Below are 62,582 nucleotides of genomic sequence, written 5' to 3' on the forward strand. Positions count from 1 at the left end.
CATTTTTAGTAAAAAGAATGAGGTCATAGTGTTTATTTTGAAAAAATAAAATAAAATTGAGTTCATAATGATAATTTCAACTTAACATTTGTTTAACTTTCTCAATTCTACAATTATAGCTCTTTTGCTTATGTAGAAAATCTCAGCTCATAAATATATTATTTCCCTGTTTTATACAATTACATGTAAACTAATTCAGAAGTAACAACATCAATATTGACAATAACTGTAAGTTTATTAAATGACACTCAGGTTTTTGCATAAGTCCAATTGTCCTTTGATTTTGTTTTGAAACAGGTTCCACTGAATAGTGCAGGCCACTCTCCGACTCCTGATCCTTTGCCCCAGCCTCTGAAGAAATAGGCTTAGGAGCTGAGCGCAGCCAAGATTATAACATATTTTAAAAGGCAAAGATATATGTCCTACAAGGAGAAACCAGACTAGGAAGTGTGATTTTAAATAGACTTACATGGCAAGGCCAGATACACAGCAAATTCTATTATCTCACAGAGAGCCTTGTAGTAAAAGCAGGAAGTACCCTTTCCGCACCCCAGTACTGGAGTGTCACGAAGCATGATTCTCCATCTTTTGAGTCATGCGGTCTAGACCAAGAAGCACTCCTTGAGAAAAGTGAGGACAGCCATCATTTCTCAGACTGTGTGGCTAGTGTTCAACACACAAAGGGTACTCAGGCGACATGCTGCTGTCCCATGGCTTTAACTGGGTGACATACCACCAGCAACCCGTTTCACAAAGTCTTGTCCCACCATTGCATAGAGAATGAATTCATTACCTTGCCCTTTCCATGAGGAATTCCCAAAGGACAGTGTGTCACTGCACCTAGTAAGGCTGCCACAGCAAAACTAAAGCCAGTCACTGCTTCCGGGGAAGACTTCAGTGTCGTGAGCCGTTCTAGGCAACGATCTAAGAGAGGTGTCAGGTAGGAAGGCAATGCCACAGCAATGCAGTGCAAGCACCAGGCTGCAGCCAGGCGAACAGAAATGCTAGGGTGCAGAACCACCGAAATGACACTGTCCAGAAGGCCTGCAAGAACAGAGTAAAACAAATGACTTATGTATACAGACTCAGCTCATTTAAGTCGTAAGACAGTCCAAAGAATGGACAGCCGCCTGCATATAAAATATACTACTTCCATGAGAAGCCAAATTACAATGAAAGAAGCAAGACATAACTAAATTGTTTTTTGGTTTTCAATGTAGAGATCTCTTCTAGAATTATCTCATGAACATGAACTTAAGCTATATCAATACACACAAAAAAAATTTGTTTCTAGTGATTTTTTTATTTTACCTTGAGATCATTCGTAATTAAGCATTGTATTAGGAACTAAAATTGCCAATACAAAACCACCTTTAAAACGTCATACCTTGTCCTAACCCCTTTTAAAAAGAAAGACCATTTCAATTCATCTTAGTTATCTGTCTATGCTTGTGAGTACTGATGCCCACAGAGGACAGAAGCACTGGACCCCAGAACTGGAGTTACAGGCAGCCATGCTGGGGACCGAGCTTGGGTTTGTGCTCTTAACCTCCAGCTTACTGCTCCTGTAGGAACATCTGTAGCCTGTTACAGATAATGGTAATACCCTTTTTATCTACTGCATGGCTTTTCTCTCAGAGCAAATTCTAAAACCAGGGTTTTGCCAGGACTTCAGTGGTCTAACCCACTAATAACATGTTAGAGTACAGTGAACACAAAAAAGGTTTCTATTTATTGATTCAAGGCAGACCTTTGTTATAACATGCAAGTTTCCTGCCAACTCCTACGGAACTTTAAAGGGCTTACAAACATATAAATGAAATAAACACAAAGGCATTCAGTAAGCAGGAAGCATGACAAGAAACAAAGCCACAGACAGGAAGATAAAAAAGAAACTAGCTGCTCGCTACAGACCCATCTTAGTGGATTTCACTGACATGGTGCGGCCTGAGCAGGTAAGCTGACAGAAGTGGAAAGCAGGTGAGTAGCCACATCATCTGGGAAGGACAGGCGGACATGGCCGCTGATGACATTCCCGATGATACCCCTTTGATACAAACATCCTCAGTTAATCAGGGTGGTTGTCATATAACTCACAAAACCACCAAGTGGCATATTTTAAAGGAGTGGACTTCGTGCTATCTGAAGGTGCTATCTGAAGATATCACAATGCTGATAAATTATTCTAAAAGGCAGAAAATTATTTTCAGAAAGAAATAAAGATGGCTTAAAAGGCCCTGAGGAGCAGACTGCACATAGTCCACAGATATACTTCTCTGGAAAGCTCCCATTGCACTTAACAAAGAGGAATGAGGACAGTTACAAAACAGCGTTCTAGTTGTTTTAGTAAGGACGGGATCTCACTATGTAGCCTTTGCCCTGAGTGCTGGGACTAAAGGTGTGCATCTTGCCACACCTTGCCAGAGCCACCTTTAATCACAAAAGGTAATGGCAAAAACACCACCAAACCCAAAAACCCAGAAAGCCCTCTCTTCTCTTTAAGTTTTATGTGTGTGTGTGTGTGTGTGTGTGTGTATACACATACGTACATGTGCCCTCAGAGGCCAGAAGGGGGCATCAGATCCCCTGGAGCTAGTTACTTGTGGAGCTAAACAGCCAGACGTGATCTCTGATGACCAAGCTCAGGTCCCCAGGAAGAACAGCATGTCCTCTTAACCACTGAGCCATCCCTCCAGCCTTCAAGCACATCTATATTTTAAAATTATCTTAACTATAAACTTCCATGAAACATCTAAGGAGTCTCTAGTCGTTTCACAGTTCTAAGTAAGCTCCAGCTTGCTTACATCATGGGGCTTTCCCTCCTCCAGTTCAAGTGCAGGGCAGAACTGAGACGGTCACACACAACAGATCCTACCTGTACTGGAATCTTGGAGCAAAGGGGCAGCTGTAGTGCCGAGACTGTGTATGAGATTTCCAAGTTCTTGCAATGCACAAACCAGCATATGCTGGCTGGCTGCTACATCCGTGGAACTGAGACGGGTTTCTAAATTACCATCACTCAATACAGCATCTGCCAGAAACAGGAACAACCTATGCATCACTTTATAAAGACACGTCATGGGAACTCAAGGGCAGAAAAGCATAAGACCAAAGTGAACACAGCACATCCACTTGATCGGTGAGAAGCCCTTGGGGAGGTAATGTTTAAATGGGTAACCACATAAAGGATAAACTGAGTTTGAATAGGTAAAGATATTTTTAGATAATTAATTTTATTATTTTATGGGTATGAACATTTTGCCTTCATGCGTGTATGTGCAAAACATGTGTGCTTGGTGCTTGAGGAAGTCAGATTCCTTGGGACTGGAGTTACAGACAGTTTTGAGTCGCCACAAAGGTGCTGGGAATTAAACCCAGGTCCTCTTCAAGAGCAACAAGTACTCTTAACCACTGAGCCAACTCTTTAGTCCCTAAACTAAGATTTAATTCACACGACATGATCAGATCCCTTGTTATTCTGTCAGCTGTGGACAATAACAAAGAAAACTCAAGACACCACTTCCCCACCTTTTAGCTAGTATCAAGTAGGAAAAATGCAGGGTGGTCAGAATGGACAATATATAACCTGAAATAGCCTGTTTAAAAACAGCAATCATCATAAGTTATATCGGAACATAAATTCTAAGAACTGCTATAACAGCCTTTAAGATTTTTGTTATGGGACTAGAGAGGCGGCTCAGAGGTTAAAAGCACTTTCTGCTCTTTCAGAGGTGCTGATTCCTAGCACCCATGTTGGGTGGCTCAGAACCACTCAAGCTTCAGGGGATCTGATGGCCTATTCCGGGCTCCTGAGGCACTCGACATGCATGCATGCAGATACAGAATGTGGAGATATACACACATGAATAACTGAGTTGTATTTTTAAAATACGTAGTGATACAGAAGCATTGCTTTTCAAGGGGTGGTCCTCTGACACTGGCAAACCAGTTTTAGTAGATCCTACCCATAACTTTCTTTAGCTTCCAGATGGCTTGGCAGATATCCTTTGCAGCAGCAATTTGAGCCTTTTCTCCAAGCAGGCCTCCTATGGTCGCTCGAAGAATAAAGGAGACACAGCGGCGACAGCACACGGCATCAATCTGCGTTTGTGTGGCTTTAGGGTTGGACTGGGATACAAGGCTTAGGATGTGGGAAAGAAAGACAGCAAGATTCTTCTCTAGCCAAGCTCCTCCTAATGTTGAGACAAATACCACGTAAGCCTAAAAAGAAAGTAATTTCATCTTCAAAATTCGATCATTTCAGTTACAGATCAACATCTTTTTAGTTCACAAAATATGCGTGATTTGCACTCCACACTGCATCCTCCCCTGACTCAGTCACTTGATCTGGCTGGTGCAGCACTAAGTGTTCGTTTCTGGCCACTGGAGTTACATACAGTCTTTCTGTGCAGATTCCACCTCTGCTGTCTCTAGTCAACTGCGGCCAGACTCTGCGAATGTTCAGTAGAGAGCTATTGCCAGATAATAATTTGTAAAATGTGTCCTTGGCCTCTGGAGACAAAGGCTTCAGGATACTTAACCTCATGAACAAGCAAGCTGAATTCAAACACATGGACACCTTTTATTAGCTCCACTCCGATATCTTAACTGCTGTAGACACCTTAGGAAATTCACCGTGCTGAGTTGCTGCTCTTTATCCCCACGAATGCTAATCTGACCTCAGACACAAAGCCAAGCAGTCTTCTCAAGCAACACGAACTATGGAGACAGTTGAGTCACACTGGAGAGCTCTCCCGTCATGAACTGGTCATACAGCACAGGCCATCAGGTGTACAGAGACTGTTACTTTATTTTAAATTGTCCCCTTAGTCTTCAGCATGCATTCATTTCATTTCTGGCTGGACTCAGTAAATTTTAGGATGTAGACAGAGATCTTGTGCATGCAGGCAGGAGCCCTGGTGGCTGGGCTTCATGTCCAGCCCAGTCCATCATGACTTTTCTAAAGTAGTGTGTGTTGAATCACAATACCTAGGAAGAAGCTGGTGTGGGTTAAGGCTGCAGTGCGGTTTTTGAAGTGTTTTATTCTAAGAAACCTTTCTAAGAGTTTAGCTTTAAAATCTGTGTTTAAGACAGAAAATTACATAGCAAACACACAGATTGTATGCCAGGGTCTTTTGTAGGAGTTAAAATCGTGTGCTAACCTGACGCATTAAGTAACATGTACTGGTATTTAAATTACGCTGCATTAAGTGTTCATAACCACAGTGGAAGACACAATAAGCCATGAGACACATGACAGCATAGGAAAAAAAAAATGCACAAAGAAACTAATTAAAACCCATTACTAAAAATTAAAACCATGTTTGGGTTACGAGAGTCTCTTAATTTGTAACCTTGTTTTCAGAACTGATTTAGGTTTGCCGTAGGCATTACAGACTTGAGCATAACCAGGAGTCGCACTGCGGAGTCAGACACTGAAACTCTGACTAGAGGACAGTGGAAGTTACACGTAAGTGACCGAGCTCTGATTCCGACCTGAGTAACTCCAACGCGAACGTCTCTGCTGACTGAACTGCTTCCTTTCAGCATATCTCCACTGGCTCGAAGAAATCCTGAGCTCCCACGCAGAAACCCTGCTCCCAGCAGTTCCAGAACCTCCTCCAGCGACGCTCTGCGAGCGCTCTGCCTCGAGGCTGCTACGACAGAGAACAAAACAGCAATTCAGAGTTCACGGACTGAATTTTAGTGCACAATCTTTTCACTTTTTTGTGCTGGAGAGCCATCCAGGACCCTGCACACTCTAAGAGCATGCTCTGCTACTGAGCCACATTTATACATGGTCTCTATTTGCCAAAAACAAGCAAATTGACAGAAAAACTAAAAAATCCAGATGTAATGTAAAATTCACAGGAATTCTGTGCATGAACACACAATAGAAGTCACAGATGATTTAATGGTCCATCGGGTGAGTACGGGAGGGCTGGGGATGTAGCTGTGTGGTACAGTGCTTGCCTAGAGCATAACTGTGGGTTTAATCCCTAGCCTTGAGATGCAAAGGCCCTACGTGCCCTATGGACACTATGCCACTTGACAGCCCTGTTCCCTACCTCCTTTCTTCAAAGGTGCGTGTCAACACTGCCTGTAGCCAAAATCCATTTGTTTAAAAGACAGTAATTGAATAAAGCACACTATAAATCTAGAATTGTTTGGGTTTTTCCTCTGATGTTTTTACTGACTTGCTTGACAATGACATCTTAGGACCTATAGCACTGTAACAACATTTGTGAACTACAACTCATTTATACTCTGCTTCTCAAAAAATTAAGAATGGGTAGCAGTAGTGTTTTGTCAACAAAGGGGAGTTACAGAAGACACTCTGAAAATAATTAGATAACTTTACCTCCTCCTGGATGCTTAGCAATTACAGCTTTAGCCAACGCTGTTCCCAGTAATTTTGAAACTGATATCCGCACGTCGTAATTGGAACCTTCAAAGGACTTAAAACATAGTGTGGCCACACTGTCCAGGTCTGTGCTCCACATAAAGATGGCCTCATTCTGGAGTTCGAGAAGACACTATGCAAATGCACACACAAATTAATGAAGAAACAAAATACAAATGTCGGGTTCAGGGCTGTGTAAGCTGTAGAAATACAATAGCCTAACAAAACCACGACTTCACAGTATTTTCTATGTTGACAGGCATAGCCAAAAACTATGAAAACTCATATAATTACAAAAGAGCTGAGGACAACCCCTTCTAACTTCCAGAAGCACATTAAAAAGATCCTTTAGAGTCGCTGTTGGATACGAGCAACCATGAGACTAACTCAAGCAGTAACAAGTGATGTCACTGTTCTGCTCGGTCAACTACGTCAAGGATAATTTAAGGAACAACAATAAACTAAACATACACATTTTGGTCCTCATATATTCAGAGAGGACATATAGGAAATAGAATGCATCTGTAAATGTGGAAGCTTGACCTTTTCTCTGGCTCCTGGCTCCTACATGAGCAGCCCCTGAGCTGACTTCTAGTGCTGCAGCTCTAAGGCCTGTGCAGGGACTTCACTCGCTGTGTGCATGGTTTAGGAAAGTGATCGCTAGTCCGTCTCACCTTGGCAGCAGCACACCGGACAGCCATGGATCTGTCTGTTAAGCAGGACCGAGCAGCCTTGTAAACATCCCTATGGCAAGGTGCAGCAGCAGCACCCAGTCCAGTCAGTATACTCTGCAGACTCAGCATGATCTCATAGCGGCCTTGAGACTGCCAAGAAAAGGGAACAATGCAAAGAATAATGTGGAAGTCCACACAAAGCAGCACTAAGCACTGTGTTTATTTCAGGTTTACGAAAATTCAGGTTTCTTTATATACTCACCAACTTATTCTGACACCAAGAAACACTGCCCATTCAGCTCCTTATCTAAAAGTATTGTCTGTCCATAGTCCATCCTAGCACTGTGTGAGGCTCAGACCTGAGCTATAGCTGTACCTCAGTGAGAGTTGGCTCATCACTTAAGAGCACTGGCTGCTCTGGCAGAGGACCCAGGTTCAGTTCCCAGCAACCACACAGCAGCTCACAACCATCTGTAACTTCAGTGTCAGGGACCCAATGCCCTCTTCTGGCCTACAACGAGCACCAGGCATGCTTGTGGTGCACATACATACATGTAGGCAAAAGATCAAAACACATAAAATAAAAATAACTCTAACACACACACACACACACACACACACACACACCACACATACACACTACACCATACACACACACCACACATATACACTACACCATACACACACACACATACACACACACAGACTATACAACACATACACACACACCCTCCACAAAAGTACCTGGTACTTATTTCTAAGTCTCAAAAGCTGTGTGATTTTCAATTTATAAACTGAGGAGAAAATGAACCTGAGAGGCAGTGGGAGTGAGGCTTGATGGTGCTTTACTAAATGTCCAAGATATCCCTGGAGTGGAGGCCACTGTATAAAGTTGACCGAAGACCAGGACTAGCACCAAGAGCACTTCCATAGCAACACCACCAGTTTTCTTTGTTCAAAGGAACAGAAATCACAGGTTAAAAAATAAAAAGCACAACCCAGCAAAATGGGAACCTTATCTCCATTCCGCCACCCACAAGGTTTACCACATTATGGGTGTGCGTCAAGTTTGGACCACTCCTGATGCCCACAACGTGATGTGGTTCCTGACCACATAAAAGTAAACAAGGAGGAAGGTAGGAAAATACTTACCAGGGTGCTAAAACCTCTCCTGACCACGAGATTACTAAAGTGGCATAGCTTAGCTGATGAATAGGGGAAAATATAAAATGGCTTCAGCTATGTTAAAGTTTGTACAGACATCCATTTTTAATAAAATGTACCTTTTCTATGACTTAATTTTCAAAAATTTAATTATATCATTTCCCCTTCTTTCCTCCCCCTAAACCCTTCTTGTCTTTTCCCTGTAACCTCTCTCATGTCCTCCTCACTTTACTCCCTCTTAAATTCATGGCTTCTTTGATTGCTGTTACCTGTATACACACACAGATGCGCGCACACGCACACGCACATGCACACGCACACACAGTGTGCTGAGTCCTCTCTGTCCTTGCTCATGTGTAGGATTTCAGAGCTGACCACATGGTGCTGGATAACAAACAGGGCTCAGACCTGTAAAGACTCATTCTCCCTGTCTCAGCCCTCATCACACGCATGTAGTTCTGTGTTTAGGGTTGGAGCATGTTGAAAAAATTCCCCTCCCACGAATAACACCAAATTTACTGACACAGAAAGTCTCCCTGACATCATCCATCTTTTGGAAAATACTGCTGAAATTCATGTGCTTGGTGATCCCACCACCTTGAGGTTTGACTCTAGTACAAATCTCAAACTTAATAGAGTTTAATTTCCTCACATTTTATCTTGTTATGTTTCAGAAATGTGAAGCTAGCCTACCTTCCTACACTGACTTAGGGCTGTTTCTCAGACTGCTTCTCTAAGACAGAAGGATGACTACCTGCTGTGACCTTTTAATGTTATCCTAAATATTAGCAATGATAAGATGTAAATTTTGATTAATATATACACTTAATTTCCAAGCTGGTAAAAAGATAGTGAGAGATCACAGGATCTTGGAAGTTGCATTAAGAGTCAGTCCTAAAAACAAAAGGTGCCCCAGGGAGTAATGCCAGGCGGGGTCCCAATGAGGGAAGGGTTGAGCCTCGACTGCTCTCCTCAGGCCAGCATGAAAGGCCCTCTCAGATCCCAGCACCTTACTCCCTGTGCTCTTTCCCTCTAACGATCACTGCTCACTCCTTCCCAATGCCCGGACAATAACTAATCTATTTTCTAGGAGTTGTACATATTCTAGATACATTCAATTGATAGATAAAGTTACATAGACATTGCATGCTTAAACAGTGTAACCCTTTCATTAACCCCAGTCATAGGATCATATAAAGAGCTGTCACGCTATTCTGGGTTGTACTTACCTCTGCACTCTTCACAGCTTTGAGAATATTCCCCACTGTGTCAGTAAAGCCGTTAGCCAGTATTCTACCCAACTTCTTGTACAAGGAACCCAAGCACACCACAGCAGCACTGAAACAACGTTTAAATTAGAAAACATGTCATAACCAAAACCGTACGACTATGCGAGTGTGACTGTTAACCTTCTGCTGTTCTCGTGCTTGTGCTTCTTACCATTTCAGAGATTAAAACTTCTTAAAGTTACGTGGGTACGTGTATGCCTGTATATGTGTGTGTGTGAGTGCTGCCCACAAAGCATGGGACATCAGATCTCCTGGAGCTGGAGTTAACAGCCACTGTAGCTGCCTGGGGATGGATGCTGGGACTCCAAATAAGGTCAACTGGAAGAGTGGTTTGTGCTCTTCACCACTGAGCCACCCCTCCACCTCCGTCAAGGGCTTTTAACTGTGCTGAGGTATCTATCATTAACCTGTATTTTCTTTTGTCTTAGTTTACTACTAAGAACTTAATAAAAAATATGCAAGATCTGAAGAACCGAAAACACTCTTAAGCACTTACCTTCTAGGTACTTAGGAAGATGTTTCCAATCTCAAAGCTAGACTTTCCATGTCTTAATTGGTTTAGTGTTGTTGTTGTTGTGGTTACGGTATCGGGATTGAAGCCAAGGCCCTTTGTGAATGCTGGGCCATGAGTGACAGTCCCATCCTATTGTCACTTAGTGTCAGGCCTTCAGAGTGCTGGGCATGTGTTCTACTACTGAGTTATGCATTCTTGCCCCCCCCTTTTTTTTTTTATAGATTTCATGTGTACGAGTGTTTTGACTATAATGTATGTGCACTGGAGTTCCTGGCAGCTGTGAGCCAAAATGTGGACGTTGAGAGTGAACCTGGATTTTCTATAAAAGCACAAGGACCTTGATTGCTGAGCGATCTCTCCAGCTCCACTAAAACATTTCTAAAAGGACTTTCTTAATATCAAAACGGGGTTTTTGTTGGTCTGTTTTGGTTTTTATTTTTTGAGACAGGGTTTCTCTGTGTAGCCCTGGCTGTCTTAAACTCACAATGTAGACGGGCCTCGAATTCAGAGATTCACCAGCCAGTTTCCCAAGTGTGGGATTAAAGGTGTGTGCAACCACTGTCCAGCTAAGTTTTATTTTTTAAAAGATCAGAAAATTAATCAAACTGGGCAAATGCCTTTAATTCCAAAATTCAGGAGGCAGACACAGACGGATCTCTGTGAGCTCAAAGCCAGCCGATCCACATAGGGAGTTCCAGGATAGCCAGGACTACATAGAGAAACCCTGCCTCAAAATCAACCACTCAGTCAATCATTCAAGCAATTAAAAGGCAAAGAAAACTCAAAACAAAATGAACTTATGCTTAATTTCAAAACAACTGTCAAAGGTATCTACTTTAGAAAAACCATACAAGGAAACAGTATTTTGTATTGTTAGGTTTTAATGTTTAACTTACAGTTTGGTGGGAAGGTAACTTGGAGAGTCATCTTTGCTACGAATAAGATCATTGCATTTATCGATTGTCTCATACACAGAAAACGTGTCTCCAATACTATAAAGTATTGCCAGATTCTGGGCAAGGAGCTTGCGAGTAGGAGGCCCCGGGGAGCTGCTCAGTAAGGACAGGAGCTGCTCAACAAGGGCCTTCTGCTTCTCCCTCACGTCATCCTACAGAGAAGGAAATGAAAGACAAGGGAGTCAGTGTAACCCCTGTAACCATGCAGTATGAACGTCTGGGAACACGCAACACTGCTCTGAATGAGGCTCACAGTGGCTGGCTCGGGCACTGTGCTATGCTAACAAGTGACTCTTCACTGCAATCACCAAAAGGACGCTGAGACACACTACCGTCCATTAAGAGACAGAGAGCCACTTCATCTGTGTCTATTTGAAAGACATACAGGTTTGTGATTTTACAGCTTCCTCTACCCCAACTCTCCCCACTGATTTATGTGAGCAATTAAGGGGCAGCCTACAACCCAGAACAAGAAGCAGATGTGCGGCAGCCTCCGACTGACCCGAGTCTTTCCGAGTCTAGCACCGTTTTCTTTTTACATGGGTGAATGCACGTAAGTGCCAACAGTCCCACTCCACCTGGAAGCTCTCCGGAAGAAGTCGCTACAACCCTAATGGCAGCACTTGGTGCTCACTGAGGCCTCAACGCTTCAGTTTAGTTTGGCTTCAATTAGTAGGTAGAATTTTATCTTAAAAAACAAAAAAACAAAAAACAAAAAACAAAAAAACCTTTTCGGTGGCGTATGTCTTTAATCCCAGTGCTCAGGAGGCAGAGGCAGGCAGGTCTCTTGAGTTTGAGGCCAGCCTGGTCTACAGAGAGTTCCAGAACAGCTAGAGGTATAAAGCACAGAGAAACTCTGTTTCTCCTGCCCCCACCCCCCAAAAAACAAACTTTTTTCTTTTTCTTTTTAAAAAAAAATCTTACGTATATTGGTGTTTTGCCCACATGTATGCACCAAGGACATAGTCAGAAGAGGACATAAGATCCCCTAGGACTGGAGTTATAGATAGTTGTAAACTGCAATGTGAGTGCTGGGAACCAAACCTGGGTCCTCTGGAAAAGCATTCAGTGTTTTTACAGCTGAGCCCCAGAATTTTTTTTAAAGATGTATTTATTTCATGTATATGAGTACACTGTCGATGTTTTCAGACACACCAGAAGAGGGCATCATATCTCATTACAGATGGTTGTGAGCCACAGTATGGTTGCTGGAATTTGAACTCAGGACCTCTGGAAGAGCAGTCAGTGCTCTTAACTGCTGAGCCATTTCTCCAGCCCTGCAGAATTTTATCTTAGCTTATTCTCCTAAACCTAGATAGTTTGAATGTAAAATTAAGAGACACTTCAGAAGGGATAAGGAATCTACTATATTTCACTGCTAAATTTTTACTTCTTGAAGGTAAGCAAATTCATCAAATCTTTTATATTATAGAGCCTGGTAGCAATAAATTATTTCAGAATGAGAATGGTCTTCAAATGATTTAAGATCAGTTTTTAAATTTGTATGCATGTGGATTTGTGTGCATGCACATGTGTGTGCTGGATATGTAGAACCCAGGCATCCCCCATGGGCAGTGCGTTCATATCCCTATGCATTACATACCACACTGTGATTCCATAAATAGCCTCACTTTAGATGGACACTGGAGCACAAAGGCAGGCACACAGTATGAGAAATCAGTTTTCCTTCTTTGTATCTATTTCATGAGCTTTATCAGAAGGAGTATGATTATAAAAGAGCTTTTCAATTCATATTCTCCTTATACTTTTTACAGCTTTTTTTTTTTTTTTTTTTGGTTCTTTTTTTCGGAGATGGGGACCGAACCCAGGGCCTTGTGCTCCCCAGGCAAGCGCTCTACCACTGAGCTAAATCCCCAACCCCCTTTTTACAGCTTTTGAAATAAAATTCCAACAGGATTGTTTAGTACCACAGGACATCGGAACTTTATGTATTTGGAGAAACACAAGATGCAAAAGATTGTAATAAAGATGACCCACAATGTGGTTGTGGGTAATTGGTGTGTGTGTGTGTGTGTGTGTGTGCACGCACGTGTGTGTGTGTGCATATGTATGTCTAAATGTCTATATGTATGCACGTACATATGTATGGACGGACTTTGGAGCACTGGAGACTGAACTCAAGGTTTCATGCAAGCTAGGCCAGCACACTACTGCTGATCTTCACCCAGCCCAAGTGTTACGTGTATTTTTAAAGCAACACAACAAATATTGACTGATTTCTTTCTGCTTTTTTGAACTTGTAAAATTAAAAAAGACACTTCAGAAGGGACAAGGAATCCATCATATTTCGCTGCTAAGTCTTAAGAAATTTTACCTTTCACAAACTAACAGACTATAGACAAAGGAAGAAAGGAAACAAATGGAACCAAACACTTGTGGCACTTAACAGAATGACAAACAAACAAAAAGTCAGTTCCTGCAATGTTGCTCACCCTGTTTGTTGCTAGCAAGAGCTTCTCCAAGTATCTCAACCACTCAAAAACAAACTCGGCCTTCTGGACGTCACCTAGCTGATTGGACACTTCTTCATTGAGCAGCAAGCTGTGAGCCAGTTCCATTCCTTGCAGAAATTCCCTTCGCCCTTAGCCGGTCACAAGTCTTCTCATGTAAATGCACCTCAGGTGTATGCGACGCACCTGAGGAACCAAGCCTGTGATGGAGAAACAACACTGAGAGGTGAGTAAGAGGAGGCGATGAGAACACTGGAGAGACCTAGAGAAGAGGAGCAGAGCAAGTATAGCTTTAGGACCGCTGCAGGTCAATCCCAGAGTGGTCCCAATAGTGAGCTCCAGTCAGCCGACCCAAGTCATCTTCTCACTCAGTGTGCGCTTTCAAAAGGACAGACAGGCAAAAACAAAACAAATCGCTAAAACCAAGAGAAAATCCACTGACATTCTCCAAGTTCTAGGGTCAGCCAATAAGCTCCGATGTTAGAATTTCATCGTTCACCGCATTCTAAATATCCTCGTATGAAAATGTGCCGTAGGCATTTAACAAGTGGGGGATCCTAGACATCTACTGAAATGACCGCTCCCTAGGTCTCCGGTGCGGGTCTCCAGAGTGTCTGCTCTTGTCCACTAAAGAACCACTTGCAGCTTTGGGGGTTTAAGGCCATCCCATCTCCCCCAGCAGGGTGATCTTATCTGAGTTTAGTTGTGAACAAACATTTTTTCTGATCAATCAATCATCAAACAAACAAGCAAACCATTCGAGGGCCAGAGAGAGGGCTGAGCAGGTCAAAGTGTTTGTCAGCAAACCTGACCGTTGAAGTTCAAGTCCCAGGACCCACAGAGTAGGAGAAAACTGACTCCTGCATGCTGCCCTCTGACTTGTACTCAAATGTGATGGCACACACATACAAACACACCAAATAAAATTAAATGAATTAAACACACTACTGCTCCAGTGTGAAGACACAAGCATCTAGCCAGCCTCTGAGGCAGTGGGAGGGTAGGATCACCAGAGCCCAGGAGCCTGTCTAGGAACCAACGTCACAGCAGCTGTAGGAGAAGCAGCTATCAACATGAAGTACATGTGCGGTGACATACACAGAAGATGACTTCGTTAACACATCAAAGAGAACAAATTAAATACTTCAGAAGAGTAAGACTGACTGCTATAGATAATTAAAATATATAAAATGCATGCCTTAGGGTTCACTAAGCAAAACTAATTATTTTAATGGGAAAGCCAGTAAGATATATTAGACAACCAGGTGTGAGATGTAGGAAGGTTTCTATTTTTATTATGTTTCTTTCTGAGTGACCCCTAGTATAACATACCTCCATTACCAGATCATCATAATTACTAGGTATCAAAAAGTCCCCTAAGAGACCTGAGTGAATTCCCACACTTATCTTACTTGTGTCTAGATTCCAGGACACATCCCTGATCGAAACACTGTGTCCAGTCCTGTCTTCTCGCATCTGTGCCCTAGCCATCTGGTGGCTTCTTCCCAGTCAGTACTGCCAAGATGCCTACTACTGTCTACAATGCAGCACCCAGGGCACACAAAACAAAATACACCAACTTAGTTTACTTTCAGAGGTGTCACTCTTAAGGGGGCAAAGGACAATATAAACACTCCAGCATGGTGGTATGGTGGGTGGCCCCACTACTTGGGAAGCAGAGGCAATAAATAGTTAAGGATTATCTATCTGTAGACACACCACAGGTAAGCCAAAGCCACCCTGGGCTATACCAAATCCTGTCTACAACAAACAAGCAAACAAACAAAACCAAAAGATCAGTATAAACAATGCTGCTAAGAATTATTTTTTACAGAAATAAATGAATCCTAGCTTCTTGTTTTAAAAGCTCTCTCCTCTAAAATACTAAAATGGGGCTGATGAAATGGCTCAGTGTGAACCTGCCCCTCCGTGTGATGGTCATTAGGATCTAGAACCCATCCTTGTAAATTCTAGGTGGGCTTGGTGGCCTGCCTATCATCCCAGCATTTGGGAGGGAGAAACAGGATCCCTGGAGCAAGCCAGACTAACCATTGAGGAGCTCTGGGTCCAACTCACAGACCGCGCCTCAGTGAATGAGGTAGAACGTGACTGAAGAAGATCCCTGGGGTCAACTTCAGCCTCCACAGGCACTGACGTATTTGCCTGCCCAGGCCCCTCATACACATTCCCCAAGTCCCAAACATGCTTACATGCATGCACACAGGAAAAAGAATTATTAAAATTAACTGGCTAAACTATTCACAATTAACAACAGAATTTAGAAATGCTAGAGAAATGCTTTCCCATGAGAAACTTAAGCATACTGTACTTTTGTCCTTAATATCTAAGATCCTAGAGGAAAATAACCTCAGTGCACAAAGAGAGAGAGAGATGTTCTTATAATCACTGGGGTAAATGACAATCTGAGAATCAAATTACCCTTTCAGGAGGTTAACAGTACTGCTGAAAAGACATTTTCCCCTAGACAGCAGCAATATTGTGGTGGAAAATGATCTATCAAGAAGAAAAATAGCTAATACAATATGATAATAAATAATTCAGCCAAAAAGCGGGAGTCCATGGGCAGGGCACAACGTTACCCAGAAGGCCTCCCATGAACCCCATGTAAGCCACGGGAAGGGCAGCAGCCAGGCCCCCTGGCTTCCTCACCTTCCACCTCCCGCTGCACTGAGCTCTGCACACCTGCGCTCTCAACAGGAAAAGCAAACACTGAGGCAGAGGCTCTGACCTCAAGGCTGGCTTTTAGGAAGATGTCTACAGACGCACAGTTGTCTCCTCCTTTAAATTTTAATATAACCGCACACCAAATACACAGAGGAGCTTCACTGCCCTAATCTCCGTCTTCCACTCATATTCTGGTGAGATTATGAACTGATTTACCTACTGAAAGAGAACACATGCAGCAACATGTCTAGACATGTGCTTCCCTTAGGTGAGGTCTTGCTATGCTAACTAAGCTGACGTTAGACTTGTGATCTTCCTACTTCGGTCTTTTGAGTAGCTGGGACCAGCCATGCAGCATCACACCTGGCTGAGGTCCACTTTTCAAAGCACAGTTAGGTGTTGCTTGAAAAAAACTGACTTCATAACACTGCTGCTCCAACTCTAACGCCAGCAGCAAGTTTAGTGGTGGCTAATGTTTAATCACTATTGTGGCTGTACAATACTTTTAAGTGTGCGACATGTATTTTCTTAAATAAACCTTGCTATTTCTTAAATAAAGCTTTGTGTTCTTCCTGTACAACTATAATTGACCTTTTATCGCCTTGTTTCTCAACTGCGAGCTCCTGTATAATTAAAAACAAGATACACACTTCCTATTCCAAGAGGCAAAAACAAGCATAGCTATACTAAAACTCAATGCAAAAACAACATCCAACAGTGTCCATCAAAGTCTTTGGCTCAACGTCCAACATCTGGAACTCACAACCTTCTGGGACTTGGGCAGCTTCATTTCTCCAGCTCTGCCACCTGCAGACACAGACAGATAGACAGACAGACACACACACACACAGACACACACACACAGACACACACACACACACACACAGACACACACAGACACACACACAGACACACACACAGACACAGACACACAGACACACACACACACACGCAGACACACACACACACACACACACACACACACACACACAGACACACACACACAGACACACACACACACACACACACACACACACACGTCTCACAAACTCATGCCAGCTCTACTTCAGACCTGCTGATGTTCTCAGTGCTCACTCCATGGCCTTGCATCCCTAATATGCTGGGGTCTGTAACAGAGACTACACCTTTACCAATGGCCTCCTAGCCTCTCTTCAGAGACTCTGACCTGCTGCATGGTGTCAAGCCTCAGCTTCTCCCGTAATCCCTCCAATCCTTTGCTTTCATGCCTCTAAAACCAGTACCATATAGGAGACACTTATACCTCACTAAGGTCAGCTGCCAGTTTGAGATGTGGCCTTAAACCCCTCTGAACTACAGCTTCTATGTGCTGACCCTAAGGAAATATTCCCCAGGAGATCTCACCTCAGTAATACTGGTCTCTTGTTGGTCACAGCTGACTTCTCAGCTCTAGCTAACTAGCATCTATTGTCCCAGTAAATCAAAGGTGTAATTTTCATACATTCTTAATTGGAATATGTCATACAAATGGCCTTCATAATCTTTAGACACTCTCCAACTTCCCTCTGAAGTTTCAGAAGCCAGGCCTCTGCTGTCCGCATTTCTCCTGCATCTTATCGTCTAAGCTTTCCCATCCCAAGGTCCCAGTACTCACAAAACAGTCAAAGGCATAAAAGACCCCACAGTCAGGTTCTTCTAGCAGTGCCCTGCCCTCTGGTGATGATGGCTGTCCTAGCTTACGTTCTGCTGCTGTGATGAAACACTGACCAGTGCTGTGCAGTGGTGCCCAGCAGCCTGCGAGTCTGAGGCTAGCAAGGTCTACAGTTCCAGGACAGCCAGGAGGACACAACGAAACCCTATGTTGAGAAACCAAACCAAACCAGAACAAAAGCCACTGAGCAAAACCTAGTTTTGGTACCTAGTTGAAAGTCCAGTATCAGAAAATAAAAACGAAGCAGTATAAACAATCATTCACGGTTTGCGATCTCATAACTTTGACATAATCCCTCAACGCCTATTCATTCCATTTTGACTTGATTAATAATCCAGCTCAGTTTTAGCCAGAGTGGAAAGGTGCACTACATTAAAAGTGAAAGGGCAACCCCGCTGAGAGCGGGAATAACCCAGAGCAGGCAGCCCACAGTGATGGAGGAAATGGAACACCTCCATAAAAGCAGAGAAACAAGGCGCTGTCAGTGCGTGAGATGCCATCATCCCAAGCACAGCAGAATCTGTAAGCTGGGGCAGGAAACCTTACTCTTCAAACCCAATCCTATCCTCATATTTGCTGCTTGCACAATCTGCCGCCTAGAACTTCCTCATTTTGCTGCTAGATGTGATTGGCTTTAGATTCCCACCCCCCCCTTCAGAGGTCTTATTCTAGTTAACACTCACTGACTCACCCTTTACCGTACTACGGCCCAACGGTCCAGATCATCTCCATGGTTCCAGTTCCATGGCTCTACATCATGGCCAAGACACATGGTGGTTCCACTTATAATTCATAACTTGCACAGAACACCGGGCATAGAACTTCACACACAGCTCATCTCCTGGAGCCACACCGCCCTGAGGGCTTTCCTGGCAGACACTGCTTCTCACTCCCTGTTTCATTCAATGACAGCTCCCTGGAATAACTCCTGGAATAATTCCTCTGCCTTCCAGCAGCTACTGAGCTATTGCCATGGCCCACCCATCTCACGGAGTAAATATACTGCCTATTGCATCAAGCTTCCATGCTGATATGGGAAACCCTCTGTCATCAAACTGATTGTTTTATATATATATGGTTGTGTACACACACATTTATGATGCATAACTACAAGTCACACCGTAATCGGCTCAGTTCAAGCCTTGCTAACATGAGTTTAACAAAAAACATTTCATAGCTTTTTGGACTTTGGAATTAAGTTTGAGAGATTCTGTACCCATGCCTTAAAAAGCCATAGTTTTGGACACACATCCAATTTCAATGTGCTGAGTATTTATTCAGAGTTCTAACATCTCATTTTGTTCCATACTTGATCTTTAAAAGGCCAAAAAACAATCCCAATTGATTCTTGCTTTAGAAAACACCTTCGATTTCATGTCTACACTGACACCTAAATAATATTCTACCTGATCTAGTAATCCAACACTGTCAGTAGCCAAGCGTCAAAGATAGACTGGGGCAAAACCAACTTATGATAGACATCGTGAGTGTTATATTAAAAAGAGAGGGTTGGGGATTTAGCTCAGTGGTAGAGTGCTTGCCCTAGCAAGCACAAGGCCCTGGGTTCGGTCCCCAGCTCGAAAAAAAAAAAAAAAAAGAACAACGGGGCCGGGAAAAAGCCCACCAACAAACAACAAGCCACAAAAAAAGGGATGAGACTCAAGGCCCTGCACTTGATTCCCAGTATGGAGGAGGGAAAGATGGAGATTGAACACAAAGGAAAAAAAAAAAAAAAAAAAAAAAAAAAAAAAAAAAAAAAAAAGCAAAAAGCAAGCAACCAGAAACAAAGCAAGCAACCAGAAACATAAAAAATATCCCCCCCCTTCTTCATTCCCAAGAGACCAAAACCATTGAAATGATATAACCATAAACTAGGCAGAAAAGCCACACCTCTCACAGCATCACACTGGATCTAGAATCCCAAAGAATCCTCAGAAGGGATTCTAAATGCCATTACATAAGTTACCAGGTATCTAGAATGGTTGAATTTAGACTATTCAGAAACTAACCCCTTATTTTAGTCATAAGAAAGGCTAACGAAGGTTGTTAGCAACTGCTCTCTTAAAAATTATGCTGCAAAGAATGGAGGGTGGAAGATAAAAATCACACAGGACAAAGACAAGGAACCTTAACTTTTTCCACAGAGAGTACATTCATTAGTTTAAATTGATGACGCTAATTTTAGATAACAATTTAGAAATCTTGAAGGTACTTTGGGATTCTGGGGAGGTTCAGCAAGCAAGAAGGCTGAGCAAGAATGAAGGCCTGAGATCAAAGTCACAGACAACGTGGATGAGGGCACGCACTTTTAAATGCATTGCTGTGTCCGGCAGAAAGATTGCTAGGGCTTTCTCCAGGTTTAGGGAGAGACCCTGCTTCAAAATCGGAGAAAGTGAGGGCAGGGCACCTGACCTCTGAACTTAGTTGTGGGTGCTAGCGGCTTTACATATATGCACATTACTACCCCCAACCCCGTTATTTTGGAACTCTGTATTTTTCTGTTACTAACATCAAACACTAAAATAATTCAACAAGTAAAGGTGACCTAATTAAGGATCTATAAAGAATACCAAAAGGTAAATTCTTGACCTACAGCTATCTATGTAAAATAAGTGTATTCCACAGCACAACAAATCCACCCTCTAATATTCTCTGCCCCTTAGTAAAACTGCCTCCTTGCCTTCTGGTGTTTTTGAAACTGAGTTACCTTATGTGGCCCTCTCTACATAAGCCTAGGTTGGCTGGGAACTCTCCCTTTTTCTGCCTCAATATCCTAAACACTAGAACTACAGGTGTGTGATGCTAGGCCTGGCTTTACTTGTTTAAAAAAAAAAAAAAAAGGGCTCTAAAACAAAGTAAATTTCAGTTTGGATGCTTATCTAAATCTCATTCTTTGTCCCGGTCTGTTAGCACACCCTTAAATTCCAACACTCTGAAGGCAGAGGCAGGTTTGAGACCCTGTCTCAAATAAATTATCAAACCTCATCCTCAGACATAGTTCCTAAGATGTTTGGGAAATAAAACCAGACAACCCTGCGCTAATAACTCGTTCCCTAACTTAAGTTAATCTCCCAGTACTGTTTTTCAAAGTTCCGAACTGTATAGGCCTTCTTTTACTTCCTTAAACTTCTAAGCTCTAAGTTCCTTTAGGGCGTCTAGCATTTTTATACACCACGCACAACCCAAAGGACCGCAAGCCATCTGATTTGTCTGACCTGACAGTTCAAATTCCCTTTACCTGCCAGAGGTACACGTTATAATTAATAAGAACCATAAGGCGCTTTACGAAGTTCCTAAAGATTTGCAACCACTTGAAATGATGTTTCGCTGGTTTGTAGGAAAGTGAAATAAGCAAATAAATGAAAATAAAACCAAACGTTTCCACCGACCCTGCAAACGCCCCCCCCCCAGCACCCCCCAGCACCCCCGGCAAAGGCTTTCCTTCTTAAGAAGACCTGGAAACTTCTGGCAACAGAAGGCAACGTCCACTCTCTGCAGCTGGGGGCCGACCTGGCGCTGCAGGGCGGGTCCCCAGCCGCGGGGCGACCTGGTCCCCGACTTTCCCCTCCCGCATCCTGGACCCGCAGCAGCCGACCCCGCCTACCTGTTGTGCGGAGGGAGAAACCCGCCACGCCGCAGTCAGCCCCCATGTCCCGTCTGCGTCTGCAGCCGGGACCCTGACCCCCTCGACTCGGTCCCACCCGGGCCGGGTCCTCAGCCTCCGCACCGCGCCCACCCGGGTCTCGCGCCACCCGGCTCCTGCCGCCCCTCCCCAGCCCCTAAGCACGCCGCCCCCAGCCTCCTCTCCGCGTCTCCCAGCTTGCCTGCAGAGACGCCCTGGGCTCACACCTGTCCCGGCTGTGCCACGTTACGGGCTCCGCGACAGCACAGCGGCACCCGGCTCACCGCCGGCGACTGGAGCGGGGAGAGCGGGCGGGGCTGACAGCACGGCGGGAGCGGCCATTGGGAGCGGCCGGCCCCTCCCGCGCCCAGGCTGGCCAGCCGCCCGCCGAGCCAGAGAGCGCATACTGTGGCAGGCATGACTACTCCACCGCTGAGAAAGAGATGGGAGAGCCTGAGTCCGAAGTCACTTCTAGGACAGCATGCTGTCTTACAGTCCAGAGATTCCGGCCACAACTATTTTTGTCTATTTTTGTCGCTGCCAGAATCTACACTTGCGGCTTAGAAGGCAGACACTTCAGGAGCCTGGAAAAATTCAGGCAGGGCTGGAGCTGAAGGAGGATATGATGGACTCTTACCCAAGGAAGGAACCCTAAAGAACCTTGATGGGAACCTAAGTGTAAAAGGACAATTGAAGATCACATACGGAGTCCGTGACTCCAAGTCAGATGTGTTTTTCCACTGTAATCAGGAGTTTAAGTGTAATTTTTTTTCCTTTGCTTTGAAACAAGCTTACAAGAAAGTTGCAAACGTCGTACAAAACATTATTCTCCTGAACGGCTTTGATATTTAAGTTGCTAACATTATGCCACAATGTTCCCAAGCACCTTCCAAATAGTCATAATAACTACCCTAGCGATATTCTTTATGTGATACATTCGGTTTTCTGGTTGTCTGAATCATGTTCCTTATAAATAAAGGTCTTCAGTTCCAAAATAAGTGTTCTATTTTCAATCCATATCTTCCATCGGGAATACTTCCTTTGTCTTTCTTTGACATTTACAACCTTGACATCTTTGAAGATTTTTAGCCCACTGTTTTTATAGAAAAGTTTTCATTTTGAGTCTGTCTGATACTTATTCATTAGATTTAAACTTCACGTCTTTGAGAACTCTCACGAGTGATTCTGTGTTCATATGTTTTGGTGTTTGCTCTTTGTTGCTTCTCACCAAAGGATGAAAACAAGTTCCTTTTTCCATCTTTGTAATTAATATGTATTCTCTTTGAAGCTATTTTGTTTCAGGGTACTTGTGAATAATCTTGTTTAGAAATTTGTAATCTCTCTAGAGGCAAAGTTTATAAGTTATAACTGTTTCTGGTTTTTGCCTAGTAAGCAAGTAGCCTCACGGCCATGGGACACTGAATTCATCATGGCTTCCCCACCATGGTGGAGTTTACCCTTTCAGACCTTGAAGCACACAACATGTTTCTTCTAAATAAATTGTTTCAGTTGCTGATGCCTGTAAAAAAAAAAAAGAGAGAGAGAGAAAGAAATTTGTAATTTATATTACTGGATCTAGAATTTTTCCACTTCATTAAATGAGTTGAGTATAGTTTACTTATTTACTTTTTACAACTGTTTATTTGTGTGTGGGCCTACATGTGTGTATGTGCACCACATGCATGCAGTGCCCATAAAGGCCAGAAGAGGGCACCAGATCCGCTGGAACTAGAGTTCTAGGCAGTTGTGAGCTCTGTGATATAGGTGTTAGGAACTGAACTGGGATCCTCTGCAAGAGCAATGAGAGTCTTTCTTTTTTTCTTTTGTGTTGCATCCTGTGCAGCTTGGTCCTAGAAACCTCACTGGAGCAGTAAGAGAGTGGAGAAAGGACAAACACAGGTACAGAAAAGTTGGAGTAAGGTGGGCCACGGTCATTTTGATGGAGTGGCACCAAGTATGAAATAACCCACTGGAACCTCAGCACATGAATTATGTGCAGCACAGGGGAAGGGGTTAATAGTCTTGATAAGAGTATCTGTAGCCAGCTGCAGTCGTTAGCTTTTTACACATTGGTCAATCATTAGTAAACACTTGAGCCAGAAGAGGACTTTGCCACTCCCATGGGTCTGAGGCCTAGGGTCCTTGACATGGCCATACCTTTGTTGCCATTACACATTCACTCAGGGCTTATCTCAGTTCCTTCCAGTTGTTTTATTTATATGTACATACGTGTACCTGTCTTTATACGGACTATTTGCATGCAGGAACCCTTGGATGTCTAAAGACTTTGTTGGAGCTTTAAAAACTAGCGTCAAAAGTAGTTTGAGATGCCTGATGTGGGAGCTGGGAGCTGAGCCAGAGTCCTCTGCCTGAGCAGCACAGAGCTATGAATTCTAAGTCAGAAATTCATTCATTCTTGCTTCTGTGTCTTTGTGTTTTGAGTTATTTCCCAACATTCTATCACTAAACATTTTAAAAGATAAAACAAAGCCTTTTGTATACCCTCTACCCATCATCCGGATTCTGTGGCCTTTAGAGAAGTCTCCCTACTCTGGGCACATCTTTACTTTCTGGCATAATTAAGATTTCTCAGTCTCACTTTGTGCCAGTCTTGTAGGATGATGTCATACAGGTGAGGGCAAGTACAAGATAGAACGAGGCCTGGCATTGGACAAGAAGGAAGGATGGGCAGGAATAAAGTTTGAGGGAAGAGGAGGAGACTGGAACCAGAAGAGGGGAGAAGCAGCGGAGAAAACATGGAGGCTGATGTTAAGATTCCTCTCTGCACATTTACAGGTTGTTATGAATGTTCTTAAGGGATGGATGTGTACAGGGCCTTGTGTGTTTAGGTGGGCAATTATATCTTATCAATTGGATCAGAGGTTCTTTTGTTGTGTGTTCTTTCATGTTGTGATTCAAGTTTAAGAGAGTGTATGGTGGCTAGAGACACTGGGCCACCATGGAGTTGGGATGTGTGTTTCTGGCATGGTGGCAGCCTGCCTTGGGAACTGGATGGGTAGAGAGATTGTTGCCAGGCTCAGAGAGAAGCCTTCGGCAGTGTGATGTGGGATGGAGCAAAGAAGGTGAGAGGCTTTGCTGACTGAGATGAAGATATCCAGCAGATATCTTGGGGGCACTGCAGTGCCGGATCTAGTGTGGGATAAAGGACAACCTTTTTTTTTTTTTTTTTTTTTTTTTATAATTTCACAGCAACACAGCCTGGATGTAGCTATTTCTTGAGAAGCTTTGGTTCCTCTTAATGGCCACATATAATTTGCAGTTAGGTTTGTTTGCTACTATTGTTGTAGCATTACTGCCCATGTTGCCTCGCTCGAGGATGGAGCCAGAAAAATATTTATATATTCATACATGGAGTCTGCTGGTATGAATCTGCCTCTGCACATGCATACAGTTATAGTGCTTTCTCTAATTGTATACATTTCCAATAAGAACATAGAGTCTTGGGTAGGATTCTCTCAATAGGCAAAGCACCATTAGAAATATTCAAAGAGGTGTTTCAACACAGCAACATGGATATTGACCCATGATGGTGAGTGGACCATACTAAGCTGTTTAATCTCAAAGGAGGCAATTAAACTCACTAGTACCTCTACATGAACATACAGAGCAAAGGTAGACGTTGCCACTATGCATTTAACAGTATTTCCACAAGAAATGGCCACGGTTACATTCCTATTTGATCCTAAGGTCACTTAGGTTCTTTCTCAACCCTCAGTCTCTAATCAGACAAAGAAATAGAGTATACCTGCATGAAGTTTATGGTTTTTGTTCTTTAATAAGGAACACTTATTAAAAGATTTATGGGGCTGGAGCAATGGTTCAGTGGTTAAGAACACTGTGGTGTTTGAGTAGGCTTGGGACTGTAGACTCATGTGTTGGAATGCTTGGTCCATGGGGAGTGGCGCTATTAGGAATTGTGGCCTTTTGGAGGAGGCGTGTTATTGTGGCTCTGAGGTCTCTATGCTCAGTCTCCACTCATTGTGGAAAGAGAGGCTCCTTGCTGCCTGTGCAAGATCTAAGTCTCCTCCTGGCTGCCTTCAGATCAAGATGTAGGACTCTCTGATCCTCCAGCGCCATGTCTGCCTCATGCTGCCAGCTTCCCACCACGATGATAATGGACTGAACCTCTTACTGTAAGCCAGCCCCAACTAAGTGTTTGCCTTTAAGAGTTGCCTTGGCCATGGCGTCTCTTCACAGCGGTAGAACACTGACTAAGACAGGCACTGACTGCTTTCTAAGGGAACCCATGTTTCATTCTCAGTGCTCACATGGTGGCTCATAAACATCTGTAACCCCAGTTGCAGAGGATCCAGTACCTCCTGACCTCCACAGGCACTAGTCACACACGGTACACGCCCGTGTGCATGCACATGCGCGCATGCTCTCACACACACACACACACACACACACACACACACACACACAGGCAAAACACTCATACGCATAAAATTAAAAAATTAAACAAAAATAGTTTTTTAAGTGTGAAAAAGTACTTTGTAGGCATGGGGTCATATTTTAAAATAACAACTTGAACATAATCCTACTATCTGTACACAACAATTATTTCCAGTTATTTGTCTTTCTTTCAACAGTTACGTATCTGTGAACTGTGATATGCAAATGGCATATCAACTTTAGATTCCTAGTTATTTCATTGTTGTTGGTCAAATAAACAATACTGTATGAGTATAACGTTGCTAGCATTTAATCACATGAGCCTGGGAGGGGGAGGAAAAAATCAACTTTTATCATCAACACGTTGAGGGGAGCCTTAATTTCCTATTATAGACACACATGATTGACAAAGACTGAAGCCCACTTCAAAATGACTTTGTAATCAGCTATGATTTTTCTTTTACTTACACCTGCTATAATGGTTAGTTTTGTTAACTTGACACAATCTAGCATCACCTGGGAAGAGAGTCTCAATGAGGAATTGCTTAGGTCAGTTGGCCCATGAGCATATCTGTGGGGGATTGTCTTGGTCATGTTAATTGATGTTGGAAGACCCAGACCTCTGTGGGCAGCACAGTACCCTGGCTCCTAGGTTGTATATGAGTGGAGAACGTCAGATGAGCAGTAGGCATGCATGCATGCAAGCATGTTCTCCCTGCTAGTGACTGCAAATGAGGCTGTTTTAAGTTCCTGCCCCTTGAACTGTGAGCTAAAGTAAGCCCCTCTTCCCCCAAGTTGCCTTTTTATTAAGATGTTTATAAGCAAGCAACAGAAAGAAACCACCCCCTGACCCTTGAAGCTCGGGTTCTGGAAGCCTGGCCAGGGTTGGAGAGGGTATGCAGAAAAGACAGACACACACTGACACAGTGAAGCCGGCGGGGGTCAGGTGGGGTCTGAGCAGTGTGTTTATTAAGTCCGGTACAGGGTTAGCTCGTCCATACAATGTTCAGTTCCAGCTCAGGATAGTCTCATGCTTGGAAAATCCAAGAAGAGGATGGTCAGCTGCCAGCTTTGACACATAGCAATCAATCGTTGACTCGGGAGGATGTGTTGCCATTTTCCCTGTGTCTGGGCCCTATGGCCGCATGGGTAATGGCTTTGCGAATTTTACATGACTCTGAGGCCTCAGGGTACTCAACATGTTTGTGTTCATGCCAACAATGCATGTGTGCTTAGGATACTCGCCCAGGGCTTCCTCCACTCCCCACAAATCTAAAGCACCGGGTTTCACATCTCACAGAGCCAGAGAACCAGGAGAGAGAACCAGGAGAGAGATTTCAGGAAGCCAGTGGAAAGATGCCTTATGTGTGGGAGAAGAGCGCGCTGGTCTTTGGCATGGAAGATGGGGAGGATGTGACCCTGAAAGGGCATGCGGCAAGGCAGAAAGTTCCAGCAGTGAGAGGAGGACCTGGCAGCGATATGCCGACAGCGGCCAGAGAGAGCAATCTGTTAATGGGATCCGGAGCAGACTATGGGAAAAGGTTGGTGTCTGTGGGAAGTCACCAAAGTGGGGCTGAGAGGAATCAGAAAACAGTCCTTGGTCTGCTTGTCAGTTTGTTCCTGCCACAAAGTCCCTGATGGAAACCACAGGAAGCACCATCCAGTGCCAAATTAGTCACAGAGTTCATCCAGCAAGGTGAAAGAACCAAGTTTGATAATACTGGCAACTGCTCTAAACACAAGCCAGAGCCGAAGAAGGAACAGACTAGGGTGGGGAGTTGGAACAGAGGAGGCCGCTAGGACTGAGGGACGAGTAAACCCTCAACTTAGGCAGCAAACACCTCAAGCAAACTGCTTGTTTACCTAGAGATAGATAGCATAAAAATAAACGAGTGTTTTCATTCGGGACGCTCCATTCTTTACGAGTAGCAGAGAAGGCACTCCAGAAAAATCTTACTTACCAACTGCAGAGTGGATATGAAACTCACAACAGAGGACCATTCACTTAAATACCGAGGATGAAGGAATGACACGCAAAATAATTTTAAGGCTCAAATAATTCATAATAAAATTAACAAGATTATTAATGTTGTCTAGCTCAAGAATTGAACTTAGTATAGGAACCATATAAATTTTATTTTTGCTGAGTTATCAAATGCAAAGTATATAAATATGACTTAAAATCTTAAAATGTGTTCTCTTTCTCTATGATAATTACAATAAATCTTACGTTTCAGGGCCAGTGAGCAAGTCAAAGCATTTGCTGTTCCTGCCTGACCATCTGAGTTGAACTCTTCAACCCACAGTGAAAGGAGAGAGAGAACAGACTTCTGAAAGCTGCCCTCTGACCTCTACGCATCCACTGCGCCCACGTTCACATCCACACACACCCATCACACACGAGTACTCTGTCTTTCTAAACGCACAGGACAGTCATGGTGGCACAGACCTTTGACCCAGCACGCAGGAGGCAGAGGCAGGAAAAGCTCTGAGTTCGAGGCCAGCCTGGTCTCCATAGCAAATTCCAGAACAGCCAGACTACACAGAGAGACCCTGTTTCGAAAAAAAGTTTTGTTGCTGACAAAACTCAGGAGAAAGAAATGAATCTGGACGCAAATATTTAGCTGACCAGTATGAATCAAGTTGCTCATGAAATATGGTTACACTAATTTTCAGGCCATGAGTCATCTGTCAGGAGGGAAAAAGAAACATGCTAATAATGTGGAATAGGATTATGCACTCTTGAACTCAATTTACCAACCTGCAGGCATTGTCAGAGCGGAGCACAAATCCATTTAGAGGCCACCCTTCCTCATGTTAAGGCTGCTTTATTGGCTTGTACACTTTCTCCTTTTGTTTGCCACTTCTTGCTGGGATTCTATGAGACCAAAATCAAGAAAGACATATCCTTACTTATTATTTATGATAAAAATATTATGATCTTTTGGCGATAGTTCTTATTTGAAAACCTAGTAGAGCTTTTCAGTGAATCTATCTGGTCCTGGATGTTTTTGGCTAGACTTTTTTTTTTATTGCTACTTCCACCACCTCACTTCTTATTCTTAAACTTCCTTATTTTCTTTTAAGACAGGGTCTCTCTAAAAGGCCTGGTTGTCCTTGAACTCACTATATGGGTCAGGCTGACCTTGAACTCAGAGACCTGCCTGCTTCTCCCTCCCAAGTGCTGGGCTTAAAGGCACGCCCCACCACGTACCACCATGCCTGGCCAATCTCACTGCTTCTTATAGGTCCGTCTAAAATTGTTTATTTCATCTTTGATTAATTTTGTTAGGACATAAGTATAGAAATGCATCTGTTTGGCTCTTCCAATTCAGTAGAAGGTAGTATCCTAACATAATATCTTATATTATTTGAGAGTTTCCTGCATATACAATGTACTTTGATCATGTCACCTCTACTTCTCCCTCCAACTCCCCACAGACCTCATACACATCTTCTCCTTACCCACCAAATCCAGTTAGTCCTGCATGTATGTGCATGGTTATGCGGCCATCCACTGGAGCCCAAGGAACTCACCCGGAGTTGCCCAAAGAAAATTGGCTAGTCCTCCCTTAGTAGTAATCAACTACCAACAGCTCCTAATCTAGGAATTGGGTCTCACAGGCCCCTCACCAATGCCTTATCCTCATATTTATTTGTGGAGATAGTTTTCTTACATAGCTGGTTCACTCTTGCTCCTTGTTATGGCTCAGTATATGACAATAGGTCCTTATTTTCTATACATTTATGTGGTCAGCACGTTTCTCTAAAACTTTCAGCTGTTTTGAATGTTTGTTTTTCTCCTCATTTTTAAATTAGTCTTAAAAATTACCATGCAGAGTAATGGGTTTATCATAGCACTTTCATGAATTCTTCATTCTGTTCAGTCCTTGTCTTCCCTATGCCAGGCCTTGACATGCCCTGCACTCTACTTCATTAAAATTCTCTTTCTTCTTTCATTTTGCATATGTTCTTTTACCCCTTTCCCTCCTCCCTTAAGATCTCTTTCCCTTCTTTCATTGTCCTCTTTCTAGCTTTATGAAACACACACACACACACACACACACACACACACACACATCTGGGATCTGCATGTGAAAGAAAACATGAAGTGCTTGTGTTTCTACATCTGAGGTAGTTTGCTATATAATATAATCATTTCTAGTTTCATCCACTTTACTGCAGATATAATGGTTTTATTTCCTTTCATGGTGGAATAAAATTTCATTATTTATATGCCCCACGTTTCCTTTACCATTCATCTATTGGTGGACATCTAGGCTCGTCCTGTTCCTTATTCACTGTAAGCATTGCCGCAGTAAATGTGGGTGTGTAAGTTGGCTAAGGCATGTTGATTTAGAGTCCTTCACATGCTTACCTGGGAAAGACAGAGCAAGGCCATTTGGTAGTTATAGTTTCTGTTTTATTCAGAAACCTCCACACTGATTTCTGCCAGTTTACACTCCCACAAGAAGCAAACAACGATTCTTCTTCTCCATATCCTTGTGAGCATTTGTTTTTTGTTTGTTTGGTCGCTTTGGTTTTTCAAGACAGGGTTTCTCTGTGTAGACCTGGCTGTTCTGGAACTGGCTCTGTAGACTAGGCTGGTCTTAAATTCAGAGATCCACCTGCCTCTGCCTCCCAAGTGCTGGGATTAAAGCTGTGCACCACCTCCTGGTGGTTTTTGTTTTCTTGATGGCGGCCATCCCTGCTGGGGTGAGCTGGAATCTCAGAGAAGCTTGAATTTGCATTTCCCTGATAGCTAAGGATGTCAAAGCCTTTGGCAGAGTTAATCAGCCTTTATGTTTCTTCTTTTGAGAACTATCTGTTCAGTTCATTGTTCATTCCCCGAGTGAAGACTTGTTTTCTTAGTATTTGGAATAAGTGATCTTAAATGTTCACTAAGAAGCCTGTGGACTTCGGTGGACTCTATTATATCTCAAATTTCATTCACTGGGGTCTTCTCATTCTATTGCCTACTTTGGCTCTGGGCTTGTTAGTCTTATTCTTCTTCAAAGAAGCACATCTTTGGGGTGGGGTACTGCACGCCTTTAATCCAGCACTTGGGAGGCAGAGGCAGGTGGATTTCTGAGTCTGAGGCCAGCACGGTCTACAGAATGAGTTCCAGGATAGCCAGGTACACAGAGAAACCCTGCCACAAAAACGCACAAAATCCCACACATCTTTGTTTAATCCTGCCTATGGCTCTTCTAGCCATCATTTCCTTTCTGCCCTCACGTTTGTTATGTACTTCCTGCCATTCGGGGCTTTGGGCTTTGGGCTTTGCTTTTGTTTTCCTAGGACATGAATGCTTCACTGGTTGTTCATTCATTTGAGATCCCTCTGACTTCTTCCCATTTTTTATATTTTTTCTTTTTCTTTTTCTTTTCTTTTTGAGAATTTCGTACATATGTACAATGAAATACAAGTATATCTACTCTCCAATTCTTTCCTTCCAACTTCACATCTTTAAAAAAAAAGATTTTTGATCACCTACTAAGTCCAGTTGTCTACGTATACATGGAGAGCCTAGCAATGGCCGCTTCTTCAAGGAGGGATGATTCTTCCTCCCCCAGCAACTATTTGCTGCCAATGGCCCCTCAGTAAGGAGTGGGCAGGAGATCAACTGTCTCTTCTGTGCTAGAATTTTGTCTGGCTTGATCTTGTGTAGGCCTCTCTGAATTTTTGTTTGTTTGATTATTTGTTTTGAAACTGGGTTTCTCTATGTAGCCCAGGCTGTCCTAGAACTCACTTTGTATACCAGGCTGGCCTCAAACTCAAAAGCCTGCCCGTCTCTGCCACCTGAGTGCTGAGTCCCCCCACCATGCCTGGCATATACTTTATTCTTAGAGCAAACTTAGTTGGGTCCCAAAGGCCCTGGCATGCCATATTTTCAGATGCACTGACTCTAGGAAAATTTAACTTTCTGATTTCTCCAATGACAACTCAATTTGAGAGCATATTGTTCTGTCTCCAAGTATTTTCGGAGTCCCTGTAGTTTCTTTTGTTATTTATTTCTAGTTTATTTCACTCTACTTCAATAAGATATAATAAATTATTTTTATTTTTTCATATTTGTTAAAGCTTCCTTTGTGGACCAGAATGTTATCTGTTCTAGAGGGAGTGAGGCTCCATGGAATTGTTTTCTGAAGGGACTCCGGCCAGCTCCTGTGGCGGGTGAGCATGGCTCTGGCAGGCCTTGCCCTTCTCTCCGGTTCTCCCTCTGTCTTGCTAAAAACCGTTAGATTGCATTCCTAAGGCTGGCCACCAAGGCCTATTCCCTTATTTGGTCACTTCCTCCTCCTAAGGCTGACTACCAAGGTCCAGCTATCAAAGTATTGAAGTTTAAAATTAAATACTTCATCCTAACTTGGGTTTTCCCCTTGTACCTTTATAAACTGCCACGTTCCTATGTGCCAAGCCTGTCTTCTCTCTGTCCAGCAGTCCTTTGTCCTCCAGGATAAATATTCCTTTCCCCTCTCCTTTGTTCCTGTCCCCTTCTCCTTCATCCTCTAACCCTCTAACTCCCATCTTTGTCTCTTATCCCCCCTGCCCCCCGTCCCTCTGGGATAAATAAATCGTCTTTGTGCTGATGACTTGTCTTGGGGGTCCTGAGCCAACACTTTTCCTTTTATTTTCCATATCTGTTGAATGTGTTAGGTCTGCTATAGCTATGCTAAGTCCACTCGATCTGCACTGTAGTTTAGTAGAAGTCTGTTTCTGGTATTTAGATGAGAATAGGGTATGGAAACCACTTTCTGTTATATGAGGACCAGTCTGATCTTTTATTAGTGCTGACATACATTGAGCGTCCGAGCAGTGTATGTGTACTTTTAATTACAGGGGTTCCTGTTTTATTAATGAAAACAGACTTCTTTATCTCTCCTCATGAACTCTGGCCTGACTTGTACTTGTATCGGGTCTCAGAGTAGCCACACAGCTTGTTTTCAGTGTCTCTTCACTTGATAGACTGTTTTCATCCTTCCATCCCCTCCCCCGCTCCCTACCCCAACCTCCATCTGCGAGTTCTCTGGAGAAATTAGCCAGATCTAGTTTCCTCAATCTAATCAGCTATTTCAAGTCTTTCTGTTGGTGTGTTCAGGCTATTTAAATGTAAGGTCATTTTTGAGGGGTGCTTGAGGATTCCTAAGATTTTGTTGGCTATTTGTTTTGTTTGTTTGTTTTGCTTTTTATTCCTCTGTTAGGATCAGAAGTTGGCTGCTTACTGTGTTGATCATCATGGGTTTTTCCTGTTCCCTTTTGTGAGTGTTTCTCTTCAGAAAGTTACTGTTTCCTGTGCTCTTGTGACTGAGAGCATCTTTCTTCCTCCTGTATGCAGAATTCCTTAAACTGTCTTCTTTTTTTTTTAATTTTATTTTTTTTATTTTTTTAAAATTTTTTTTTAATTTTTATTTTTTTTAAACTGTCTTCTGCAGTGCTGGCTTGGTGGTCACAAAATGTTTAGCTTGTGCCTGCCTTGAAGTGTTCTTGGTTCTCCATCAATTTTGAAAGATAGCTTCATTGTAGTTAGCAATTCTTGCCAGCTTTACATTGGAGGTGGATGGATGGGGTCAATCTCTAGGACTTCCCAGAGACCTGGGATGGGGGAGGCCCCCAGGAGTCTATGGGGGTGACTTTAGCTGAGAATCCAAGCAATGGGTATATGGGACCCGAAGAGACTAGCCCCTGTAGTCAGGCAGGACCTCCAGTGGAGGGATAGGACACTAACCCACTCACAAAACCTTTGACCTAAAACTTGTCCAGTCTACAAGAAATTTAGGGACAAAGATGGAACAGGGACTGAGAGAATGACCAACCAGTGACAGGCCCAACTTGAGACCCATCCCATGGATAAGCACCAATTCCTGACGCTAGTAATGATACTCTGTCATGCATGCAGACAGGAGCCTAGCATAATTGTTCTCCATCCAGCAGCTGACTCAAACAGTCACACAGACCCACAGCCAAATATTGGATGGGTTGGGGAATCTTATGGAAGAGTTGGAGGAAAGATTGAGGAACCCAGAGAGAATAGGAACTCCACAGGAAGACCAACAGAGTCAACTAAGCTGGACCCTTAGGAACTCTGAGCCTGAACCAAAGAGCATACATGGGCTGGACTTACACCTCCTAGCACATATGTAGCAGATGTGCAACTTGGTCTTCATGTGGGTCCTGAACAACTGGAATGGGGGCTATCCCTAAAGCTGTTGCCTGTCTGTGGATCCCATTCCCCTAAGTGAGCTGCCTTGTCTGCCTCAGTGGGAGAGGATGTGCCTAGCCCTGCAGATACTTGCAATGTACACACACACACACACACACACACACACACACACACACACACACACACACACACACACCCCAGGGCAGTCTTCACCCACTCAGAGGAGAAAGGAATGGGGGGTAGGGGGAGGGACTGTGTGATAGGGTGTGGAGACTGGGAGGTGGGGGCAACAGTGATCAGGATGTAAAGTGAAATATATCATTGAAATATATCATTCCATGCTTTCCTGGCCTTTCAGATTACTGAAGAGTAGTCTAGTGTTTCTTCCTTTGTAAGTTGACATCTTCTCCTCGTATTTTTTTAATATTGCTTCTTTGCTGAGTTTTGACGTCTTGTCTTTCATTTGCTAAGAGGTTCTTTTCTGGTGATGTCTCTTGAGGATTCTTAATACCTCCTGTATTTGAATGTCCATTTCTTTTTCCAGGTTTAGAAATGTCTGTCATCATTTCGTTGAATGGATTCTTTTTTGCCTTTAGTTTTTATCTTTGCTCTTTGTATCTTGTGGACTCTCAGGGTGATAATATCCTAGGGTTCTTGGGTAGTGTAGACAAGTTTTTCTTTTTTTCTTTTCTTTATAGATGTTTGAGTGTAGTATTTCATCCACCATGCCCTGTTTTTATTTGAATCATTGAGTCCTTGGAAATTGGAGACTGTCCCAGAGCAGGTCTGGGGGAGGGCAGCTAACGTGTGAACTCACTGCATTCCTATAGTTTATGATGCTATTGAGCCTGATGTGCCCCAGAGCTGTCTTCTCTCCACGTGTTTATCTTCTTACCCTCTGTGTGAGCAGGGCCTGTGCTGGGTACATTTAGCTTTGCAATCTTGGCTGGGCAAGTTCCCTTCTCCTCCCAAGACTCCCCAGATGGTACTGGGAGATATGGCTAGTTCGTCTGATGGGGTAGGTGATGGAGAAGGGATGCCTATCAAATATATTGCAAGTGTGGTCTGCACAGGGGACCTGTCCTTCTACTTGTAAGATCTCCTGAGTACTACTCAGCTGATGGGAAGACACTGCTGTAATGTTAAGTTAGGCATTGGGGCTTTCGGGGTGGGTGTGGAGTGTGCGGGTGTTAGGGTTCTACAAGAGATAGCTGGCTCCGGAGGTTGACAGGCTTAGGGACATCAAAGTCCTGAGTCATTCTGAGTGGATGAGACCTGTTCCCAGTCATCAGGATGGGGCCGTCATTCCCTACACACTTTATTACCTGGGCTGAGCATCCTGCTGCACATATATTTTGGCTTACAGTTTTGAAGCCAGCCAGATCTGCAACACTGGCTCCCAAGGCTGTTTCTCACCCTGGGGCTCAGGAATTTCAATCGAAGCTCCCTGATTCATAGTTGTTTCTGTTCTTGGGTCCCAGTGTAGATCAGTTTTAAACAAATAGGTGCCCTTTCAGAATGGTAACTGGCCACTGCACTCTGAGTCATACTGGGTGACAAAATGCCATTCCTCTGTGCTGCTAACCTGTCTGACAGAGGAGTCACTGTGTCATCAAGACTGGAAGCTGTGCTTGAGACTTTAGAAGGCTGCAGGCTAGCTTTGAAAGGAAGGGTTTCTGGTTTTCCTTAAGATAAAACTTCTGCTTTTCCTCTTCCTGCCAACAACCCCCTTCTGACTTCTTTTTCCTTTTCTCTGTAGCCTGTTAGCTCCTTGCTATTCTATCTTTCCTTGTGCAGCCTGGTGTAGAGGTGTTCAATGCTGTCTTACTAGCTCTACTGGCTCATGTGTGTGCCAACTTAACACAAGGCAGAGGCATCAGAGAGGAAGGGGCCTCAGCTGAGGAAATGCCTCCGTGAGATCCGGCCATAAGACAGTTCCTCAATTAGTGATCAATGGGGAGGGCCCAACTCACTGTTGGTGGTGTCATCTCTGGCCTGGTGGTCCTGGGTTCTATAAGAAAGCAGTCTGAGCAAGCCACGTGAAGCAAGCCTGTAAACAGCACTCCTCCATGCACTCTGCATCAGCTCCTACTTCCAGGTTCCAGCCCTGCTTGAATTCCTGTCCCGACTTCCTCCAATGGTGGACAATGATCTGGAAGTGTAACTGATAAACCCTTTCTTCCACAACTTGCTTTCCAGTCATGGTGTTTCAGCCCAGTAATAGAAACCATAATCAAGACACTAGTGTTCAGCTTCTACTCTGTGACCTCAATGCACTGCCTAATTGCCAGTCGCTGAGTTGGGATCAGCACAGCCATCTGCTTTTGCCAGTCTGCCCCTGGACTGCCAAGCAATTCCCTGCATTATTTATAGCACAGCTTCAGCTGGTTGGCTGGCTTACCTGTATCTCATGGTGGCTCTGCCAGATACTTGCTTCTGGTCTCCCACTAGCACCTCACTCTACCTTCCCTTTCCCCACATAATTGAAACTTTGTTCTTGTTTTTCCAGAAAAAGTACAAGGTTTGATGTCTGAGCCTGGTATTAAGAGCTCCCTACTCAGCCTACGCTGGCCATCTTTTCCTGCCAGCTCAGAGGGTGCCCTAAGTTTTCCAAGACCATCCCTCCATCTATGGATTTGATGGAGGATTTTGATCCACATTACCTCTGCTCCTTAAATTTCTCTTTACTTACTCCTCCTCTGAAAGGATGATCATATTTTCTGAATTTTAATTTTATTTTTACTTTATGTGTTTGGATGTTTTGTCTGTACACACTTGGTGCAAAAAGAAGCTGTTGATCCCCTGGAACTTGAGTTACAGACAATTCTGAGCTGCCAAGTGGGTGCCAGGATTTAAATGAACCAGGTCCTCTGGAAGAGCAGTCAGTGCTCCTAACCACTGAGCCATCTCTCCAGCTCAACATCTAAATTTAAAGTATGGGCTGTTCGTACTGCCTTCCTAAAGACTACCAATCCTCTATTTCCTTCTTTTATTTCTACTGTCTTCAAAAAGTTACCTATACCTATGAAAAGTGCAGATTTTCATTAATTGTGAAGATATTTGTCTTCCAAAATTCTGAGAGACTTGCACTCAATGTTCATAGTGCCCTCCAACCCAGAAACCTGTTTTCCCCTCCTCTCTCTCCACTGGGCAGTGAAGCCGGTCACTTACAGGTAAGACAGTGTTGCACCACTGACTGAACCATGCCCCCACCAGGACTTTATCCTTTCTTATTTGACTCTTTAGTGGATTGGATAGTTTTCATTCAAGATACTTAGAGTTTAGGTCTTCTCTGGGGCCATGGAATCATTCTCTTGGATTCTTTCTCCCTTCTTCACATTTTTTTTGGGGGGGGGTCATTCTCTTGATACAGTCATTTAGCTTTTTCTTAAATATTCACTCTGTCTACTATCTCTCAGCTTATGTCTTATGCTTATTTGCTTTTTCCAGTTCGGATAGGAGGGCTTTGATGAAGGGATCCCATTTTGGATTGACTGTTCTAAAGCCTCTCACTGTCTGCACACTGTCTGGTTGTGAGTCTCTATGTTAATTCCCATCGGTTGCAAGATGAAGCTGCTCCATGCAGGTTGAGGGAGGTGCTGATAGACGGGCATAGGAGTGTGTTGTCAGGAGTAGTTTTCTTGCTATGCTCCTTTACCTGAATAACAGCAGTAGGTGTTCCCTGAGGCCCATGATTGATCTTGTCCCAAGTTCTTGCCCACTTCAGCAATGTCAGGTTTGGATTCCATCTTATGGAGTTGGTTAAAAACCCTGTTAGAAGCTTAAGTCCAAGTGGATCAAGGACCTCCACATCAAACCAGACACACTCAAACTAATAGAAGAAAAACTAGGGAAGCATCTGGAACACATGGGCACTGGAAAAAATTTCCTGAACAAAACACCAATGGCTTATGCTCTAAGATCAAGAATCGACAAATGGGATCTCATAAAACTGCAAAGCTTCTGTAAGGCAAAGGACACTGTGGTTAGGACAAAATCGGCAACCAACAGATTGGGAAAAGATCTTTACCAATCCTACAACAGATAGAGGCCTTATATCCAAAATATACAAAGAACTCAAAAAGTTAGACCGCGGGGAGACAAATAACCCTATTAAAAATGGGGTTCAGAGCTAAACAAAGAATTCACAGCTGAGGAATGCCGAATGGCTGAGAAACACCTAAAGAAATGTTCAACATCTTTAGTCATCAGGAAATGCAAATCAAAACAACCCTGAGATTTCACCTCACACCAGTGAGAATGGCTAAGATCAAAAACTCAGGTGACAGCAAATGCTGGCGAGGATGTGGAGAAAGAGGAACACTCCTCCATTGTTGGTGGGATTGCAGACTGGTACAACCATTCTGGAAATCAGTCTGGAGGTTCCTCAGAAAATTGGACATTAAACTGCCTGAGGATCCAGCTATCCCTCTCTTGGGCATATACCCAAAAGATGCCCCAACATATAAAAAAGACACGTGCTCCACTATGTTCATCGCAGCCTTATTTATAATAGCCAGAAGCTGGAAAGAACCCAGATGCCCTTCAACAGAGGAATGGATACAGAAAATGTGGTATATCTACACAATGGAATATTACTCAGCTATCAAAAACAACGAGTTTATGAAATTTGTAGGCAAATGGTTGGAACTGGAAAATATCATCCTGAGTGAGCTAACCCAATCACAGAAAGACATACATGGTATGCACTCATTGATAAGTGGCTATTAGCCCAAATGCCTGAATTACCCTAGATGCCTAGAACAAATGAAACTCAAGACGGATGATCAAAATGTGAATGCTTCACTCCTTCTTTAAAAGGGGAACAAGAATACCCTTGGCAGGGAAGAGAGAGGCAAAGATTAAAACAGAGACTGAAGGAACATCCATTCAGAGCCTGCCCCACATGTGGCCCATATATATACAGCCACCCAATTAGACAAGATGGATGAAGCAAAGAAGTGCAGAAGTGTAGATCGCTCCTGAGAGACACAGCCAGAATACAGCAAATACAGAGGCGAATGTCAGCAGCAAACCTCTGAACTGAGAATAGGACCCCCGTTGAAGGAATCAGAGAAAGAACTGGAAGAGCTTGAAGGGGCTCGAGACCCCATATGTACAACAATGCCAAGCCACCAGAGCTTCCAGGGACTAAGCCACTACCTAAAGACTATACATGGACTGACCCTGGACTCTGACCTCATAGGTAGCAATGAATATCCTAGTAAGAGCACCAGTGGAAGGGGAAGCCCTGGGTCCTGCTAATACTGAACCCCAGTGAACTAGACTGTTGCGGGGAGGGCGGCAATGGGGGGAGGGTCGGGAGGGGAACACCCATAAGGAAGGGGAGGGGGGGGATGTTTGCCCGAAACCGGGAAAGGGAATAACACTCAAATGTATATAAGAAATATTCAAGTTAATAAAAAAAAAAAAAAAAAAAAAAACAACCCTGTTAGAAGGTGCTTGGTTACTCCTGTAACCTTTGCACTTCTGTTGCACCAGCACATCTTGCAGGCAGGTTCACTGTTACAGTCCCTGGGACTGTAGCTGGGGGATATTTATGATTATTTTCCTTCTTCAGTGGCATGCAGAGTAACTTTGAGCACTGTGGACACTAATTAGCAGGTGTGAAGCTTCTAGTAGGGTACCAGATCAACTTCTCTGCGTTCTCTAGCATGTATAAGTGCTGTCTTCAGAGACAGGTCTTTATCTGTCGGGCGTGAAGAGTCACCAGTAGCCTTGACAATAGCCTGTGATATTTGGAGGCTTCCATTTGGTCTCCTTGGACAATGATCCAACAAGTTGCAGTCCATTCCCAGCACTAGGCGTTTTACTTGGTGGCATAAAATGTCTAGTTGGTGCATTGTCTCTCCTATTATTTGGTAACTCCATTTAGATTCCTTTCATATATGTATAGGTTTTAGGAAACCTCTACAGCCATAGGTAATAACATGAAAACGTCTACCTTATTTTTTTGAGCTAGGTTCTCTCATTGTTCTGGAGCTTGCTGAGTTATAAGCCCCACAGATCCACCTCTCTCTAGTTCTCCAGAGCTCCAATGAGAAGGGCATCACCATGTCTAGATTTTTTTTTTAAATGTGGGTTCTAGAGACTGAGTTTTAGGTACTTAAGCACCTCGTAAATGAACAATCTCCCTATCTTTCTGAGTAGTAACTTAAACAATATTCCGAAATCATATTTAGACTAAAATTGGCCCTGACTTACAATGGAGGAAAACACTATCTGATGAAAACACTACTGAGGGCACAAAGTTTAATATTTGCATTTAGTATTATATTCCTTTCTTCCTCCTCTCTTCTTTTATTTTTTTCATTGTCTTCTTTTGCTCCTCCTTCTTCCTCTTCTTCTCTCCTCCATTTTAAAGACACAGTCTCGCTCTGTAGCCTTAGCTTCAGTAGTCTAGACCAGTTCATCCTCCAGATAACACTCTGTAGACAAGATTATCCTCCAGCTCACAGAGACCCACCTGACTGTGCCTCCTAAGTGCTCAGATCAATAGGGTATGCAGCACCACATCTAGCCTGGATATTTTATTTTTCACTTACAAACAGAACTTTAAAATTTGCCATGGCTTCTCCTGAGATCCAGAGAAGAGAAGCCAGGCTTTATGTTGGTTTGTTTTGAAAAGAGGAGGAAGGAGAAGGGAATGACCTCATTAACCAGACTAGAAGTGCTGAGTAACTGGCATTTGTGGTGGACTTGGCTTGCGTGAGCAGTTAACTACCCGGGAAATGGAGATCTATGAATCATCAGAGGCTGAGAGCAATGTCTGCAGCTTCTTTTGTGACTCGACATTAACATCCAAACAAACGTCCACAGCTACAAGTTATTTTGATGAGTAACTCACATTCTAGCTGAATCAAATAAACACAAATTTTAACTTTTTTTTTCAGCTCATTTGATTAAACTTCAACTAACTCCTAATGGAAATGATTCGGTTTTCATACTTCATCAAAAGTGTTAGGACTGAGAGGGATTATATAGCCCATCAAGTACAATTTTACTCCTCGTTATGATTTATTTTAGAGCCGTCAAGTAGTGGATGGAGTGTGAACAGAAAAGCTGAGACTCGAGTTAGAGGCCTCTTGACACTGGGTTCAGACGGTGCCCAAATACAACCAGTCCTCACATCTGAGTCTGTGCCAGGGACACTGGGAGGGAGACGCACGTGTTAAAATGTAGACTCTGGGCCTGTCAAGGTGTAAGAGTCCGGGAAGCTGTTTCCCGCCAACTCTGACAACCTGAGTTTGGTCCCTGGAACTGACATGCTGAGAAGAGAGAGCCATCTCCTGCGAGCTGCCTTCTGGCCACCACACACATCTCAGCACACATGTCCCACTCCCAGATAAGCAAGTCCATGAAAGAACTGTTTATAAAAAAGGAGCTGGGAGATGGCTCAGTGGTAGAGTGCTTTTTGCCAAATGTGTGCGTGAAGCCTTAGGTTTAATTCCCGGCACTCAATAAAACAAATTATGAATTCCTCCTCAATCTCAGAGATTGGGGTGAGACGCAGGGATTTACACTTTAAGGTGTTATTCAGGTAACCTTCAGATCATACTCTGATAGAGTACTGGGAAGTACTGGGAAGCTGTGCAAATCACGAGTTCCCTTAGAATAAGACTGCTCTCTATTTTCAGGGTCAGACGTCCAGGGACAGTAAACTAACCTTATTTGGGGACTGGCGGAGCTCTTGGTCCAATTGGCTGTCATTTGGGACATTTTTTTGGGGAGGCTGGTTTTATTAGAGATGGAGCCCAGAGTCCTGCATATGTCAGACGAACCTCCCTCCACTGAGCTGAATTCCCAGGCTCTGTCCTGCTCTGTGATTTTTCAAGACAAATTTTCACTAAGAAAAGTTACCAGACTGCCCTTGCCTCTGCCATCTTCGTGACCCAGACTTCCCAGTAGCTAGGATTATAGTTCTCTGCACTAGACTCTACTGGGGACTTTTCTTTACAACTAGAAAGGCCAACTGAGTAGTCGGGTGCACCCACAAAGCAATTGTATGGTATCTGAGGAGTGTTTTAAACTGCAGCAGAGGCAGAAGGCTCATACAGAACCCTGGCCTCTGAGAAAAGTTAAGGCATCATATGTAGTTGGTTCTCACATCCCTACCGTTTAGATTCTACAATTAGCCTCTTGCTATATTTGCTTCACTAGCTGTATACTCGTCTTTCCATCCCAAGTACAAGATTATCTTGCTTGCCAGGGTTTTAAATCCTTCCATCTCTACAGTGCTGTTTTTAACCTTTCTTTTGGCACAGACAGTTTCTCTGTATTCCCGCTGCTTTGGCATCCTACTTGAGACCGTTACGTCCTTTTGAGACTGAACCCGTGTCTCTAGTTTTCAAGTGCATCTCTACACTCGGTAGAGCAGGCAGTCAGTGAAGACTGGTGGTTAAATCTGTCTTAGTTTCACTTATCATTTCATAATTAACACTGCTTCACAGTTCTATGTGGACACATTTTTAGCTACTTCATAACTCAGTGGATTAAAATATGAATCTATCTTTCCAGAAACACATACATTAAATTTTAGAGTGGTTTAAGAATCCCTCTTTATGTACTCTCATAACAAACCAGATGTTCCAGAGTACATTTTTCTTTGAAATATCAGGCACTACCTAATTACACCCATTACTATGCTTACAGAAAGTCACCAGTGAGCTCTAATCTCCTGTCCCGCTCCTCCAAAGAATATGTCTCTCCACCACTGAATTCTCTTTTCTCTGTAACCCTATGTCCTGCAACCTGGGTAATCCTTCTAAACCTTTAAATTTTATTCATTTAGTCTACGTGCATACAAGCATTCACTAAGCAGGTACATGTGAAATGTATGTAGGAGCGTTCACTAAGCAGGTACACAAGAGTGCGTGCATGAGCATCCATCATGCAGGCACACATGGAGGCTAGAGAGTAACACCAAGAGAGGGCAACATCAAGATGTTATCCTCAATTGATTCTCTATTTTTCTTTTTTGTTTTTTTGAGACAATGTTTCCCTATATAATCTTGGCTGTCCTGGAACTCACTATAGACCAGGCTGACCTTGAACTCAGAGATCCACCTGCCTCTGTGTCCCAAGTGCTGGGATTAGAGGCATGCTGTCCGCCCCCCTGTTTGTTACCTGTCTATCTTGTTTTTAAGGCAGGGTCTATTACTGAACCTGGAGCTCATCTTTGGGGTATCTGACAGCTTAGCAAGCTCTGCAGACCCACTTGTTTATGCCCTGCAAGTTCTGGGGTCATACACGCTGCCCCATTAGTTCTGGGGTCATACATGCTGCCCCACTAGTTCTGGGGTCATACATGCTGCCCCACTAGTTCTGGGGTCATACATGCTGCCCCACTAGTTCTGGGGTCATACATGCTGCCCCACTAGTTCTGGGGTCATACACGCTGCCCTGCAAGTTCTGGGGTCCACTACTAGTTCTGGGGTCATACATGCTGCCCCACTAGTTCTGGGGTCAGTTCTGGGGTCATACATGCTGCCCCACTAGTTCTGGGGTCATACATGCTGCCCCACTAGTTCTGGGGTCATACATGCTGACCTGCTAGTTCTGGGGTCATACATGCTGCCCCACTAGTTCTGGGGTCATACATGCTGCCCCACTAGTTCTGGGGTCATATACACTGCCCTTTCTGGGGTCATACATGCTGCCCTGCCAGTTCTGGGGTCATACATGCTGCCCTGCTAGTTCTGGGGTCATACATGCTGCCCTGCTAGTTCTGGGGTTATACATGCTGCCCTGCTAGTTCTGGGGTAATACATGCTGCCCTGCTAGTTCTGGGGTCATACATGCTGCCCTGCTAGTTCTGGGGTCATACATGCTGCCCTGCTAGTTCTGGGGTCATACATGCTGCCCTGCTAGTTCTGGGGTCATACATGCTGCCCTGCTAGTTCTGGGGTTATACATGCTGCCCTGCTAGTTCTGGGGTCATACATGCTGCCCTGCTAGTTCTGGGGTCATACATGCTGCCCTGCTAGTTCTGGGGTCATACATGCTGCCCTGCTAGTTCTGGGGTTATACATGCTGCCCTGCTAGTTCTGGGGTCATACATGCTGCCCTGCTAGTTCTGGGGTCATACATGCTGACCTGCTAGTTCTGGGGTTATACATGCTACCCTACAAGTTCTGGGGTCATACATGCTGCCACACTAGTTCTGGGGTTATGCATGCTGCCACACTAGTTCTGGGGTTATGCATGCTGCAACCACTGGTCTTTGTGTGCATGCTGCAACCACTGGTCTTTGTGTGCATGCTGGTGACCTGAACTCAGATTCTCATACTTGCACAGAAAGAACTTCACCCAGAGCCAGCCCCTGAAACCTTTCCTAATCATGCATTTGCTTTCAGAATCTCCAGTGGCCTCTCACTACCTATTAGTCTAGAGCCTGAAATTCCCTTTTCATCCCTAGTACTGATGAAAGACCTTTTCATTCTTCAAATGAATCTGGTTGTCATGACTTAAGTTCTATTTTATATTCTGTGTATTTATGTGTGCACTCATGCTATAGTACATATGTGGAGGTCAGAGGGCAACTATGTCAAGTTGTTTCTTTCCTTCTACCTTTATGTGGGTCTCAGGTTACCAGGCTTCTATAGCAAATCACTTGATCTGCTGAGCCATCTTGTTGGACTGTATACCTTTTTTTTTAAACATACAGATTTGCCACCAAAGTGGGAAGTATTCTGTTATTTTACATTCCATAGACAGCCTTGTCGAGACATCACAGATATATACTGTCCTGTGCATGTTTGTGCCTACCTCACAGAAGAAAGTCCTACAGTTAAGGATTGTGTCCATTTCACACAGCCCTCAGCTCCTTTGCCGACTGGGGTCATACATGCTGCCCTGCTAGTTCTGGGGTCATACATGCTGACCTGCAAGTTCTGGGGTCATACATGCTGCCCTGCTAGTTCTGGGGTTATACATGCTGCCCTGCTAGTTCTGGGGTTATACATGCTGCCCTGCTAGTTCTGGGGTAATACATGCTGCCCTGCTAGTTCTGGGGTCATACATGCACACAAAGACTGTGACTATGAAACTGAACATTTTCAACACTCTGGGTTACCAAGGCAAGTTCACACGGCGGAAAGGGATAAGAGCCCTGAGGACATTATCTGATTATAATTAGGCACTGAGGGAACTGAGCTCTGAAGATGACTATATTTTCTCACAAAGAAGCTTATATTAGGACTTCAAAGTAAATCGGAAGAGTGCCAGCAAGAGGAAAGGAGCCGTGACCTATCCACGGTCATACAGAACTCAAATAAATAGAACCTCAAACCTAAGCCCCAAAGTTACATTTGGTAGTCTTGTCAGACACATCCTTAGAAAGAAACTTTCCCAAAACAGCAGCAGCAGCAATGACAACAACAACAACAAAACAAAAAACTGCCAAAGAACAAGAAATATCCCACAAAATCTGCAAAACCCCCAAAAACCAACTTTGCAGTTTGAGAACCATGCCTGTAGTTATAAAATTGTGAAGTGGTTTTAAAAAAATCTAGTAAAGGGTACACTCAGTCCACAGCACCAGTACCAAGCCTGTGACACCAGATTATGGGACATTTGGGGGCTGCCTCTGCCCACTCCTGGAATGTAGTCTCTAACTGTGAGACGAGATGCACCACAGAGGAGGCGAGCGCTCCCAGCAGTGACAGAAGCCAGTGGATGAAAGAGAAGTTTAAGCTGGCCTGGACCTTCCCAATCTGCCCTACTTAACTGACAGGTCACATAAGGTCACCCAGAACGATGTCGTCCTGCTCTGTGGCTAGCAGGCATGACCTGTGAGGGGGACGGAAGACTGTAGTGCGTACTTTGAGAATCCAGGCATGGAAGTCTGCGGTCATCTAGCCAGGCTGCTGTTCTCAGTTCCTGGGAAGCAGCTGCGTTATTTTAGTGATATCGCCTCTTGGGTTTTCTCGATTGGGACGTACTTGATCTGAACCTAAACCTAAGCGCCCCACCTTTATTTGAGCTAGGGTCTTACTATGTAACGGTGGCTTGCCTGAAACTTTGTAGACCAGGCTGATCTTGAACTCAGAGAGATCTGCATGCCTCTGCCTCCCAAGTGCTGGGACTGAAGGCATGTAGTACCTTGTCCTGCTGTAGGAGTCCATTCTTGTATTATCCAGGGCTTTAGGGTACAGACTGGCTTCCTTCTGTCACCTCTGTTTTTCTGTCCCCTTCCGGACTCCATGTTGTTATGGACACCCTTGTTCTTCTCTCACCAAATCCCTGTCCACACAGGCCCTTTGAAGCCTAGGCTCCTAGTGTCCATAGCAAAACTCCTTCCTCACATGACCAACTTCCTGCCTCAACACCCATCTGAAGACCTTGACGCCAGCAACTGTGCTTCTTCCAAGGTTCAGTTGGGGCCTTCCCCTTGGGGCTTAGTCTTTCCCTTAGACCTTAGATGCCTAGTTCTGTCCTCCCAACTGCCTGTCCAGCCCCGTTCTGCCCCTCTAAGCCTGACACACACATGATCTGGCTACTGTACTCACCAGCTTTTATTGCTACTTTGAAGAACTATCTGGAGATGTCAGTTCCCAGGCACTCTGGTAGGATAGGCAGAGGTTTGGTGCTTCCTGGTCCCCTCAGACACTCACACCAGGCCGCCACAGGAGGCTCTGTAGAGTTCAAAAGGAGCCTTTAGGGGCCTAGCATCTGTCCTCCAGGCTAGTGTTACTGCAGCTTGTCATGCGTGTGTCAGGGGTGAGGACTCAGTCAGTCGGACTCCCTAGAGGAGTCAGTATCCTCTCCATCTTCCAGCTGTGCAGCTGGGTCATATCTAGATGTCTCCAGGCTCCTGTAATGGCTGATGCCTTCAAGGTATCTTGTCCTCACTTGCTACTCACCTGGCATGGGGCACTAATTTCTTGGGGAATCCCTTCTCTCCTGGATACCCTGTGAAACAAACTGCTTCATGCTTCCATAACTTAAAACAGAAAAAAAAAATCCAATAAACAGTTAGGAGTAGAGTCACATGGTTATAGTGATGCATGCCTTTATTAATCACCTCAGGAGAGACGGGGGAAGTGCATCTGTGAATTCACAGGCAGCCTGATCTACAGAGTGAGCCACAGTGAGACAAAAAGGATGACAGTTATGCTAGCATTTGCTGTTAGTGTTGCACACCCCAGAAATGCTCTACTCTGATTAGATGGGTGTGTGCTAATAAAGCTTGTTGCATCAAATCCACTATTTGTAAATGCAATCCACACGTTTTTGTTTCATAGTTTATTTTACAAAAGACTCAAATATGTCTCCTTACATGGTTTTTAACTTCAGTGTTTTAAGGATATTTGCTTTTTTGAACACCTTAAAAAAGATTTATTTACTTTATGTATATGAGTACACTATAGCTGTCTTCAGACACACCAGAAGAGGGCATCAGATCTCTTTACAGATGGTTGTGAGCCACCATGTAGTTGCTGGGAATTGAACTCAGGACCTCTGGAAGAGCAGTCAGTGCTCTTAACCCCTGAGCCATCTCTCCAGCCCCTGAACACCTGTGTATAGACAAAGCTTCCATACAAATGGTTGTACTATAGTAGAAAGATACTAGAGTGAGCCTTGAGAACGCACACATATCCCTTGCTTTCATTGTGTAGAACTCTTCTGAGTCAAATAGGATAGGAAAGCAAGGTACAGCTATAGTAAACTTGCTTCATGGAGTGCTAACCTCTTTCCCTTCATAACTAAGAAATCCACAGTGAATTAACAGTGAAACTGAACCAAAGTCAAGAGTATTCTGGCCACTGGTACAGCTCCACCACTGCCTCTGAAAAGCTTACTGGGAACCATGGAACATGGTAGCATGGCATTACTGTGGCAGAGCTGTAGGAGATAAGATTTTTAGATTTCATGCTGTCTGCCCACCATTATTCTGTCTCTCTGTGTCACTATACTCGCAGTCCAGAGGTAAAAGACACTCAGTCTCATAGCACATCACAGGTTTCAGGAATGATACACTTATAACATGAAGGATGGAGGACAGAGAAATTCCTGTGGGGATGGAAGAGATTGCCTGAAGCTAGAGAGCAAATGATGAAGGATTTAGAAGAGGAAAGAGGCAGTCAAGTTACAAAAGACCAGGGCAGGTGAGGCAGTTCAATGGGTAAGGGCTCTTGCTGCCACTCCTGGCTACCTAAGTTCAATCCCTGGGACCTACATGACGGAGGAACCAATCCCTGGCAAGATGTCCTTTGACCTCCACACTGGCTTTGTGCTGTGAATTTCCCCACTATACATAATGTAAGAAACCAAAACAAAATCCCTTGAACCAGCCTTAGAAGTCTGGACTTGGTTCTGAGTGATGGGTCTGGGATTCTGACCAAGAGTCACTGGGCAGGAAGATTGATGACTAGAGAGATTAGATTCCCAAGATTGTGATTTAGGACTGCATTTTAAGAGATTGCCTTGGTGAATCTGGTTGAGATCGTGTCTTCTACAAAAATGTAAGAGTCCCTGCTGCTGGAGAGATTGAGTGGTGCTTGGATGAGAACGGCCCCATAGGCTCATATGTTTGGATACTTGAACTCCAATTGCTGTAGTTGGTGTTTGGGAAGGATTAGGAGGTGTGTTGGAGGAGGGGTGTCACTGAGGGTGACTTTGAGGTGTTTTTTTTTTCCAGTAGGTGACACATGATATATTAAGGCAAAAGAGATGAGACATCAGTCAGTAGAATTATTCCTGAAACTACTGTTCAATCTACAATGTAACTTTATTTCTGGCTAAACAGTAGTTCCTGATTGGCTGGCATTATTTGCACCAGCAATAATTGCTCTCTCAGGCAGTCCTCAATCAGGTCCTCCTGCAGGGGATACTTTTGCAGCTATACGGCCCCCAGTGTTTACATAGAGGCAGCCCTGCCATTCCTGCTACAAGTAATGTTTCCCATTTTTTAAAAATTATTTCCTTTTTTTTTACACTCTAGATTTTATTCCCCTTCCTGTCCATCCTCCAACTGTTCCATATCCCATACCTTCTCCTACCCCATCTCCATGAGGATGTCCCCAACCACCCCAACCGACCTCTAACGGTCTGGGGCCTCCAGTCTCTTGAAGGTGAGGTGCATCTTCTCTGACTTAACCCAGACCCCGCAGTCCTCTGCTGTATGTGTTGGGGGAGGTCTCATCTCAGCTGGCGTAAGCTGCCTGGTTGGTGATCCAGTGTCCAAGAGATCTCAGGGGTCCAGGTTAATTGAGACTGCTGGTCCTCCTACAGGGTGGCCCTCCTCCTCAGCTTCTTCTAGCTTTTTCCCTAATTCAACCAGAGGGAGCAGCAGCTTCTGTCCATTGTTTGGATGCAAATATCTGCATCTGACTCTTTCAGCTGCTTGTTGGGCCTTTCAGACAGCAGTCATGCTAGGCCCCTTTTTGTGAGTGCTTCATAGCCTCAGTAATAGTGTCAGGCCTTGGGGCCCTCTCCTTGAGCTGGATCCCACTTTGGTACATTCTGGAGGGTCCTCCCAACTTCCTACCTCCCGAGGTCACCTATTTTCATTCTTTCTGCTGGACCTCAGGGCTTCAGTCCTTTTCCCCCCACCCAATACCAGATCATGTTCCCTTCTCCCTATTCCCACCCCTGTCCCCTGTCCCCTCCCAAGGATGCTTTCTTCTCCCTCCTGAGACTGAGGTGTCTTCACTTGGGCCCTTCAGCTTGTTGACTTCTTTGAGTTCTGTGGACTGTATCTTGAGTATTCTGTACTTTTTTTGCTAATATCCACTTATTAGTGAGTACATACCATGCATGTCCTTTTGGGTCTGAGTTACCTCACTCAGGATGATATTTTCTAGTTCTATCCATTTGCCTGCAAAACTCAGCATATCCATGTTCTTAATAGCTGAGTAGTATTACATTGTGCAAATGAACCACATTTTCTGTATCCATTCTTTTGTCATGGGATATCTGGGTTGTTTCCAGCTTCTGGCTATCAGAAATAAGGCCGCTATGAACATAGTGGAACATGTGCACCTGTGGCATGGTGGGACATCTTTTGGGTATATTTCCAATAGTGGTATTGCTGGGTCTTCAGGTAGATCTATTCCCAATTTTCTGAGGAACCTCAAAATTAATTTCCACAGTGGTTGCACCAGTTTGCAATCCCACCAATAACGTTGGAGTCTTATTCTTTCTCCGCATTTTCACCAACGTGTGTTGTCACCTGAGGTTTTGATCCTAGCCATTCTGATTGGTGTAAGGTGGACTCTCAGGGTCATTTTGATTTGCATTTCTCTGATCACTAAGGACTTTGAACATTTCTTTAGGTGCTTCTCAGCCATTCAAGATTCCTCTGTTGTGAATTCTTGGTTTAATTCTATAACCCATCTTTTGATTGGGTTGTTTGTTTTTTTGGTTGTTAGTTTCTTGAGTTCTTTTTTTTTTTTAAGATTTTCTTTTTTTTTTTTTTTAAAGATTTATTCATTTATTATATATAAGTACACTGTAGCTGTCTTCAGACACACCAGAAGAGGGCATCAGATCTCTTTACAGATGGTTGTGAGCCACCATGTGGTTGCTGGGAGTTGAACTCAGGATCTCTGGAAGAGCAGTCGGTGCTCTTAACCGCTGAGCCATCTCTCCAGTCCCCTTGAGTTCTTTATATATTTTGGTTATTGGCCCTCTATTGGATGTTGGGTTAGTGAAGATTTTTTCCCCTAATCTGTAGGATGCTGATTTGTCTTATTGACTGTCCTTTGCCTTACAGAAGATTTTCATTTTCATGAGGTTCCATTTATCAATTCTTGATTTTAAAGCATGAGCCATTGGAGTTCTGTTTAGAAAAATTTCCCCTGTGTCAATGAGTTCAAGGCTCTTTCCCACTTTCTCTTCTATTAGATTCAGTGTATCTGGTTTTATGTTAAGGCCCTTGATCTACTTGGACTTGAGATTTGTGCAAGGTGACAAATATGGGTCTATTTTCATTTTTCTACATACATACAGCCAGCACCTCATGCCATTCTATTTGCTCTTTCTCACGGTTCCAGTCTCAGTATGTGAGCTCTCAGCTATGGCTCCAGCACTATACTTGCCTGCCTTCTGCCATGCTCCCACCACGATGGTCATGGAGTAATCCTCTGACTCTAAAAAAAACCCCCAATAAACCTTTATTTTATAAGTTCTCTTGGTCATGGTGTTTCTTCACAGCAATAAAAAAGTAATTAAGATAGATTTCACTTGTATACATTCTGAAAACTCATAACTTTTAGGTTTGCAGGTCTCTCCTCTGACCTTGTACTATTTTTTTAGTATTTGTAATTGTTTTTCATATTTATTGACTGATTTTGTTATTGATTTGTGACACAGTGTATCACTTTTTGTGTGTGTGTGTGTGTGTGTGTGTGTGTGTGTGTGTGTGTGTGTGTGTTGGTTCTTTCCTGTGACATGGGTCCCAGGAATTGAACTGAGATCATTAAGTTTGGAAGCCCCTAAGCCATCTTGCTTGCTGGCCTCATCTTTGTGTATTGAAAAGTACCTTTGCTCAACAGTGTTTCTTGTTTCTTTACCCCTCTGCTATCTGTAGAGCTTTTGGCCTCTTGGACTTTGCTCTTTCTTTGCAAGTTATTTCCCAAGGTTCTGACTTATGAATAGTGTCCACATTAATGATTTGTTGGTTCCACTGTGAGAGATTACGTTACTAAATATCACTATCAAATAATACAGGGTTCTATACCACTTGTCTAGGAGAGTAACAGCCACTCTGTTATCATAAGAGAATAATTTCATGTCAGACATTTACTCTTGGTGGTCAGAGCTCACTGTGGTTGGCTGACTGTGTAGATTCCAACCTTTAGTGTGCGGACTTTGCCCTGAAGATAAAGAGTCACGACAGCTTCTGAACACTGCAGTGCTTAGATAAAGTTCCAGAAATACAGCCTCGGAGAAGCTTGCCAAGAAGGTGGGAGCCATCCGAACGAACATGATTTAAAGTCTCTCAAGGTGCCTGTTCAGAATGCGAACATGTCTTTTCTAGTAACTCTCCCCCCCAGTAACGACTCGTTTCAATAAACCAAACAGCTGTGGGTCCCAGGGCTGCGCAGGTTGCTCAGTGGTTAAGAACCCAGGCTTCTGAAGGACTTGGGTTCAGTTCCCAGTCACCCACATGGTGGCCAACAGCCATGCATTTATTTTCCCTACTCTGCCTGTCCCTTCCAATAATGCATCGGATTTTAATCATCTATATGCCCAATTGTGTACAGGCAGAAGTTGGTAAATAGTGGAATCTCTTTAAAAAAGTTAAGTACAAAGCAGTTTTGCCTCACTGGACACATATCCACAATTAGCTCAGGTCAGACCCTATTCTTCCTACTCTGATACTTTGAAGATAGTGTGGACTGGAAACCATTTAAATTTAATTTACTAGGGCTGGAGGAAACTAATGTTATTAGTGTCCAGATATGGGAGTATGGTAGCCTGATGCATGTGGCAGTTTGAGGACATTCTGGGGAATTGTTTGGAGAGGGTGTGTGAGCACAGTATGTGGAAGTGAAAAACTAGGCTCCAACGTGCTTACAAAAAGGTGGATGTGGATGACCCAAATGAAATGGGGTCCCAAATTAAACCACATCCAGTGCTTACCTGATTCATAAACACACCACAGTTCTAGCAAGGGTTTTTGCTTTATAAGTAAATCATATATCAGGTCCTCTGCAATGTTGGTCACTAAGAGTGAAAGTCTGACATTTTCTCTTGTTAACAGCAGTGAGGTTGTTATTCTCCAAGACAAGTGGCATAGAATGCTGTAGTATTTGATATTGATATTCAATAATGTTTATTCCTTCACCATAGAACCAACAAATCATTAGCATAGATATTATTCATAAATGGTGTGTCTTTTTTTTTTTTTTCCTTTCTGGTGAAATATCCTCTAGTAAAGCTGCCATTCATCGTGGGGAGGCTTGGGATGAGAGACCTATCAGGGACTGGCAGAACAAAGGGAATTCCAACATTTATAGATTGTAAGAGGAGGGAAGGGGTCTCAGACCTTAAGAGAGTAGGGATCCCTGAGTTTAGCAGGCTTGTGGAAGTGCTACATAGAATGGAGGGCTGTAATTTAGGGAGCTTATCCTATTGTCCCAGCCCCAGCTCAGGGTGCAGCATGCCTATGTTTAGCAGCTTAGGGGAGACCCTGCACAGGGTCTGATGATGGCTCAGGCCCCTTGTGGGCAGCCTCTGTGACAGACAGTAGGCCTTCTTTTTTTTTTTTTACAGTGCAAAGCAATGAAGGAATGATAAAGGTGTGATTCATTCTGCTCTTTTTAAGATTTTAAAATATTTTGTGTGTGTGTGTGTGTGTGTGTGTGTGTGTGTGTGTGTGTGTGTTCTAAACCATTGACCCAGTTCCCTCATTTTCCTTCATAGGAATGTGTTCAAAACATCAAAACCACATGTTCCACCTTACATATAGTATTTTCTACAAGTGGTTCCCAGTTCCAAAATTGAAAGATTAAAAAATACTTCTGGAGGGTGGAGAGATGGCTCAGTGGTTAAGAGTAAGCAGTGATTAGAGGGCCTCAGTTGGATTCCTGGTACCCACAACCACCTGTAACTCCAGTTCCAGGAGGGCCCCTACACTCATGTGTACACATCCATGAACAGACAGACAGACAGACAGACATACACTTATAATTAAGAAGAAAATAAATCGTTAAAAATAGCTAGGAAGTATATTGTTTGAAACATTCTAAAAATCTTAGAAAAACTGGCTGAAGGCATCCAAGTTAGGGGTAATTCTGCTTGTGCCTAATTTAGTAAGTGAACCAATTAGCTATCAAGGAGAGAAGCAAAGCCTTCATCAAGGTTAATTTCAACAAGCCTTCCTATAAATGGTAGAGGACAGAGACGATTCTGGAGTATTGGATGACTTGCAGAAAATGTCTTTCTTTCTGCAGTGCTGTGAAGGTAAAGTGTGCACGCTGACAGCTAACTGATGCCACTTCCTCCAAGTCCTCTCTTGTTCTTGTTTATTCCCTGTCTGCCATTTTTTCTAATTAACAACCTCGCCTGCACTTGAAGTGCTATTCTCCACAAGTATCTCAGGCAATTTTTGTAAGGAGAATCACTTGAACTCTATCTAGGGCTGTGAGTCAGCATTTTACCTAGGCATAAAATCAAAATGATTTAAAGTAAGTAATGCAATCTCTTTTGAAAGACATACACATGTCCTTGGAGAAGCTTTAGGAAAAATTGGAGTTTCTAAGCTTATGAATAGTTTATTACATTTCAACAACTGTATTGTGAATCAATAAAACAAAAGCTAAGGACAATGAGCTCAAGTTATCGATTCTTAAGTTTCAAAATAGAACAGTAGAAAAGCTATGAAAGTGGGGGGGTGGACTTTGGGGTGTACGAGCAATAGGAATCTAAAGCATCAAAACACAGGCTAAGAAAGTCTAGGACACCAGGAAGACTCCAGCAGCTCCCTCAGATGTCTAATTCCAGTCATTTACTTTTCACTCTAAAAAGTATCTTAAATTTTTAATATTTATTAGTTTTTTGTTTTTTCAAGACAGGTCTCACATATAGCTCTGCCTACCCCAGAACTTACAATGAAGTCCAGGCTGACCTTGAACTCACAGAGACCCTCCAGCCTCTGCCTCTGGCGTGCTGGAATTAAAGGCACATGCACCACTATGCCCAGCATAAATATTTAACTTTTTGTTTTAGGAGACAGAGTTTCTCTGTGTAGTCCTGGCTGTCCTAGGACATATAGACCAGGCTGACCTCCGACTCACAGAAATCTGCTTGCCTCTGCCTCCCGAGCCCTGGAATTAAAGGAATGTGGCACTATGCCAAGGTTGGAGCAAGGATTTTCTTGCCTAAATATGTTGCAGATCTGTGTCTTCAAGATGAACGGAGGGAGAAAAAAAACAAAAACAAAAACAAAAACAAATACAAAACGAAACAAAAAACCTAACTACAGACCAGGTCGTTTTGTACAGGAAGCGGGGTGGGACGGAATTTTTCAAAACTCAATGAGGTGCGTGTATGGTCCATTGGTGTCCAGCTTTAACACTTGCCTGTTCCCGTACGTGCCGTGCGCCACTGCAACCCCCGCTTCCAGGCACTTGCTGTTGTTGGCCACGGCTTTTTCACACAGACACACAAACTGGGAGTACAGCTCTAAGCCCTCCTCCTTCCCAGAGTTTGAGTGGTATTGCATACTGCGTCCTTTCACCCTGCCCCCGAGGGTGGCCTGGGGGATGATCAGAATGTCGCCAGGCAGATCCAAGATGGAGACGTGCTTGCCGGTTTCCGTTTCACTTAACTTCACGTTTAACAGCGTATTGACTAAGTAAAGAAGAGAGGCAAAGCAGTTTTGAAGCAAAAAACAAACATGAAGAAAATCATCAATCTTTTGGTTGGTTATCAAGTTTCATATTTAAAACCTAGCTTTTGTTTTTTAAGATTTGTTTATTTTAGGGTTGGGGATTTGGCTCAGTGGTAGAGCGCTTGACTAGGAAGCGCAAGGTCCTGGGTTCGGTCCCCAGCCCCGGAAAAAAAAAAAAAAAGATTTGTTTATTTTATGCATATGAGTATACTCTAGCTGTCTTAGACACACCAGTAGAGAGCATCAGATCCCATTACAGATGCTTGTGAGCCACCATGTGGTTGCTGGGAATTGAACTCAGGACCTCTGGAAGAGCAGTCAGTGCTCTTGAACTGCTGAGCCATCTCTCCAGCCCCCAAACCTAGTTAGTTTTCAAACCCAGTCTGTAGATGTTAAAAAGGGTTTCACTAAACAACACAGCCCAAGCACAAAAAATACAGAAAATTCTGAATGCTATACAGAAAATACCAAGGTGCTTCAAATACGATCTGGCAGGTAGGTCACCGATACAAAGTTCATCCCAGAAGACCTACATTCAAAGAAGTAGCCAAACCCTGGAACCTCAGACATTGTTGCCTAGGGGGGCACATGAATGTCTGTCTCTCTGCGCCTTTCATTTCATAAACAAATCCATTAGTTAAATCCCACTAGTGAACCAATGGTTTTGTAATTTCACAATTTAAGGTAATACTAACATGGACTAACATTTTATAAGTAAGACCTATTGGGAAAAATGTAGAGGTAAAACTCATTATTGCAGATGAAAAAGTAAACAAAAGATACTGGCAGCATATATGCACATGAATGTTTGTGTAAGCATATGTATATGTGTATGTGCATACGTAAATAGGAGGCTGGGGAGAAGACTTGGATATTGAAGGTACTGACTCCTCTTCCAGAGGATGGAGATTTGGTTCCCAGCATTGACATGTCAGCTAACAACTCTCTGACTGCGGCACCAGAGGATCTGATGCCCTTTATGGCCTGCCTGTGCAGGCAACGTGTGCACACGGTACACAGACGGGCAAACCAGCCATACACATAAATACAAATAAAATTCCGCCTCTCTCAAATCCAAAACAAAAAGCCCCTGGCAATACTTTCATAAGGATTATAAGGCAGTTTATCCAAACCACCACAAACATCCACGTGCACTTAGAAACTTACACTAATACTATTTCAATATTAACCATTTCAAAGTATAAACCAAAAGGTCTATATCTACACTTAGGTTCCCACTCCCTCTACAAAGGTAAAAATGAACTCTTCTTATGAAGAACAGGATGAGTAGCAAAGGAATTCTATAAACCTTATAATCTCAGTATGGCCGGTAGAGGCAGACGAACCTCTGTGAGCAGCAGCCCAGCCAGGGTTACATAGGCTTTATTTATTTATTTATTTTTAATTTTAGAAGGCATGCTTTTCTGCTTCAGTTGATTTCAGTTACTGGACATCCTGAAGTAAACATTAGTAAGGACTTGGTGTGACTTCCTACTCCACAAGTCATGCACTTAACCTGGTAAAAATCGGTTGGTTCCTAGCCTGTGCTACAAGCCCCATCCATCTTTAAACTTTTGTAACTCTCTGGTGCGAACAGGTACCGTGGGCCAGCAGCCCTGCCGACTGATCTCAGGAAGCAGGAAGTCTCCTGACACTCCATGCCCATGGAAATCATGATTTAGCTACTCAGACTCCTAACTTAGCAATTCTGGATTTCTGGCAATGAGCAGCAATACCATTTTATTAGACTTTCGTATACCTCCCTCTACTGGCTGTAACTGAGTACTCTCATATGTATATGCAGAAGACGGTACAAAGAGAAATAGAAGCAAGTTGAATTGAAATGAGACAATAATTAATAGTGTGGTAGAATCTTAAAGATTGTAAGACAGGTTAGTCATCAAATACCTCTGATAGCACAGACAGGAAGTCAAGCTTTGACAGATCCCTGATCTCAGTACAATTATACTGAAGATGAACTGAGGAAGATTCTACACGTTTTTATTTTAGTTATGGTATTCCAGATTTCATGGACACCACTGGTTATACTACCGATATATATAAGGCTTGACTGGAAAGGTCTGAAGCATGAGTAAGTATGAGGCAGGCTTTAAGAGAACCTCCTCATACTGGCTCCCTCATGGAACAGAGTAACATACAAACTAACCTCTCCATAATAAATGGCTATTTTGCTTGTACTTCAACCTGCTGAATCTGATTCTTAGTCATACAGTCCTTTACTGTGAAGGGTAAACTTGCTAAACTAGTCATTAAAAGACTTAGGGTAGCGTCCTCTGTGTTTTCATTCACCACAATCTTACACATGTATTTAGAATGACCTCATAAAGAAAAAGACAGAAGCACACCGGTTTAGTCACTAAGAAATGAAAAGCCGGTTGGGTTTCATGGGTTTATTTTACCTCATGATTAAGACATTAAGATCATAACCCAGCTTTGCAAAGTCAATCTCTGTCTTTTTGACAGAGATCAGGGTTTCTCTGTGTATCCCTGACCCACTGTGTAGACAAGGCTGACCTCGAACTCAGAGATCCACCTGCTTCTGTCTCTCAAGTGCTGGGATTAAAGGCACGAGCCACTGCTTCCCAGCTACAAATGACCAACATTTTATTTTTGTACTTGGAAGACTCTTACTACATCCCTGTGGACAGCAAAGATGACCAGGGTAAAATACTAACTTAGGAAAACAAGCAGAATGTCTAACACCTCAACATCAGGATCTCACAGAGACCCTCTCTTACACCCAAGGGGCTTCATTCCACATCCTACGCCTTCAAAGGCTCCTCGTTATCCTCTAGATTCAAATGTCAAACTATTGGTGACTAGCTTTCTAGCCTTACCTCTCACACAGTCCCTTCTTAAGTACCGTTTTCATGATCTGACAGAGCTGTCAGCAAAGTCTGAAATATAAGCATATGATTTCCTCTGATGGTTTGACTTTTGGCTAAGAGGTCATCGCTGGGTTATCTGTCCCTGAGTTTCCCTTTTATTACTCTGCTCTTCCAGAGGTCCTGAGTTCCATTCCTAGCAACCACAAGGTGGCTCACAACCATCTGTAATGAGATGACCGCTATAGTGTACTCATATAAATAAATAAATAAACCTTAAAAAATTTTTAAAAATTATTAATTTACAAAGAATTAGGTCTTATTACAGCATTTTCGTTTTCATTCAAGGGTTTAGGATATAGTGCAGTGGTGGAGCATTTTCCCATCATGCTCTAGGCCCCAACTTCAGTGCATAGCACTATGGCACTATAGCAAAACAAAGTGAAAAAGTAAAAGTAAAATAAATTATGCTTCTTAGCTAAGGTTATATATAGGTCAGTGTAGAGCATTTGCTTAACATGTGCAACCTCAAGCCCTTAAAAACAAAACAAAATCCCACTGAAACCAACACAGTGTGGTTTTGAATATTTTGGTTCATTCGCTCACAAGTAGCTCCTATCTTTGCTCCTTAATTTGTCCTATATCATAAGGGATTTCAGTACAACATTCTTACACCCCTCTCACTGTGAGAAGAGAAAAGCCACATACCCATTTTGGGAAGAAGTTCTGTGTCAGCTCCCTTGAAGAAACACACATAGATCACCAATCCTCTCCGAATCTGTGAGAAATTACCACAGGAATCTCAGATTAGGAAAGACTCCACAGAGAAACAGCTCAATGGGAAACATTTCAGTGTCTGTAAGCACATGGGCTAAAAGCCGAGGGAGCAGAATAAGGAGAGTCTTGGATTCTAAGTAAATCATGAGAAACAAAACAATTTTTGCTTAGTCTTAATCACCAAGCTTATTTAAAAGAATACAACAAAGCCAAGGGCAGTCGAGATTACAAGCCACACCTGTATTGTTTCTACTGTGTCAGCAGAGATTTCAAACAGCCGCCCCCACAACCCTGCCAGGCCGACAGAAAGGCTGATTTATTCAACATCAAATGATTCTTGTTGTACCACGTGGGGCTGTTAAATAAGCAACAGTATCATTGATGTCTTCTGATGTTACTTTTTATTTTCCCCTAAATCATTTATTTAAAGAGAGTGGTATTTCCACACAGGGTCTTATCTTATTTTGACAAACTCCAGGAACTGTTCAATTGCCGTTATCATGGTCAATGCCTTAAGTTAATCCAATGATTAGGCTTTGAAAATTACATTTATGATAAGTTCTATAGGAAAAGGTTGGTTGTTATCAGGAATATACACTTACTCATTTTACATGACTTGAATATTTGTTTACTAGTTCCTGTAAGACAGACTACAAGAAAATAAACGAGTGATAAATGACTTCGTCGCTATCACTGAAGGAATCGATTCTATGTTAATTTCCTTGACTCACTTGATTCAGAAGCCACCACAAAGATTAAACGAACTACTAAATGCAAACTAATTAAAACAGTGTTGAGCTCACGGTAAGTACGACACAGGTGTTTATCAAATGCTATATAAAAAATAAATGGAGAGGCAGACACATAGTTTATTTTATGCTTTAACTTCCAAGGCATTTGCATGCTTTATACATGTTTGGGACTCAATTTAACCGTTACTAGCATTAACATTCAACTTCATCTTTCTGGTTCTAATGGTTTTCTGTGTAAATAGAGCTCTGCACTCATATCTGAATTATCTGGAAAAGAGTTTAGTTTAACTATGTGCACTCGTGTGTCTGTGTACAATGGCAGGTGTCTGTCATGCCTAGAGGAGGCCATCAGATCCCATGGAGTTGGAGTTACAGGTGGTTGTGAGCAGCCTCACATTTGCAGGATAATGGAATCTAAGTATCTACTGGGGGGTCAGTGAGATTCCCTAAAGATTCTGAGAACCGTTCGGCGATGTGGCTTACGCTGTTACCTCAACACTTAAGATACTAAGGCAGAAAGATCATCCGCAGGCTGAGCGCTACAGAGAGAACCAGTCCGGCACAGGCCACCACCAGAAGCAAGTCCAAAGAGACAGCTAGGCAGCCCACTAGGATGGGTAGACGGAAAGGGACAAGCTCTTCCTCCCACGATAGATGACAGGAAGATCGGCATGGTTCCGCGGACAGGGCCGGGAGTTACCTCCACCCACTGCGCCTCCGCGTCTCCATCGGCCGGGCGCACTTGCAGGCGAGCGTGCAGGCACTGCTGCAAGAGCGCTCGAGCCTGAACCTCACGACCGCCGTCCGCCATGACGCGGGTCCGCGCTGCGCATGCTCGGATAAGCTCCTCCTATTGCTCATAGCTCCACCCTAGGAGGGCGGGGCGTCTGCCTAGCTCTCAGGAGTCCGGGATGTGGAGTTGAGTCCACAGTCCCTCGGAGGATTTTTGTTTAGAGATCGCCCCCTCTCTTTTTAACTTAATCTCATTCTAGAATACCTACCTTGTTTTTAGTTTTTTTCTTGCAGGTAGGGTCTCATAGAGCCAGGGTTGGTCATAACCACGTAGCTGAGGCTGACCTTGAACTGCCTCTTCCGAATTGCAGGAATTACACGTGTGCCCGCCCACAGTCTGCCCGCCCACACCATCCGGCTCTGTTACCTGTTATCTTTTGAAGAACCGTTTTTCACTTCAGAAAGCTTAGGTTTTCCAATGTTGGAAAAAATTAAGTCAGTTAAATCCATTCTGTTACGGATTCTATGTTTATGTTAGACATTCTATGTCTATTATTAAGACATAGCTTGAATGAAATCGATTGATCTCAAAGCAGGCAGAGAGTAAACCAAAACATGTTCTTAACCTGTGGGTCACCTTTTGGGCGAGGGATGGATGCATCTTTCACAGGGAGCACGTAGGACAGAGATTTACATTTTGATTCATAACAGTAGCAAAATTACAGTTACGACGTAGCAATGAAAATCATTTTATGTTTGGGGTCACGGCAGCCTGAGGGGTTGCAGCATTAGGGAGGTTGAGAACCACTAAACTAAAAGTTAGAAATCTCTCAAAATATATCTTGTCCACTCAAAGCAGTGCTGTCTCCTATATCAGGAATGCTACAATTCATTCTGATTCCATAGTAGCGGAAGGGTGTTTATAGGCTATATGAATGCATTTGTGAGAGGGCGGGGGACCAATTCTTTTTTTTATTATTTTAACTTTTCACTCATACGCATTTTAATTCAAATATAATTACATCACTTTCCTCCCCCAGCTCCTCCCAAGTCTCTTCCCCCAACTTCTTTCATTTTCCCTCACATTAATAACCTTTTCCTTCAATTATTATCATTTATGTATTTACAAATATATAAATACGACTCATTGAGTCTGTTTTCGTCGTTTGTGTTTGGGGCTGATACCTTTGTACTGGGGACCAATCAGGGGGCTCGTTCATAGGGGAGGTTAATTCTCTTTCTGTATAGTCATTAGCTGCCTGCAGTTCTTTGTCTAGGGGTGAATCTATTGAGGTGTCCTATCGCCTTTATTCAGGCTTCATTTATGCAACCAGTTCTGTGAGAGATTGTTTCGCAGCAGACATCCTGGTACTCTGACTCTTACAATCGTTCTGCTTCCTCTCCTGAGACGCTCCTTGAGCCATAGATGTAAGAGCATCTGTAAGACAGACGTGACATGATGTAGATGTAGCCATTGGGGTCAGGCTGCCTGAAATCCTTTGATCTCCAAATTGTGTCCAGTTATGGCTCTCTGTGACGATTCTCATTGGCTGTAAAGAGAAGCTTCCGTGATGCGTGGTGATAGTTACACTTAGCCGTGGATATAACGATAAGATTTACAATGGGTTTAGAAATTATGTTGCTCTAGCACTGTTATGGTATGGAGTAGATTCTCTTCTAAGGCCTATGGCCTCACTACTCCCTGGGGAATTTGGCTAAGTTCTAGTAGCAGGAATGATTTCCCTCTTGTTGAGTGGGCTTTAAATCCAATTAGACAACTGTTGGTTACAACTGAGGCGGGAGTGCCATTTACGGCCCCTTTATGGATATCTTGCCTTGCTGATCGCTGTTGTGGTTCATACGTATCACCACTGGGCTGAACTGTTAATTGCTTCCCCCCTTTGGCAGCTTGCATAGCATTGCCTGGTACCGTGGAAGCTAGCCACAGAGAGGAGGCTTTCAGGTTAGGTACAGCTTGAGTCCTGTTAGTTATAGTTTGAGTCCCGTGTGTTACGTATAAGGCATACTCAGCAATAGAGACTTTCCTTCAGTCTTTGTGAGGTATC

The 62,582-nt window shown here is 43.5% G+C and overlaps 2 protein-coding genes across 2 annotated transcripts in view; both read right to left on the bottom strand.

The window, feature by feature from the left end:
- Heatr5a (HEAT repeat containing 5A) overlaps positions 1 to 21,775 on the bottom strand; it is an 89,999-nt gene extending 68,224 nt beyond the window's left edge. The window contains exons 1-10 of the mRNA XM_032907720.1: positions 21,696 to 21,775; positions 13,454 to 13,671; positions 10,941 to 11,152; positions 9,471 to 9,579; positions 7,078 to 7,227; positions 6,362 to 6,536; positions 5,497 to 5,657; positions 3,966 to 4,221; positions 2,876 to 3,031; positions 794 to 1,044 (exon numbers count right to left, since the gene is read on the bottom strand). Coding sequence (XP_032763611.1) covers positions 794 to 1,044; positions 2,876 to 3,031; positions 3,966 to 4,221; positions 5,497 to 5,657; positions 6,362 to 6,536; positions 7,078 to 7,227; positions 9,471 to 9,579; positions 10,941 to 11,152; positions 13,454 to 13,579 — 1,596 coding nt within the window. The 5' untranslated portion in view covers positions 13,580 to 13,671; positions 21,696 to 21,775. The remainder of the gene's footprint in view (positions 1 to 793; positions 1,045 to 2,875; positions 3,032 to 3,965; positions 4,222 to 5,496; positions 5,658 to 6,361; positions 6,537 to 7,077; positions 7,228 to 9,470; positions 9,580 to 10,940; positions 11,153 to 13,453; positions 13,672 to 21,695) is intronic.
- A 31,951-nt stretch (positions 21,776 to 53,726) lies between these two features.
- Positions 53,727 to 60,624, bottom strand: Dtd2 (D-aminoacyl-tRNA deacylase 2). Its single transcript, XM_032907721.1, has 3 exons — positions 60,485 to 60,624; positions 58,964 to 59,033; positions 53,727 to 55,369 (listed from the first exon to the last, which is right to left on the bottom strand). Exons 1-3 carry the CDS (start codon positions 60,593 to 60,595, stop codon positions 55,044 to 55,046), a joined length of 507 nt encoding a protein of 168 aa, XP_032763612.1. The 5' UTR covers positions 60,596 to 60,624; the 3' UTR covers positions 53,727 to 55,043.
- Between the last annotated feature and the right edge of the window lie 1,958 nt (positions 60,625 to 62,582).

This window comes from Rattus rattus, chromosome 7, assembly GCF_011064425.1.
Source record: "Rattus rattus isolate New Zealand chromosome 7, Rrattus_CSIRO_v1, whole genome shotgun sequence".
NCBI lineage: Eukaryota > Metazoa > Chordata > Mammalia > Rodentia > Muridae > Rattus > Rattus rattus.

Excerpts from the sequence above, each read along its gene's own strand:
- Dtd2 (XM_032907721.1), bottom strand. The coding sequence starts at position 60,595 with ATGGCGGACGGCGGTCGTGAGGTTCAGGCTCGAGCGCTCTTGCAGCAG. Across the intron at positions 59,034-60,484 it reads CGGAGGCGCAGTGGGTGGAG|ATTCGGAGAGGATTGGTGAT; the intron begins GTAACTCCCGGC and ends AATTTCTCACAG. Across the intron at positions 55,370-58,963 it reads AGAACTTCTTCCCAAAATGG|TCAATACGCTGTTAAACGTG; the intron begins GTATGTGGCTTT and ends TTCTTTACTTAG.